General features: G+C 47.7%; 2 protein-coding genes across 5 annotated transcripts; one reads left to right on the top strand and one right to left on the bottom strand.

Annotated features, from left to right (window-relative positions):
* Window positions 1–11,361: 11,361 nt before the first annotated feature.
* On the bottom strand, window positions 11,362–39,756 carry atp8b1 (ATPase phospholipid transporting 8B1). 4 transcript variants are annotated; one of them, XM_086186501.1, is made up of 31 exons: window positions 39,499–39,756; window positions 39,259–39,423; window positions 35,037–35,215; window positions 34,741–34,838; window positions 30,631–30,744; window positions 30,350–30,448; window positions 29,534–29,595; window positions 28,812–28,884; window positions 28,270–28,340; window positions 27,537–27,619; window positions 26,612–26,770; window positions 26,257–26,345; window positions 25,931–26,121; window positions 25,265–25,349; window positions 24,692–24,815; window positions 24,141–24,184; window positions 23,680–23,836; window positions 23,316–23,504; window positions 22,546–22,658; window positions 22,286–22,450; window positions 21,282–21,393; window positions 20,435–20,510; window positions 18,198–18,330; window positions 17,958–18,086; window positions 17,435–17,591; window positions 17,125–17,348; window positions 15,688–15,771; window positions 15,042–15,287; window positions 14,207–14,345; window positions 13,252–13,382; window positions 11,362–12,862 (listed from the first exon to the last, which is right to left on the bottom strand). In XM_086186501.1, exons 3-31 carry the CDS (start codon window positions 35,200–35,202, stop codon window positions 12,626–12,628), a joined length of 3,750 nt encoding a protein of 1,249 aa, XP_086042627.1. In that variant the 5' UTR covers window positions 35,203–35,215; window positions 39,259–39,423; window positions 39,499–39,756; the 3' UTR covers window positions 11,362–12,625. The 4 variants fall into 4 exon arrangements, with proteins under 4 accessions (XP_086042627.1, XP_086042626.1, XP_086042629.1 ...); XM_086186500.1 differs by lacking the exon at window positions 39,259–39,423; XM_086186503.1 differs by lacking the exons at window positions 39,259–39,423; window positions 39,499–39,756 and adding an exon at window positions 35,889–36,668.
* A 4,769-nt stretch (window positions 39,757–44,525) lies between these two features.
* txnl1 (thioredoxin-like 1) lies at window positions 44,526–54,021 on the top strand. The gene is made up of 8 exons (XM_086187854.1): window positions 44,526–44,807; window positions 46,120–46,216; window positions 47,484–47,657; window positions 51,363–51,485; window positions 52,006–52,075; window positions 52,203–52,375; window positions 53,571–53,675; window positions 53,755–54,021. The coding sequence occupies exons 1-8, from the start codon at window positions 44,710–44,712 to the stop codon at window positions 53,782–53,784; spliced, it is 870 nt and encodes a 289-aa protein (XP_086043980.1). The 5' UTR covers window positions 44,526–44,709; the 3' UTR covers window positions 53,785–54,021.
* Window positions 54,022–70,930: the final 16,909 nt, after the last annotated feature.

Here is a 70,930-nt window from a genome sequence, read left to right as displayed (position 1 = left end):
GCTGTGAGTGTGAAGAGCTGGGATGTTTTTGGGCGGTCGCTGGGCAACACAGACTTTCAACTCCCTCCACAGATTTTCTAATGGATTGAGGTTTGGAGACTGGCTAGGACCCTCCAGAACCTTGAAATGCTTTTTGCAGTTCCACTCCTTTGTTGCGGATCAGTCTGTCATGGTTTGCAGTTCACTACTGAGTTCTCCCTTTCTTCCTGAATGCACCACCACTCACTCATTCACTCCCTCAGTCAACCTCCTTTGCCAATCATCCTCAATCACCTGCTCCTGACTATATTGGTCTCCATTTCCCTTTGCTCTCTGCCAGATTGTGACACATTCATGCCAAATTCTCCAGTGACATCTCTCGCACTGACTTCCTGGCTTCAACCCTGCCTGCTCCGAACATTCCCCTTTGCCTCAGCCCTGGTAACCATGTCTGCCCTTGAGAACTGCAAGTCTGCCTCTGTTTCCCCCCCCCCCCGACTTTTTTTTGCCAGTCTGTTTTAGCCAGTTGTGCTTCTTTGGAGGACATCGTCAGTTACTTGTTAAGCCTGAACAAAAGACATTTATTTATTCAACTCTTGTTTCAAGTGTGTTGCATTTTGGTCCATACCCCCCAGGTACAATCTGGCCACACATGGACCCAGCACGCACTTCTCCTGCCCAAAAGTGTTTTGAACGCATTGAAGGAGTCTTCCAGTAACATGAGTCCCTCATGGCATCTGCCTCAGCTGAGGCCAAACCTTTCTCTTGATGAAGCCATCGCTCTTGCCATCAACATCGACCTTCGTGTCCAGGCTCACAAGAGAGAGAAGCAACACCCCAACCCAGCTCATGTATCAGCCCATGCATCAAGAAGCTCTGCCCCCAACTGGGCCCGTTCCACGGCCACCCCTGAGCCCTTAACCAACAGTCCTGAACCCATGCAGTTGGGCCGCACCAGTCTGTCCCCAGAGGAATGAGAGCAACGCCGTGAGTCAAATCTCTGTCTGTACTGTGGTCGACTGGGCCACTTCACCTCTTATTGTCCATTAAAAGGGATGGCTCATCAGTAGTGGGGGAGTTACTGGTGAGCCCATCCTCTTTTAAGACCTCCTCTGTACTTGACCATCCTCTGTTTTTAGCCAAGCTCCTTCTGCCTGAGATCTCTCAAGTCCTGTCCTTGTTCATTAATTCTGGAGCAGATGCTAACATATTAGACAGAATTCGCTCATCAGCTGGGGATGGATCTGTCGCCCCTGCCTTGTCCTGTGCCTGCCAAGGCCCTTGATGACCATCTGCTGGGGACGGTCACTCATCAGACCATACTGGTCCGCTTACTCATGTCTGGTAATCAACTCGAAATCATCCAGTTTCATGTTCTGCCCTCACCTCACCTCCCTCTTATACTGGGTTACCCTTGGCTTCCCCGCAATAACCCATATATTGACTGTTTGGCAGGGGTCATTCATGGTTGGAGTTACGCCTGTCATCAGGTCTGCCTTGAGCAGGCAGCTGCACTGTCCCGTCCTCCACCTCCCTGTGGCCAGCCCGATCTATTCTGCATCTGACATAGGCTGTCATCCTCCTTACCACAGTGTGGCACTGTGCAAACCTTTGCCGTAGCGCGATCTTGGCGTCGGAGAATGTGGCCACTCCTATAAATAGGAGTGGCCACACTCTCCATCCCTTTTCTCCACTTCCACCTGCTGCCTTCACGGCTGTGGCGCTTCTGGTGTGGCATGCACCCTCTTCCTCATCCAATTCAGCATGGCACAGCGCGGCTGGCTGCTGGAGCCACACTGATTAGTTGTTTAACCGCCTAGACGGCTTGGTGCGGCCACCTGCCTAGCGTGGCATGGTGGGCTTCACAAACCCCCTGACCTGATCCAGACAAGGTGCTGCCACCAGGCTTGTTGTACATTTCAAGGCTTTACATTATGTCTCTCCTGCAGCGAGTCAGTCTCCTGGCCTTGCGGGGATTGTTGGGCGCAATCTGGGGCTCCGGGTGCACATTCCGTTACCCTGACGGTAAGCTTCCTTGTCTTTCACTCCATCCCACCTTCCAGCCTTATCCTGTCTCTGCCTCACCAGGTGCATTTCTTTTAAATAAGCTGGGTGGTCCGTGATGTGGGATCTGCAGTCATCACTGCTGTGAGTCTGCTGTGTCCGTACCAAGCGGTGTGTATTTGGGTTGGTTACTTTGACCCTGTGTTTTATTTTATTATTATTTTTCTTTTGTTCAATTATTCATCTAGTTTCTCTTGGCAATGTGGTGACTTGCTGCTGTCCTGGACTGGCTGCCACTTGCCAGGAGCACTACTGTTTTGGCTCCTGTATTTTTGGCTCATTGTCCGTCCAGTTGTGGTTTTGTTGTTTTGTTTTTCCTTTGTGTCCTGGTTGCATGGACTGCGCAGATTGAGCATCAGGGGTGCTACCGCATCTCCTTGTGCAGGTTTATTTTCTTCTGGTTTATTATTGTGCATTGATTGGTAATTTCCTATAGATTTTTGTTATCATATTATTGTTATTATTAGTTTCTCTTTTCTCTGGCCTTCATTTGATCCTCTTTTGTTCTTGGACAGGCAAGGCAAGGCAAGGCAATTTTATTTGTATCGCCCGTTTTCACCACCAGTTTGTCTCAAAGGGCTTCACATGGCATCATAACAACATCCTCTGCCCTAAGACCCTCACATCGACTGAGGAAAAACTCCATTGAAAACCCTTTTAACAGGGAAAAATCTGAGAAACCTCAGGGTGAGCAACAGAGGAGGGATCGCTCACCCAGGACGGACAGACGTGCAGTAGATGTTGTTACAGACAAGAAAACAGTTTACAATGCAGAATGTGAGAAGCACGGAAATGTTAATAACAGCTGAAGAAGGAAGCTTCTGGTAGGGGAGGCAGGGAGAGCAAGCCAGCTTGATGGGGGACTGGATGGCAGACTGGTTCATGGAAGGGGAGGCAGGGAGAGCAAGCCAGCTTGATGGGGGACTGGATGGCAGACTGGTTCATGGAAGGGGAGCGCAGGCCGGTGTAACAGTAGGGAATAAGGGGGGGGGGCGATGCAGGCGGCGGTTGGGGCTCTGGTGGATCTTTGGAAACACAGAGAGACTGCGAGACACCAAGGCCAAACTACAAAGTACAACAAGTAGTGGTAGTGACAGTTCCAAAAATGTGCAGGGAGGAGAGGAGGAGAGAGGGGGAGAGGAGAGGAGAGGAGGGAAGGGCTCCATGTAACCTGATGTGTCCCCCAGCAGTCTAAGCCTGTAGCAGCATAGCTATCAATGGTTCAGAGCTACCTGAACCAGTCGTAACTGAAGGCTCTGTCATAGAGGAAGGTCTTAAGCCTGGACTTAAACGTAGTTAAAGTGTCTGCCTCTCTGACCCATGGAGAGAGCTGGTTCCACAGTAGAGGAGCCCGGTAACTAAAGGCTCTACCTCCCAGTCTGTTTTTATTGATACTGGGAATCACTAACAGACCTGCATTCTGGGAGCGGAGTGCTCTGGTGGGACAGTAGGGACTAATGAGCTCTTTCAAATAGGATGGAGCTTTATCATTGAGAGCCTTATAAGTCAGCAGAAGGACTGTGAAGTCGATTCTAGATCCTACAGGAAGCCAGTGGAGAGAAGCTTAAGTGGGAGAGATGTGTTCTCTCTTCTTAACTCCCGTCAAAACCCTCACTGCAGCGTTCTGGACCAGCTGGAGACTCTTTAGGGAGTATTTAGGACATCCTGACAGGAGAGAGTTGCAGTAGTCCAGCCGAGAAGTGATAAATGCATGCACCAGTTTTTCAGCATCACTCTGGGAAAGGATATTCCTAATCTTAGCGATACTTCGCAGATGGAAGAAGGCGGTCCTAGTCACATGCTTTATGTGGGAGCTGAAGGAAAGGTCCTGGTCAAAAATGACCCCAAGGTTCCTTGCAGTTGTACTCGGAGTTAGGGTGATGCCATCTAGAGTAGAGATCCGATTCAAGAGTGTGTCCCTGTGGTGTTTAGGTCCAAAAATGATTACCTCAGTTTTATCTGAATTGAGCATTAAGAAGTTAGAGGACATCCAGGATTTAATGTCTTTCAGGCAGTCTTGCAGATGAGTAAACTGGCTTGTGTCGTCTGGCTCCATCGACCAGTAAAGTTGTGTGTCATCTGCATAACAGTGGAAGTTGATCGAGTGCTTCCGGATTATGTCACCTAATGGGAGCATGTAAAGAGTGAAGAGAATCGGTCCTAAAACTGAACCCTGTGGTACACCATATGTAACTCTGCTATACTCAGAATGGTCATTATTAACATTAACAAACTGAAACCTGTCAGATAAGTAGGACTTAAACCCTTTTAGGGCAGTTCCTTTAATCCCAATGTCATGGTCTAGTCTCTGTAGCAGGATGCTGTGGTCGATGGTGTCAAATGCAGCACTGAGGTCCAAAAGGACAAGCACAGAGACAAGACCTCTGTCTGAAGCTATAAGAAGATCATTAGAGACTCTGACCAGTGCTGTTTCAGTGCTATGGTGTTCCCTGAATCCAGATTGGAAGGCTTCAAAGAGCTCGTTGCTGTGCAGATGTTCATGTAGCTGCTCCAGGACAACCTTCTCAAGGATCTTGGAGATGTAGGGGAGGTTGGATATTGGCCTATAGTTGGCTAATACATCTGGGTCAAGAGAAGGTTTTTTAAGTAAAGGGTTGATGACAGCCACCTTAAAGGCCTGTGGCACATAACCTGTGACTAAGGAAAGATGAATTTGATTTAATATAGAAGTGTTGACTGAGGTGAGGTGTGCTGACGGCGGCAGTCCTTTCCTGGTGGTGGTTTTCCCTTCACAATCTCTTTTGTTGCAGTGTGAGTGTGACATCATGGGTGTTATGATTTGAAAAGTTTCTTTTGTTTGGTTTGTCCTCCTGCCGCCTGGTAAGCCACACACTTGTACAATTTTATTCACTGCTCTGGCCTGTGCTAACTGTTTTTAATTGACTAATGTGATCTATTTATTTTAAATCATCGACAATAAACAAAATTTTATTTCTTATATTGTCTCTTGCTCGTGGGATCTTTGAACCTGTGTGCCTGTACAAGAACAGAATTTCCTAACTGCTCCCAAGTGGCATTGTTGCATCATTACCCTTCCTGGTTATGCCATTTGATGCCCCTGCTGTTTTCCAGGCATTAGTTAATGATGTCCTCAGAGACATGCTTAACCACTCGGTCTTTGTCTATCTTGATGACATTTTGATTTTCTCCAAGTCCATGGAGGAACATGTGCAGCATGTTAGGGCAGTTCTGGAACGACTTCTGGAGAACTCCCTATTCGTCAAAGCTGAGAAGTGTGATTTTCATGCTTCTTCGGTCACTTTCCTCGGATACATTGTGGCTCAGGGAAGTCTACAGCTGGATCCAGCCAAGATTTCAGTTGCTACAGCCTGGCCTTCCCCTGAGAATCGGAAACAACTGCAATGCTTCCTGGGCTTTGCTAAATTTTACCACGGCTTCATTCATAGTTACAGCACTCTGGCTTCACCCCTCACAGCCCTTACTTCATCTAAGACCCCATTCTCCTGGACTACTGCAGCCAATAGGACTTTTGAATACTTGAAGGCACAATTCACCACTGCCCCTATTCTGCATCTCTCGTACCACTTCCACCCAGTTTGTGGTGGAAGTGGATGCCTCTGACGTTGGGGTGGGGGCTGTGCTGTCTTAACAATCAGCATCAGACCAAAAGCTCCACCCATGTGCCTTCTTCTCTCACCGACTGACCCCTGCAGAACAAAACTATGACATTGGTAACAGAGAATTGCTTGCAGTAAAGCTAGCTTTGGAGTAATGGTGGCACTGATTAGAGGGAACTGAAGTACCATTCCTTGCAAAAGTTGAAACTCACATCAAGCCCGCTGGCCACTCTTTTTCACACGCTGCAACTTTTCTCTCTCCTACCGCCCTGGGTCCAGAAATATCAAGCCTGATGCTCTGTCCTGTCAATTTTTGAGGGAAGATTCCCCTGTTGAGGCTGACCGTCTTCTGGCCCCCTCCTATCTTGTCGCCTCTCTCTCCTAGGACATTGAAGAGAGAGTCAAGGCTGCTTCAGTCGACCAACCTGGACCCAGTGCTTGTCCTCCTGATTTACGATCCGTTTGTTCGTACCAGCTACATTAAGGTCAGAGGTACTACAGTGGTCACATTCATCCAAGCTCTCCTGTCACGCTGGGGTACTCAGAACCAAGGAGTTCTTGGCTCGACAGTTCTAGTGGCCCACAATAGAGGAGGATGTGCGAGAGTTTGTCAAAGCCTGCCCGACGTGTAATCGACACAAACCATCTCATCAGGCTCCTGCTGGTCATCTTCATCCACTCCCCATACCCCATTGTCTCTGGTCACATACATCCCTGGATTTTGTCACTGGTCTTCCTCCCTCTGAAGGTAACACCATCATCCTCACTGTCGTTGATAGATTCAGTAAAATGGCACATTTCATTCCCCTTCCAAAACCCCCCTCTGCTAAAGGGACTGCTGAACTTCTCCTTCAGCATATTGTTCGTCTTCATGGAATCCCTGTCGACGTAGTTTCTAGTTCACATCCATATTTTGCCAAGAATTCTGTAATTCTCTGTTGGGGGCCTCTGTTAGCCTGTCCATGGGCTTCCACCCCCAGTCTAATGGCCAAACCAAGAGAAAGAACCAAGACATAGAAACCACTCTCCGCTGCCTGGTGTCAGCTAACCCCGCTTTCTGGTCCCAACAACTGGTTTGGGTTGAATATGCCCACAACACCCTGGTCAGTTCAGCCACTGGTCTCTCTCCGTTCCAGTGTTCATATGGGTATCAGCCTCCTCTGTTCCATGCCCTTGAAAAAGAGGCTTCTTGCCCCTCCGTGACAACTTTCATTCAGCGCTGTCAACGCACCTGGACACAAACCCGCGATACCATCCAACACTCTGCTGATCAACATCTGCCAACTGTCAAACTTTTTGCTAGTTCTGCTTCTTTGGAGGACATCTTCAGTAACTTATTAAACCTGAATAAAGGACATTTATTTATTTAGCTATTGTTTCAAGTGTGTTGTATTTGGGTCCATACCCCCCACTGTTTCACAGTCGTTCTGTCCCCTTTGCAGAAAAGCAGACCCAAAGCATTATGTTCCTACCCCACGCTTCACAGCAGGTACAGTATGGTGTTCTTGGGATGCAGCTCAGCATTCTTCCCCCTCCAAACACAGCGAGTGCCGTTTATACCAAAGGGTTCCATTTTCATCTCATCTGACCACATGACATTCTCCCAATTGGGACAAAAATACAGTGCTCTATCGACTTAAAAAAAGTAAAGTAAGAAACTTTAATTTGCAAGTAAAGTTAATTTACTTTTGCAAAAAAAAGTCAACTCAGTTCTGTTAAGCTGATTTATCTTGCAAAAGTATTTACTGTACTTGTAAATGTAAGTTAGCTTAATTAGCAAAAGTGAGTTGAATTTACTTGTAAATGTAAGTTAACATGACTTGCAAAATGAATGTTGTGCATACAAAGACAACTCTTGTTTGATCTACTTGATAAAATGATGTAAAAAGTTGCCTCACTTTTTCTCAGTAGATCAAACGCAATATATGTTTGTCATGGTGAGCTACTTAAATCAACGATGTTATCTATGTGTTGGTCAATCTGCCCAATATAAAAACTGACATTTTGGCCTCATGGTGCTTGAAAAAAGTTACCTAAACAACAAAATTAAGAGGGTTTAATTCCCTGGAAATCATTAGTATATTCAGCAAATTGTGTTAGAGTTGCACTTGAGGAAAGGTCATAGGGTCAACGCAATCAAGAGGTAGTAAGTCACAAGAATTGATACGTTTTATTGCAAAAAAAATTCAAAGGTGTATATGCTGCCATTGAACTGGGCATCGAAAGTCTTCTAGTCGATCAAATGCAGTACATTAATTTCCTCCTCGAAACCTTCCTCCTGTCTCCTAGACTCCATCCCAGCTAAGCTGCTTAAAGACTCTCTACCCCTCGTTAGCACCTCTCTCTGAGATACGATCAATGTGTCGCTGTTATCTGGTTACGTCCCACAGTCCTTTGAAGTGGCAGTAATTAAACCCCTTTTCAAAAAAACAACCCTGGATCCAGAAGTTCTACCAACTACAGACCAACATCAAATCTTCCTTTCCTCTCCAAGTTTCTGGAGAAAGCAGTTGCTAAACAGCTGTGTGACGTCTCCATAGCAACAGCTTATTGGAGGATTTCCAGTCAGGTTTCAGGATACATCATTGCACAGAAACAGCACTAGTCAAAGTTACCAGTGACCTCCTACTGATATGAGATGAGGGACTGGTCTCTGTGCTGGTCTGATTAGATCTTAGTGCAGCTTTGATACCATTGACCACCACATCCTTCTACAGAGACTGGAACATGTCATTGGCATTAAAGGAACCATACTAAACGGGTGTAGGTCATATTTACGAGGTCGATCTCAGTTCGTACTAACTAATGATAAACCCTCGCAAACCACTGCAGTCACTTATGGTGTTCCACAAGGCTCTGTGCTTGGACCAGTCCTCTTCCACAAGGCTCTGTGCTTGGACCAGTCCTCTTCACCCTACACTTGCTTCCTCTCAGTCACATTATTAGGAAACACTCAATTAATTTTCACTGCTATGCTGACGACACACAGCTGTACTTATCAATGCATCCTCATGAAATAAATCAGCTGACTAAACTGGAGGCCTGTCTAAAGGAAATAAAAACTTAGATGACCCATAATTTCCTTTTATTAAACTCTGATGAAACTGAAGTTATTGTCCTGGGCCCAAACCATCTTAGAGACACCCTATCTAATGAGACAGGTACCCTGGATGGTATTACCTTGGGCCGCAGCACCATCGTAAGGAACCTAGGAGTTCTCTTCGATCAGGATCTGTCCTTTCATGCCCACATCAAGCAAATTTCTAGGACTGCTTTCTTCCATCTACGTAGCATCGCTAAGATCAGACACATCCTGTCTCAAAAAGATGCAGAAAAACTAGTCCCTGCCTTTGTCACTTCCAGGCTGGATTACTTCAATTCCCTCCAATCAGGCTGCACCAGTAAGTCCCTAAAGACTCTCCAGCTGGTCCAGAACGCTGCTGCCCGCGTGTTGACTAGAACTGGTAGAAGAGACCATGTCTCTCCTGTACTGCTTCTCTGCATTGGCTCCCTGTCAAATTCAGAAAAGAATTCTAAATTCTCCTTCTAACATACAAAGTCCTCAACAGTCAGGCTCCTTCATACCTGACAGAGCTCATAGTTTCCTATTACCCAGCTAGAACCCTTCGCTCCCAGGATTCATTTCAGATTTCAGATTTCAGATAACTTTATTTATCCCCGAGGGGCAATTAAGATCACAACTCAAAGCCTGATACAACTATCACAAGCCGTCACAATTATTACAGATTGAAAGTAATAATGGTACACTTCAGAAACTTAACAACAGCACATATACATTTGTTGTGTATGTACGCTAAACTTGAGCAGTCCGTTGACCCAATGGAGGCAAGTGAGAGTGAGGCGTCGCAGCAAGAGCCGCGCCAGCCAAGCCCGGGCGGGGCAGGCTGCAGCCAACAGGCGCTGCCACCCCAAGGGAGGTGGAGAGGGCAGAGGCGGGGGTCAGGAACACACGGGGGAGGGGGGGATAGTACGTGCCATTTGCGTCACCAAGGCAGAAGGAGTTCTCCTGGAGGATAAACAGTGGGCAGATGACCTTCAGTAGCCGATAAGGAAGCTGTGTTTGGGTTTGGGCAGAGGAGCACACATTCCAATCCGTCTTCTCTTTCAGTCCAATCCAAATTGTAAGTTAAAAATTTTCTGGTCTTTAACATCACTCTCCTCTTTGCAAAGCGGCCAACTGCTCCGAGATGGTTTCCATCCTGCGTTTCAGTTCAAGAGTCTGTTGTTTCAGTTCAAGAGTCTGTTGTTGCCCCGCTTTGCCAGCCTCAATAATTGCGTTGTAAATGACGGTCAGTTGTGGAGGTCCAGATCTGGTGGCAGCCGACGTCTTGCCTATTTTTCGGTATGTGAGGGCACCTCCAAGTCCGAGGAGGAGAAGCCCCACAACCATGAACCCAAATAAGTAGAGATCCTCGATGTCCTCCACGGAGAGAGGCGTCAAGCACGCGGTACGCCATCTCCCCCAGGAATCGAGAACGTAGCCCGCAGGGTCGGTTCCATGCGGACAGGCAGGTTCCTCCGGTCCTGATTTCCTTGTCGAAAATATGGTGTCAATAGCGTTGAGAGACCAGCTGATCAATTCCATGATTAGTTTTTAGGTAGAGAGCTCACAGCTGCGTTGGATAGAAGTTGAGACAAAGAATGATAGTCAGACAGAAAAGAAGAGGAGGAGAGAAGAGGAGTGCGACTGCTCTCGCCGAGTCCCAACCGGGTTTCACAGGGTTCCTGGTTCCTAGAGTTTCTAACATTAGAATGGGAGCCAGAGTTTTCAACTATCAGGCTCCCCTCCAGTGGAACCGTCTCCCAGTTTCGGTCCAGGACTCAGACCCCCTCTCTATGTTTAAGAGCAGACTAAAGACCTTCCTTGTAGATCAGGCTTATAGTTAGGACTGCTTAGGCTGGCCCTTAGATATGCTGCTATAGGCTCAGACTGCTGGGGATCTCCCATGGTGCACTGGGCTTCTCTCTACTCCTCACTTCTCTCTGTCCTCCTATATGTGTCATACATAAATCATACTCATACGTGTTACTAACTCTTCTTCTCCCCTCATCCCAGATCTGGGTGCTGCTGGAGGAGGCTGCAGACCTGAAGAGGCTCCAGCTGCCACCCGTAGCTCCACCTGCTCACCTCCCCTCTGTCCATCAGTCTCTCCTCCTTTCTCTCTCTTTATCTGTCCCTCTCTTTCCTTCTGTATATCTGTCTTCCTCCATTATCTGTCTTTGTCTCTGTCCTGCCCCCCCCCCCAAACCGGTCAAAGCAGACTACTGTTCCCACTGATCCTGGATCTGCTCGACATTCCTGCCTGTTAACAGGAAGGTTTCCGTTGCTGCTGTTGCAGGATGTGCTTGCTGATGGAGAATTGTTGGGTGGAGGTTCATTGAAGGAGTAATGCTGGACCTGCTCTACTAGTAAAGAGTCAAGAGAGAACTTTTGGAGTGATTTGGTGCCGTACAACTAAAACTGACTTGACTTAAAATGTTCAAATGACAAGTCGGTTAGCTACATTGCTAACTTGATTGCTTTTTAAAATAAACTGTTCAGTGAAATCAACTATTGCACTAGTGCCAGATACTAATAAGCCCCGCCCCTGAGTTATGCTAAATGTACCATTTGGTATCAGCACACGTACATTTAAAAATACCATAATGATTAAAACCCACTGGCTTTATTAACAACCGGGTAATAAAACAATCATAATACAGTCACTGCACTGCTGGAGGTGCAGTGGACACACCTGATCATTTATTAAGGGATAATAAAGGGTTTCATGTGACGACGGTAACAGGAGGAAAGTGTCTGTTGAGACTCCGCACTGCTGGCAGGTAAACAGAGGTGATGGGTCTTCATTGTAACACACACACACACACACACACACACCCACACGTCATTATTTCTGATGACATGAAGAAAGTGTGTGAACCTTAAAAAAAAAACGAAAAAAACAAAACAAAACACAGAAAACAAAGTGAACACAAATCATAAAAGCTTGAAAGGAACGTGAGGCTGTGGTTGCAGGTGCCAGCCAGGACCTGGTGGTTCTCCTCCAGAGTTCCTTTCCTCCACACGAGTGACAGAACAAAGGTGAGGTAATGAACAAATATGTGAATTACACACTGACGGAAAGAGTATTTACAAGAGTTTAAGGCTGAAGCAGTGGAATCACCTCCAGCTAGTGGTGGGAGTAGCTGTCTTAGACACCTGAAACATCAGAATATTCACTACCATTACACAATTTATTCTTAAATTAAGACACTTGGTGACATCCAAACCCCTTGCATAGCCTGACATTAATTTTTCACACTTAATTTATGATAAAACATTAAAAGAGCATAATGACATTCCATTTTAGCCCATTGTTTCTGATGTGGTTTAAGTTAAGGCTCACATCTCAACAAACATAAAACACGGTCAGATTCTGTGAGTTTAAAGGCAAACGGATTGAAAACGCCAACATTGTGCTCTTTGGTCATCGCGTTAAAACCCAATGTCAAAAAGTAACACATTCAACAATGTTAGGGCTCGAGATGCAGAGCAGCCAGGAAGGGAGGTGTGCAGGCTACCAACAGCCTAAAAATCCATTAAAAATCCTGAGTTAAATGACGGTGTCAGTCCCGGCGCCTGCCTGACCTCCAGCGTCTGTCTGTCCTCTGGAGGAGCAGCCACCAGAGCAAGCACACACTCCACAGTGCTTCACTTCACCTGTCACACGTTGGCTGCTGCTACCTGCGCCTGACTCGCAACATCAGTAAAAACTTACACAATATCTCATTTCTAAAAGTCAAGCTATACAACAAGCTCAAATTCTGAGGCACTTAAATATCCAAAGAGAAAAATCCCGGTGAAGTCCACAGCAGAGTTTCTGACGTTGACATGAGCAGCATCTCGGATGAGGAAGATGGTCCTTGAAGCTCCCTGAAGCTGCCAAATATTTCAACCCCTCCAGCTGCACTTTCTGTCCCATTCAGATGTTTTCAGCTTCTCTTTGGGGGATCTCCCTGATGCTCTCCTGGGGACCCGCACGGACGGGTGGGCGCCGCCGAATGCTCTGCCCAGAGGCGATGAGGTCAGCGTAGCCTCTGGAGTGGGAGAAAGCGTAGGCAGAGCGCCGGGAACGCTGCCCTCGCTGGAAGGCAGGCCGCTTCTTCCTCTTCTCCTCGGCCTCCAGCTCCATCTCATACTTCTTCCTGTTTCTCTGGACCTGCGGATGATGAAGAGGTTCAGGGAAGCTCTGGGCTCTGAATGTAGCTGATGGATCAATGTTACTTGGACCATCGTGAAAACTGATGCTGCCGCGTCCTAACACACAACTTTTAATGACTTCAAAGGCAAGTTCAGTTCTTTCAACCTGCAACACATTTTCCTTAATGTTCAATCTGAGGAAAACAAGCATTTCTGAAAACTCCTAGACTTCACAAAGTTTCCCTTCAATTTCAGTCGAGTCCAACTTAAAGTCGCAATTGAGGTTGGCTTATATTGAGAAAAAAGTTCATTTAAAATAAAGAGCCAAATTCATTTAATATTCCTGAGTGTTTCCTAAATGTTGGGTCCAGAGGGCGAGTGGTGTCGGGTAGGGCCAGCAGGTCTCACCCGGTCTCCTTCAGAGGGCCAGATGGTTTTATGGAGGAACTGGATGCAGATGACGGGCAGCAGGCTGATGCCCACAGTGAGGATGATAGTTAGCCACAGGTACGGCTGACGCAGAGCGTTGGACGCAGCCCCTAAAACAAACAAACAAACAAGCCAGCTGAGGAGGCGTGACATGAAGCTCACTGGTCTCACCTGTGACAGGTGGACAACACCCAGAACGCAAACTGTTCATGAACCAACGGGAGAAGAAGTTAGAATCACCCAACATCAGGATGAGTGAGACCGACGTGATGGTTCTGGTGCCTGGTAGCAGGAGAACCTCATTGAGTCCAGCGTGTGGCTTCTCTCTCACACACTCACAGTAACAGCTGTGACTGTCAGTCAGAAGTTTCAGGCTGGGTTCTAAAGCGCCTGAGAGGGAGATCCACTCTGGACCCAGGAGCACTCAGCTGCCTGCAGCTTTGGACTGTTACTAAACTGTAACCTCTAACTAAACTGTAACCTGTTACTAAACTGTAACCTGTTACTAAACTGTAACCTGTTACTTAACTGTAACCTGTAACGTAACTGTAACTAAACTGGTACTTCTATTGAAAAATAAATAAATCAAAGAATAGCAGGAGGGTTATATTTGGAATAGAAACAAACTGATTAAATTGTAACAACACTTACTTTATTTATTAGAAAGATGTTACATTACTCTGTTCCTGTCATTTTGATAAAGGCCTTACTGAAGGCCTAGTGAACATGTCTTTGGTTCCTCTAGGGTCAACTTGCTGGTGATGTTCTGCCCCCTGCTGTTTGAACTGTGGACTGCAATGCTCTGGCAAAGATATTATTTATATCTAACAGAAGCAGTAAAAAGGAATATTTCAGATGCACATTCACAGAGAGGAGAGAAGTAACAGCTGCAGCTGTCAGAGCAGCAGCGAGGCCAGCTGAGGTGGAGACTCACCGGTGAAGGTGAACGCAGCGGGAAAGATGACGTGGATTCCAGCGCTGTGGAGGTCAAACATGATTCCAAAGTAGAGCGCGATGCTTCCCAAAACAGCAAAACAGTTGACAAAGGTCCAGTAGGAGGTGTCCAGAGAGATCTACCAACCAAAGGAGACAGAGGTGACGGCGTCAGCAGGACCATCACACAACAGCTCTCAGAACCAGTTTGGAACGGTTCCTTTGATCATCTACAGAAGGAACCATGAATCATCTACAGTGAGAATGGTTTGACTGGAGGCGACCGCAGCGGCACTGCTGATGTGCAGCTGTGGAGCTGTGGCGCTGCATCATATTTGGGTCCGGGTGCCGTGGTCAGTCCTGGCATCAGCTGGTCCGAGGTGGCGGGTGTGTCAGGTGGGAGTGACGAGGAGCGGCGTCACAGTCAGAGATAAAACACGTGTGTTGTTGTATCAGAAGGTTTTGGTGACGACAACACAGAAGAGAGAATCTGTAGAAGGTTTCTGGTGCTCACTGGTGGCTGCCTACACACGCTACTGGGATCTTACCAGCTTAGAACACGGCTCGTTTGGATGATGTCATCCTCACTGTGACGTGAAGGAGACGTGTGAGAGAAGCTACTGCTCCGTAAGAGTACATGGTGGTCAGACCGCCCTCTGCTGGGCTCTTGTGTGGTCAGACGTCAGGATGCATTTAAGAAGCATTAAATATATAAAAGATCAAACGAAAGCAGCACAAGAGTCAGTGGTTGTTCGGTCAGTGACACCAGTGTGACACGGCTGTTGGACATCGTTCGAGGGCAGTTTCAAACAAGTGTCTCCTGTGGAAAAACTCACCTGCAGGTTGACTGTGAAGACGAGTGAGGAGGCAGTGACCACGGCGAAGGACTGGTAGTCGGAGGGGGCTTCTCCATCCTGCCCCATGGTCTGCAGGAAGGCTCCGTAGGGGATGAAGAAGATGATGAGTGAGGTGAAGATGCCGTGGAACAAGCTGATGAAGAAGTTGCGGTAGTTGAACATGGTACCCTGCTGCCCCGGCAGGTACAGCTTTGGAAATTTGAGGCTCAGTTTGTCATTGACATCCTGCAGGGGAGAGATGAGGCGCAGGGAGGTGAGCTGACGAGGAGGGAATGCATCAACACTTCCTCAGCCTGGTGACACCATTAGCATCTCAGGAGCTCCAGACCTGAGCCCTACACGCATCTGGACCCTCCCACCTACAGTAATGAAGCTCCTCATTGGTTCTTGTAGTTGATGATGTCAGCTGGCGGTAGCAAAACCCAGCAACAAGTGGAACCATTGGTGGGATAAACTCAGCTGTGAGTGCAGATACTAGACAGGAAATGTTTGAAACATCTTCTCATGCCACTTGAGCTGAAATCTAAACCATCACTACCTTGAAACTTAACCATTAATTAACAATCAGAACCAATAAAAGGGGGTCTGAGTTCCGCACTGGATGGATGAGGGAGGCGGCGCTCACCTGGTCAAGGAGCCCAACCAGCAGAACAGGTAAGCTGCTGTAGAAGAGATTGTAGAGGGTGATGAACCAGTCTTCATACGCCACCTGCAGGCAAGGAGGACAAAGTCAGTGTGTCAGCTGGTCAGTGCCACCTGGGATCAGCTGGACCGGAGGTCAGGGGCAAGGTCACTGTGTCTTTAGCAGTCAGTGGTGTTACACTGTGAAGGCCTCTAATGTGATGAGGCGTATGATCCAGAGTTAAAAGGCTGTTCCTTTTTATCCAGTCAGGAGGGGTGGGACAAACACCAGACAGACCAATCATCACATCCTTCAAGCGCTGAACAGAAAGGGAACGTCTAGACGAGGGGGAATATCTGGTTCAGATGTTCTCTTTGACACTAAATCTCCTGAGACCACACGAGCCGTCTCCTCTCCCTCTGAGGACAGGAGGAACTACCTGTCACTGACATTTTGATGTCAACAGTCATCCTGTATGCCAGCAACTGAACACCAGGTGTCCAAAGTGCTCTCATGCTTCCAGATGGACACTTCTGGAGGAACACCTGACACAAGACGGAGCACCGGATCCGTCACAGCGGAACACTAGAGATGCATCATGAACGTCTCATCATTCATTCGACAAGAAGGATTCGCGTGTCGGGTTTTTTTCTTTGATTCTCTCTGAGTTTGAAAGAAGGAGGTGCCCTCTGAGTGCACGTTCATGGTTTTGCCTCACGTTTGGCAGATTTATCCTCAGGTTCTCCACAGCTGCTCTTCCATAATCACCAACGTCAGAACACAAACCTTGTGAGAGCAGTAGAGAATGAGACAGTTCTTTACAAGCCAGATTTCTTTAGCTGAATTGTATCTACTGATTTGACACATTTCATGTTTTTTTTCCTTTTAAATACATTTTAACGCTGGTTTGATTAATTAATATCTCCCTTTTTAATATTTGGTTTACTGTGCTAAAGCAGAAGCACCTAATTCTTCCTCAGTCTTTATTAGTGTCACTGTGGGGAAACCACAACCGTGTAGATCAGGACGCTGGGCTGATTGTGCCACGTTTGATTCGATTCATTCATTATTTAACAGACTGCCAGTCAGGAGGGGTGTCAAGCAGAGGAATGTTGGACACCAACATGTTCAGTGTAAATTTCACAGCTTCAGCTCAACAGCACCACTGTGTGGTCACTTATTGGTGTGTTTAGGCCTCAACCTCATGAACCGCGAGGCTCATGAAAACAGTTTGGTCCGTAGAACATCTCTCAAGAGGGGGAAGGGAATGACTTCAAAATGGTCTCATGAGCTCAAAGATTCAAATCACAGGTGAGGGTTTCACCTCACCTGTGAAGGAATCATAAGAACAGCCCTGCTACACGTGTGTGTGTGTGTGTGTGTGTGTGTGTGTGTGTGTGGTGAAAGGATAGGATCTTGTAATATTGGATTACTGCTGACCTGTGACGAGTATCCACTGAAGAAAGCGTACCAGAAGTGGACCAGTGTGAAGGCAAAGTTCTTGAAGAAGAAGAAACGGAGGAATTTGCACATTCGGATGTAGGACCAACGTCCGTGCACCAGGAGGAGGCGCTGCAGGTAACGGAACTGGGCAAAAGAATAATCACTGGACATGACTGCCTGCATCCCCTCCTGACCACTGATGCCAACACCAATGTCTGCAGCTGGAGGGACAGTAAATGGGGCCAAAAATGAATTTACCGGAACATGTCAAATCAGGTCACATGAGCCTGCAGCACTGAGCACTTACTCTTGATCATGTTGACGTCGTTGGCTCCGTCTCCGATGGAAAGCGTCACAGCCTTCTTGTACTTCTTCACCAAACTGACTACGTTGGCTTTCTGCTTGGGGGTCACACGGCAGCAGATGACGGCTTCACACTCGCAGGCCATGTCCACGAAGTCAATCTACAGAGGAACAAGAGTCTCAACCTGGAACATGCTAGAATGTGTAGGGGCAGAGATGTGGCCTGTGTTCAGAGAGCGATTCACTGACTGCGTGCAGACACACGCATGTACATACACGTGTACACACACACCTCTATATATTCATATATAGAGATATATCTAGCTATAGATATCATTTTCAAACACATCTATAGATACCTCTGCCTCGATCTCTCTCTAAATATATTAGAACTCCTGGACCGTCTCCATGCTGCAGTGACCAGCAGAGGCCACCGACTCACTCTCCAGCCTCAGAGAGACATTTACTTCACTGTCCACCTGCCTTGCACTCGTCCCACATTCATACTTGGCGGTGCGCTGCTCTACCTGTCTCATCTCCTTCTCCCAGTCGTTCATGGGCTGTCCGTCCTGAGGGCTGCTGGGAGCTGGGCGCTTTCCGAGGCGGCGAAGACGCAGGCGGCGACGTTTCTTTTTCTTTTCATACAGAATCTCATTCTGAGAAAAAAGAAAAAAAGGTAAATGAACACTTGTGCAGGAAATTTGGAAAGGCTATTCCAAATTCTGCCAATTGAAATGAATTGTTCATCGTTAATTTGAAGGACTCACCAGCCATCCGCCCGTGATGATGAGAGCGTTTTTGCCAGGCTCAGGGAAGAACAGCTCCACAGGTTTCTTTCTGCCTCGACTGTAAGTTGAAGGATCATTTCGTCTGTTGACCTGGCGAACGCTCAGCTTCTCGCTGACAACACAAAAAGTGAAATTCAATGAATTTCTGAAAAGCAGAGACCGCCATCCTCCGCCGCCGCAGAGACTGCCGTCTGCTGCTGGCGAGACGATGCAGCTGGAGATGTTTGGCAGACACAAACCTCCAGCAGCAAATTCACAACTTGAGTATTTTGATATTTTGGCTTTTGTGCCAGTTAAATTGTGGGCTGATGGTGGAGATAATGGCGAAGGTTACGGGCCTGCTAAGCTGCCCAACGCTCTTCTTGGTCTCGTGAACGACTGAACACCATCCATCATAATTTGAATCATGGTTGATGATAAAAGCTTCAAGAGGAAGAAAAGTCGGTGTATTGATAAAAAAGAAAAAGAGGGAAAAACTAACTATGAAGCACCTTAATAAAGACTGTCTAAACTGGTGGAAGGAACATTTCAGAGACCTTCTGCATCATCCCCCTCCCCAAACAGACCCCACCCTCAACGGTCAGCCGCAAATGGCAGTGCAAACCCCAACTGCAGTGTTGACCCCGTCACCAAAGAGGTCAGCCAGGTCCTGTCCAAACTACAAAACGGCAGGGCGCCTGGTATTTGCAACATCACAGCAGAAATGCTGAAAATGGGCGGTGACCAAACCACTGGATGGCTCGCCCACATCATCAACCAGGTTTGGAGAGCTGAGCGCCCTCCAGAGGACTGGACCTAAGGAGCAATCCTCCCCTTCTGGAAACACAAGGGTGTTAAACTGATTTGCAATAGCCACAGAGGAATTACTCTCCTTTTCATCCCTGGAGAGATCTTCACCCGTGTCCTTCTCTCTCAGGGTCTACCGGTCATTCTGAACAAAAGGCGCCCCCAACAGGCGGGCTTGATGCCAAACAGTTCCACCACAGATTAGATCTCTGTATCTTCTCAATGATGACGCAGAGGGCACAGTTCTGTAAGGACAGGAACCTCGACATTGCCTTCTTGGATCTCAAGGCCACCTTCGATACCGTTGATCATGCATCACTCTGGAAGATCCTCACCATCCTCGAGGCTCCTCGAAATATCACCACTCTTTCAAACGATGCACAACGATGCCGAAAGCTGCATCCGCTTCGATGCCAAGGACTCGGCCTGGATTTCCATCACTAGTGGAGTGAGACAGGGATGTGCGGCTGCCCCAGATTTATTCAACAGCATCATTGACCATCTGATTGATCGGGCCTGTGCCCAGGGCCCAGGACTGCATCCAGGCAGCTACCTCCTCACAGATCTGGAACATGAAGATGACACTGCACTATTCTGCTCCACTTTAGCCCGACCTGAAGAAAGCCTGAGGATCTACTTGGAGGAAGCTAACAAACTTGGCCTAAAGGTCAGCTGGGCCAAAACAAAGTTGATGCACATTGCTGGTGGAGTCCCCCCTCCAGAGGAAGAAGGAGTCTATCTTCCTTCACGTCCCTTGGCTCGACAGTCACAAACAATAGCAACCTTACACACAGTCAATGGCAGAAGCCAAGCCATTAACCCTAGATCGACTCAAACCCTAACCATTAACTGTTACAGGAGCCCTGATGTTAATGTTAGCGATTCCAAATTCAAAATCCCAAAATCCAAATTGTGTCTGAAACCAAGATTTGTCCTTGGAGTCATTTTCTCTGGTTGCACCCTTTTATAAATGTGTCCCTCTGTGTATTTCAGGTTTCTTTATTTGTTTGCAATAGTTTTCATGTTTCTCCTGTGAGCTACTAAATGAATTGGCCCAAGAGGAATAATGAAGGTTTCTCTGCTCTGAACTCGGATCAAATCTTTGTCTAAGGAAGCCAGGTTTGCAGCAGATGGAGGACAAAGATTCACAATTCATTGATCAGGCGCACTGGTCAAAGAAAATGCACAGTGAAGCTCAAACATTCCTGATGGGAGGCGAGTCAGACGTTAAGTTATTGGAGAGTGATGGAGGAGCAGAGTTTGACATGGAAGCCACAGTTATTAGTGAAAGCGGAACGTTCATTAAAAATCTGATTTTGAGAGCTGGATTTATGATCACATATGTTTGGAAGCTGATCCTGGCCCAGAACTTGTTAGTGGCGTATCACTGGAGAACATTCCAGAGCTGGGAGGCGTTCTGATCAACTCACTTGATGTCTTCTCCATAGTGGATGTGCATGTCGTCTGTCAGGAGGGAGCACGAGAATCCGATGTTCTCTGCTGTTTCTGGGGAGACAAGAAGAGACAGAACAAGAGTGTTCAGTGGCTTTCTGAGCAAGCAACCACAGCAGCGCAAGTATCACCCTCACCCCCCCACCCACACTCTCACCCCCACAACCATCCTCTCACTCCCTCCCTCCCTCACATGAACAATGCAGGGCGGAGTTCAGATAAGAGCATGTGGCCTGCAGAAAAGACAAGTCCGGTTGAGCACCATCTGCAGAGGTACTGCTGCTCTGGATCGCTCTCCTGAGTTACAGGTAAACTCCTGAATGGAGCAAAGAGGGCCACACTCAGGTTCTCCTCATGACTTGGGACGTGTTCAAACTGTCCCTCCGAGCCCTCATTCCTCACCCAGATGGAAAATGTCATGTCATGAGGCAAAAGAGAGAGGCTAAGATGGACACCTTTCTAGTGCTCACAAATAGGCCGTTTCCCAGTCTTGGAATACCGGACCTGGAAAAGGTTCTGGCTGGTACCTTGCCACTGTACCAATAATGTGTCTGTATTTAGAGCCTCTCGACCACAATATCTATCCTGGTTGTTGCATCTGGCGGAGTCTCTGACTCCGTTCACTCCTTCGTCCCTTCAGAACCAATGAGCTGGAGCCGTGAGAAGCCCCTCAGTGGGATCCTCCAATCACCGTTCAGGACTTTACATCGATTTTATGGAAATGGCAACATCTGTTACTGCTGTACATCTAGAACCACTATCAGAACATGTGATGGGGACGTGTACTGTGGCTGCGCTGCGCGTCCCCTCCCTCCTCTTTTGTACCTTTCTTATCTCCAGTCAGGACCCAGATTTTGATGTCTGCTTTGGCCAGTTTGGCGATGGTCTCTGGCACCCCGTCCTGCAGTTTGTCCTCGATGGCAGTCGCCCCAATCAGCTGAACACAGGCACAGTGAATGACTCAATGTTGTTACCTTCAAGTTGGTATTTAAAAATGTCTAAATTTTAGAAGTTGAGCACATTTAAACTCGTTTTATTAATTTAGTGGCTGCAGGTTCTGTGGTGCTGAGGGAGACCTGCTGCCTCTGATACAACAGCATACGCCCACCACTTCACTCGCAGGTATATTCAAAGAAATCAAGGCTCATTCAGATATTCTTTCCAAAAATCAAAATTCAGGAGTAGTTAATATTGGAGGTACTTGGACTTTAAAAAAAAAATTGGAAGAATTGTTCACCACAACTTTGTCTCTCTGTGGCTTTGAAGAACAAAAAGTGTTGTGAAAGTCTGTGAGGATTGTTTGATGTGGACAGAACAAAAACAGTATTTAAAGGAAAAACTTGGGGAACTAAACTGCAACCTGGGAAAACCAACCAACCCCTGGCTGTTCGTGATGACCCTGCAGGTCTTGGAAGACTTTCCTCTTCAAAGTTCATTACCCTTGATGGTGGACTTAATAAAACTGCCGTTATTGTTGGTGTCGTTGATGAACTGAACATTATGCCCTTGATTAAAGGCATTTCTGGCCTGAGTTAATCATCCATTTGTTTTCATTTTTCACGATTCCTAGTATTTTGTACAATTCTTGTGTCTACATACACATCCTAAAACTCTAAGTTCCAGTACTAGTAGTAGTGTGTAGCAGCAGCACTGGTAGCAGTAGTGTGTAGCAGCAGCAGCAGTAGTGTGTAGCAGTAGCAGCAGTAGTGTGTAGCAGCAGTAGTATGACTCATAACACCATCTGCCCGACATCTGACCTCCCTCCACTGAAGACAGAGCCAGGAAGTAGAGCTGAGCTTGTGATGGAGTCGTCAGTTTTGTCCACTCACCATCAGGTTGTTCTCGATCTCCTCGTACACGCGATCCAGTGCGGTGTCTCGGTCCACCATGGTGACCTGGGCTTCCTTGTGTTTCCTGGACCAGGCGTCATACTCGTTTGTGCTGATGTCTTTGTAGCACAAACACAGAGTCCTCAAGGTTTCATTGGCGAAGCTCTGCAGGGCAAAGAACAAGCTGGTCAACTCCTCCGTCATGCATCGATGGCGCTCACTGACTGGGTCAACGGAGGGTAAAAGCCCAGGAAACTCACGTCCAGAGAATTCTGAGTGGTGTCCTTGTGTCTGGAGTTGGGAGAAAGTCGCTCATAGATGACGGTGTCCGCTCCTTTACAGTAGAGACGGATGCGACCGTTGGGGAACTTCACTGGGGGATGGAGGGGAGCGCCATTTAGGTTAAAACTCAACACCTGCATGTCTTGAGCGTAACAAAACTTCCACCACACTGACGTCCCGCACGCCAACACAGAGGGGGTTGGGCTTACATCCTGCACCACAACCAGCTTACACTGTGCAACCGAGATCTTTGGGTTCCCCCTTCTTCTGGCATCGTACTCTGCAGTCAAGCTAGTTAGCCGATAGCATAGCTGGATTGTCACAACTTTGTGTCACTATTTTTACAGCAACAGAAAGATGTGTGTGTGTGTGTGTGTGTGTGTGTGTGTGAGCGCGCGTGTGTGTGTGTGAGCGCGTGTGTGTGTGTGTGTGTTTTCTTGTACTTGCTACATATTGAGAACTAGAATACGCATTTAACCAACAGAGTGAGGACATTTTTGGAAAGTGAGGACATTTTAGCCGGTCCTCACATCTTCAAAGGCCCATTTGAAGGGCAGGACTTGGTTTTAGGGTCGAGGTTAGAATCAGGTTCTGGTTAGGTTTAGGGTCAAGGTTAGGGTCAGGCAATCAGTTGAAATGGTTAGGTTTAGGGTGAGGGGCTAGGGGAATCAATGAAAGTTCTCTCAAAGATATACAGTAAGTACAAGTGTGTGTGTGTGTGTGTGTGTGTGTGCGCGCGCACACTCACAGATGATGGACATTCGCTTGCGGTCAGAGTTGAAGTCGAGCAGGGCCAACATTTCATAGGTGGCTTCCTGATCCATCTCCCTGATGGTGATGGTGTCCTGAGTACGGCACAGAAACACAAAGCCAAAGTTCCTGGCTGCCGTCACCAGAGCGCCCTCATCAGGAGACGCCGCCTGGTACACCAGATCACCTGGTAAAAAGATTCCACCAAACAGGAAGACGCCATTTACAAGGCAACTCATGCTTCTGATGTTGGAATTAACATTTTACAAAATCACACTAGATGATTTTAAAAACAACATTAAACATGTAGCTTGAACGCAGGTGCAGTGTGTCACCAGTCAAGCCGAAGGCTGCAGGATTACCGTCTTTCTGCTCCACCATGACGGTGTGGCACAGTGAGAGAAGTTTGAAGAACTCTGTTGCATCTTTATCCTTTTTGGATCGCACGGAGGCGACCAGGGAATGATCCATGAACTGGAACTTTCTGTCAGCCATTTGGTTCCAGCTCCAGTCAACCGGCTAACAGGGGACAGGAGAAGCTTTTTAAACTACTGCAGAGGTGGGTCAGGGTTCTGGTGAGTTGAAGGCAGAACACGTTCTACTGAGAGCAATTTGTGATGCAGCTATTCTGATAACTTCAGTCTAAAATCATTTACATGGGAAGAGATAGAAAAAGAAGACAAAGCATCAACAGGGAAGTGTTGGTACATCGTTGCTTTTATCCACGTTGAGTTGATTTCGACATCGTCTGGAGCCTAGACTACAGTCTGCATATCTCACTAAGGAAATTGGAAACATAGTCTTCTATAGACGAGCGTCTCACCCTTCCTCGGTCCAGAGGCACCCCCTCAGCCGTGGTCGGGTCTCCTGTGGAGGGCAAAGACAGGTGAGAAGACTGCAGACTCACAACACAAACCAGCACTTGCTGGGACTAGAACTCATCTTTCCCCTGAGACCCCCGCCCCCGCTCCCGCTCCAGGTAGCTGGTCGGTGATGCACCGCAGGATCTTTCAGTTGCTCTGCCATCACTTCTTTGATCACTGCTTTCTCACAGTATCAGAGTGCAAATACATAAAGTACAATGTTGTTTGAAAACAAGAAGTACCATAAACCACCATGTGATGTGTTCCACAATCAACTAGAAGACATCCTGAAGATGCCCCCCTTCAGGAAGTAGCTTAGCCTACAGCAAAGCCAGTATCAAGGTCCTCTCAGTTCTCAGTTCCTCTGAGTGAGTACCAGTGCTGCCAAGGTTAAAGGTTCCCTTCTCACTACCCCTGATAAAAGAATTTAGGTGGAAAGTATTAATGTCACATCTCTTATAATAATATCTGTGTGTGTGTGTGTGTGTGTGTGTGTGAGGCTTGTTGGTACCGTAGTTGCGTCCAGCAATGGTGCACTTTTTGAACTGCATGATGTTCTGGGTCAGGGTTCCCGTCTTGTCTGAGAAGATGTACTCTATCTGTCCAAGCTGCTCATTCAGGGTGGTGGTTCGAGCCTGGACGAGTTAAAAGACTATCTGAATAAGACTCTGCCATGTAGAGCGAATGGAACGCGGGCTTGAGATGCTTTGTGTCATGTATTCAGTGACAAAGGAACGGAACTCTACAGCAATTAAAGTTCAGTAATTCAACTTCGAATGAGGCTAACACTGATTAGCTGCCGTCAGGGTAAATGCAGCCGATGTGACTGAACAATAAACTTGGTTCTCCTCCAAAGCTGCTGCTGAAGTGCAGTCTGTCTCGATTTCTTTGCATCAGGAATAATATTTAGCTGTTGTAAAGTTTCAATACTTCAAACACATTTTAAAAAAGATCATTCGCAATTCATGGGCAGGTGGATTAAGAAGTCATCATGAAATCCAAATCACAACACGAAGCAATGGAAACAATGAAAGTATCATCACGTCACGTTAAACAACCTCAAGTTCTTGAAAACTCAACGTACCTTCGATGGTGTGTCTTTTTCTGGGAAATACATCTGCAGGTCCCAGTTGATGAACTTACTCTGGCCCAAACGAATCACCTCCACACTGAACAATGAGACACACACCGGAACGGAGAGACATGTCAGTGTCTGAAGACCAAATACTGCACTGAGTCTGAGTTGAAGAGCGCGAGGGTGAGTGTAAGACCGTGGTGGAAGTGCTGAGTTCTGGTTGGCTAGGGAACAAATCTAGAGGGGCTTGAGAAGCTGGCCGGTGCTCAGCCAAACACGCGTTCTCTACCTCCCGGAGCAATCGCTCCCACGGGGAAATGAGGGGCAGCAAACCTGACGTGTGTGACTGATTTTCAAAGCATGGAGCCATGACAGCCAATTCATTTCAAGCAGAGCAGACCATCTCCAGATGTGGAAACATGTCGATTTACACCTGAATTTGACAGAATCAGAGTAAAAACTGGACGTCTGTGGTCAAGACACGTGCGTCCGGCTCCATTTGGACCCATTAAAACATGAATCCTTCTGCTGATCTTCCTCTTTTCCGCCACGGTCAAACACAAATAAACCAGCATCTCAGTGCTGCTGTTGTCAACGGTCTTCTGGCTGCATCAGCAGTTGACACTGAGAAACTTGAGCTTCCACAACAGTCAAGGACTCCGTGTTTCTACTGACCTGACGTAGAGTGAAATGGGCACCATGGTGTTGAGGACGATGATGTACCCCCAGAAGCTGAGGAAGCCTCTGTGGGAGGCGCCATGGTCTTTACCGTCGTACAGGTACCAGGCCTGAGAACCGATCTCTTCGTACCAGAAGGTGTGGCCAATGGCCAGTCCAGCCGCCACCAGGACCAAGAGAACGAAGATCTGCATGGAAGAGTACACACATCCTGGAATTACCTTAAAAACAAAGATCTTCTTATTTGGAAAAAAAAGTCTGACAGAAAAGGAGACATTAAAAAATCTAGTCATTCACTTGGATGCCGTAATGTTCAGACTTACGGTGTAAACCATGTAGTTCATCAGCTCGTCGATCTTCGTCCTCTTGAACCTCGTCTTCCCACCGTTCCTCATGATTTTGGTGTCTGCACCTAAAGCACCAGTGATATAATGATTTATTCACTAGCTGATTATAATCACCGCCCAAAATTACCTTTGATTAGTCTGTGAAACACTATGACAGGATGAATAATGGTGAAATCTTATGAACCTTTTCTCTAAAAACTTTAAATATAATCATTTACAATCATAACTTCCCAAATGTTGATATATTTGGCGTGAGCAGCTTTGTATTGTGGGAGCAGCACAGGCAGGCTAATGTCTAGCACGAAGCACTGGTCACACGCGGCTGTCACACCTGCGAAGATGACCAGCCCGTGACACTCCTCCGTGTTTCTGATCTTGCAGCCTCGGAGCAGCATGTTGTCCAGGTCGAGGGGGTAGCGCTCCCGCTGCCACAGCATCGTCCCCGTGAACTTGTCCAGACGGTTGTTGGGCTCCTCGCATTCAATCAGAGCTGAGAACCAAACCACAGGGCAGGAGAGGCTTTTCAGTGTGAGAGTCAAACTAGGACGGTCAAAGAGCTCCTTCCCCTGGAGAGCATTATCTTTACGTGGTCTAAGGCCTCTGTGTTATTCAAACAATTTTCCTATTTTCTTTGTTTACAGAAAGAAAGAAACAGTGAAAGACAAAAAAAGAGGGTAATAAAAAGTTCTGTTCACAATCAATCACGTTCCACGATTCTTGATGGTTCTAAGAAAACCCAGATCTCAGTGGGAACCGTCTCCCTGTCCTAACATCCTGAGCGGTTTGGTGCCGAGGTCTGCGCTAACGCCTTGTTGCTGAGAGCAGCTGCACAAGCTTGTGGGAGACGGCTCAAGTGGCACAGTGCAGGAATAAAAGGAGCCGAGACGCTGATGACAGTCAGCAAACGCACCGTCCACCTCATCTCTCCAGGTGCCATCACAAGCACTTCCAAAGTAATCCTGCACGCCCGCAAACTAATGCTGCTTTTAGCAAGCACAGTGGATGCAATCACACACACACACACACACACACACACAGAATGCCTAAAGAAATAAAGCCACTCTTCGTCCAGGATACGGTAGATGCAGGATGTTAAAATCTAACCCTCCACTGTTCTCCCTCTCAGCACACCCAGGCATCCTGACATGCAGTTCTCTGATAATTATCTGGATCTTCATTTCAAGACAGCTTTCGTTGACGAAGACGCTGACTAACTCAAAGTGGTGATGGTGTGTGCACGTGAACTGAATATTCACCATTAAACTCAGCCAGCTGACGTTCCCGCTGAAGTCTCTCGTCAGTCACTCGCAGACCCATCTTGAACTTCAGGTTTGTCTCCCTGCAAAATCCACAGGCGCTCGCGTTCAAAAGCCAGCAGCTTCTCAACAGGAGAGGACAGGTTTTGTACAGTTCATTCTGTCTCTGGACGGCACCGAGGTAGCGCACACACGCTGATGAGTGTACAGGTGGGTGGGTGCACCGCTTTAAGGTCTAAGGACATTTCCTCCATCTTTGATGGTGGCGTGTCTGGCGTGTCTTCGCCAGCTTCTTGAGTCTGCTCATGGAAACGTGACCCTGTTTGTGACCTCTTTTGTAAATTTTCAGACAGTTTGGTTCAGATTTTGAATCTTTAGCTGCAAGTCAGACTTTTGTTTCAGGTCAGTTTCCAGGCACTGAGACTTGAGTCTGGGTCATGTGACCAGTCGGCTGTTGGGAGCAGATTAGTTTTGTTTGACATTAAGGTGTTTCTCTGTTGATGTCCCATTGGTCACATGGGTTATCAAACTGCAGTCTTTGCTTTTAGTGAAGCCCGCAACACATTTACTCACTGTCAATAGGAGGCTTGAGAAAATAACAGAGCAAACAAAAAGCTCAGCTCCAGTAATTCCGGTTCCAAATGTAGCCCAAGACAGAATGGAACTATGTACAGGACCAGTTCCCCTTACTTTTAGAATGACAGAAGAGAAGAAATCAGAAAGGCGGTCTCACCCGTCAAGTTCAGCCGTTTCTACATAGCACAGGCTGTTAGGGTTGGAGCTGGACAACAGCAGCATGTCGGCCTGGAGACCAGAACACACACACGCGCATCAGGACTCATGTGAAACTCACCAGGCTCTGCAGCTCTCCAGCTAAACAACTGCTTCCTGTACGGTGTCACATCATCACAGAAAATAGGCCCAAACTGAGGGCATTCGGAGAGCGTATCCCTCCGCCAGGGTGATATGATGTCATCAGACTGGTTCAATTCCAAAATCTACTCAAAAATCATTTATCCTCCAACCAAAGTTCATCAAATCCATCTGACAGACAAACCAGCAAAAACTAAATCGTGGGCACTCGGTCTTGATCAAGTATGGGCTCTTGCTCCTGGAGTGAATTGTAATAACTGGACTTTTCCTCTAGTGTCACAGGTCAAGAGTTCACTTTGTTCAATGCCTAAATGGCTAACTAGGCTACACAGTAATATCTAAGAGGACCACGTGAGCCAGTGCGTCCGGTACTGGTACTGGTACTGCAGTGACTCATCATACCGGAATAAAGTTGTTCTTCTTCAGACGAACCACGTCTCCCACCTGGATGTTCATCCACTTGGACTCTTGAAACCTGAAACAAAGAGGAACCAAGATTCTTCTTCACTTGATGGTGACAGACGTCGGCAGCATGTGTGCTACTGCGACACGCTGAATGTACTTCGTTTAAAAGACATCATTTGTCTGTGTTCAGCCGTTGGCCCACAAACACCTGCTGACGTCAGAGGTTTATCATCCTGGATCAACTGAGGCTGCAGGAGATGCAGGTCTTCAACACAGACCCAGTAAACCTGGTGACTCGCTGCCATCAACACCATCTAGGCTGCCACGGAGGCAATCAGAGCTTTTTTGTCTCGCCACCGCAAACCGACCCGTCTCTCTCGAGCGGCGTGCTACCATCATACAGTCAGTGTTGAGTTGGATGAACTGACCAAAGCAAGCAGAGAAACAGCGTCATTGGCCTCCAGGCTGCTTCCTGCCAGAGGGCAGAGGCAGGAGACCTCGGCTGCTCACGCTCCTCGTAGACTTCTGGTTCTGGTGGTCTGGCAACATTCAACATAAATCACCACAGAAGAAACAGAATACCAGAGGCAACTCTTCCACGAGGAGACGTCACCAGAACGGTCAGCTGCTACGCGAGCGTTTAGGGGTGAGCAGCACACGGCGCTCTGAGAAGAGGTTAGAGCTTCGTGTGGTCATGACTGAGGACTTGAGCGACTGACCTGCCGTCCAGCAGGACCTCACACTTCCTGTTGTTGATCTCCTTGTCCATCCTGTGACGGGCCTGACGGAGAACACACAAGAAGGTTACTCAGCACCTGCCGGCACTTCACATGTACATCCCCCACTGAGGAGGCAGATTTTGTTTTGGAACAAGTTTTAGCATTTTTTAAAAATTGGAACATGAAAAAAAAAAAAAAAAAAAAAGCTTTCTGGCATTTGTGTGGAACTTTGTCATAATTAAGGTGTGAGTTGATGAGTCGTGCTAAAGGAGCCGATTGGTTTCCTCATCCTCCAGACACACTGACGGCTCTGGTCATTCAGTCATGCCACTGCAACTGTCTACATTAAGGCTGGAACCTATAAATGATCAATCGATCAACTGGAAATTGATCAGCAGCTTTGAAATTTGATTCGATCGACTTTGTATTTTTTTTTTCCAAGCAAGAGTGAGGATTTATTCTGCTTCACACATCTGAAACTCAGCTGGATTTGTTCGACAAGCTACTTTGATCCAGCTACCTTTGATCCATTCTACTGGATGTTTTTCAGGACTTCAACATTTAATGGCCAAAAAGTCAAATTGAGGGGGAAAATATGAATGAATTGATAATTGAATCATCAGCAGTTGCAGTGCTTTTCTCTTCGTAGGACATCCATGTGCTACAACAGGAACCATGAGCACACTTTCTGCGTGAAAGGCATGGACTCGTTTCTGCCTCCGCCACAAGCACACGGTAGCATCAGAGTGCTGCATACTGGAGGATGAGCAGCAGCAACCAGCACCAAGAGCAGTGGAGGTGAGCGGCGTTACTCACAAGGTCGTCCACCAGGTCTTTGATGGCGGTAACTCCCAGCACCACCACCAGAGGGATGAGAGTGGTGTACCAGGGCAGGGTGGAAATGTCTGGAATCAACTGAGCAGCAGGATTACAGAAGGTTAATGGTGAAACGTAGACACCAGAGACAGACACCTCTCATCACACCCTCGACTCTAATTTCATATCCAGTGCTGTTGGGATTTTAATCAGTTCTATGAGTCACCACCAGATCCTGTATGACTGCTGGTTATTAAGATTGTTCATGTATGAATCTGTACCTGCAGGATGAGCAGAGCCAGGAAGTACAGGTTGGCCGCTCTCTTTAACTGCTCGTACAGGTTGAGGGGGATGAAGGTCAGGACGTTGTATTTGTACGTCTTGATGGCATTTCCCTGCAGACACACACACACACACACACACACACACACACACACAAGTTGCTATTGTGAGACAATTTCTCTCAAGTGTATATCGTGACAATTTCATTATTTTGTCTTTGAGTTGTCAGAGGTGGGACAGAGTGTCGTGCGGCTCCTAAATCTACCGCAGCGTCAAACGCTCTTCAAAACCTCAGTGGCCACGATTGTTGAAATACTGAATCAACCGCGGCAGCATGGCAGCATAGTGACCGAGCTCCAGGCTCCAGCCTGAAATTCACTGTTCTTTACTCAACCATCGCTACACATAAAGAAATACATTTTGCTTCGATGATGAATGGGGACAAAGGCAAGAAAGCAGGATGTGGACGACGCAATAACCCTGAAAAAGAATCAGAGAAGGAGGCTGAGGCAAAACCTCAGGACAAGATGGAGGCCACAGACAGACCGAAACTTTGGATTCAATCCGCACAGTGGTGAGTGAAGCTATGACTACGGGGATGGCGGCGCGCCAGGCTGAACTGAAAAAAGATCTGATTTTCACACACGCTTCAGGGAGGACATTAATAAAAAAAATGGACAGGTTTACAATAGAAATTAACTGGAAAGGTAAACAAGCAACAGGTCAAATCGAAGGGGGAGTGGAACGGATGGGACTGATGGAGGAAAACATGACTGATATGGGAAGATGGGACATTGGAGTCATGGACACCCCCACCCATGCTGAATGACCCTACCTTTAGAAGTTCCCTGGAGAAGGACTGAGCATCTTACACACAGGACAACAACGATAGAGAAGTGAACCCCAGCATACGATGGGACGCAGCTGAAGCGGTTCTCAGGAGGAAGATCATAGCCAAGACGGCTGCACTTAAAAGATGAAAACTCAAAAATTAACAAGCTTACAGGGAAAAACTGAGAGATTTGGAACAAACGCACATAAATAAAAGACCTCCGTGATACGACAAATCCGTCATGAACAGGAAATCATTAAATATAATGGAAGGAGGTGGACGAGAATATATGGTTCATGAAACAACGATATTATGAGGCGGTCCTGAAAGCTACAAAACTGATGGCTTGGAAGCTCAGGAAGCAACAGGGAGAGAACACTGTCTACACGATGAGAGACCCTACAACAAATACAGTTACTCACGATTTGGACGGTGTAAAAAAAGGGAAAGCTACTTATGTCAAAGGTACGGCCTGGGCGGACAAGACTTTACAGGTACAGGTAAAAAAAAAGGAGTTGAACATTGTAATAAAAGAGGAAACAGTCAGCCTCCACCAACTCCTAGACCCGGACAGACGTTTGTTGAAAAACTTAATTTGTTTCTTTACAGTTCCCAAACGAAAAGAAGTCCAAACAGACTGGCATAGAACCGGCCTGCTGGAGAGAACCTGGAGAGGTCCTTGCTGATCAGGCTCATGGTTTTGGTCTTGCCCCTCTATCCTGATTTTCTGGAGGGAAGTGGCATAAATAATTTCAAAGGTTCTTCATTTCATTGTGGTGAAGAGGGAGCTTAGCCAAAAGGCCAGGCTCTCGATTTACCAGTCAATCTACGTTCCAACCCTCACCTACGGTCATGAGCTCTGGGTAATGACCAAAGAACAAGATCCTGAATACAAGCGGCCGAAATGAGTTTCCTCAGCAGGGAGGCTGGGCTCTCCCTTAGAGACAGGGTGAGAAGCTCAGTCCTTCAGGAGGGACTCAGAGTAGAGCTGCTGCTGCTCCATGTGGAGAGGAGCCAGTGGAGGTGGTTCGGGCATCTGGTGAGGATGCCTCCTGGACACCTCCCCCAGGAGGAGTTCCAGGCATGTCCAACTGGGAGGAGGCATCAGGGCCGACCCAGGACACGCTGGAGGGATTATATCTCTCGGCTGACCTGGGAACACCTCAGGATTCCCCTGGAAGAGCTGGTGGAAGTGGCGGGGAAGAGGACAGTCTGGGCTTCCTTGCTGAGGCTGCTGCCCCCACGACCCAGACCCACCGGATAAGAGGACGACGACAACGACGGTCCTTCATTTCAATATCAGTGTATCCTTCACTACTCTCCATCTTGGAATTATACCAGATGGATTAGACAAAGCTGATATTCATCTTCTCAGGGTGTTGTTGGCTGAAGGTAAAAAGGCCATCACAAAATGCTGGCTTAAGGAAAAATAGCCCTGTTACAAATACTTGTTACTATTATAAAAAACAATTGAATGTCCCAAGCTGGCTCCAAAAAGACCTGGGTGAAAAATGAAGGCAGGGATGGCCAGTGAGGGAGACTGTTCATGACGTGATGAGTATGAATGCATTTTGCCTTCCAGATTTTAGGACCTCCCTGGGACCTTGGTTTTTGTGTAATTGTTCGGTGTTTTTGTAGTCGTATTAAAATATGAAAATCTACAAAAAAAAGTTAATAAAAAAAAGAAATACTGAATCAACCTCATGTGTCTGCCTTTAAATCTCAACAGCTGAAGATCAAAAAGTACAGATATTCTACAATTTCACTTAGACGCTTCTGTCCAAAACCATGTCCAACACAAACAAGAATTTAGACTGGAGCTTTAGTAAGTAAGTGCTTCAAGTTTGATCGGCCGAAGGACTTGCTGCTCAAGTCAGTTTTATTTGTACGGCACCAAATCACAACAAAAGTTCTCTCATGACTCTGTCCAAGTAGAGCAGGTCCAGCACCGCTCCTTCAATGAACCTCCACCCAACAATTCTCCATCAGCAGCAGCGAAATCCTTCCTTTTACCAGACAGGAAAGTGGAGCAGATCCAGGATCAGTGGGAACGGATGTCTGCTTTGACCGGTTTGGGGGGGTGCAGGAGAGTGGGGCAGAGACAAAGATGGATAATGGTGGGAGAAGTGCCAGTTTTTTGTGTATTTTTTTCCCCCCTTCATATAAATCAAACCAGTTTGTCTAATTCAACTGTTTACACAGTCCTCCAGTTCAGGAGCAGCATCGATCCAGTTCTGAGGGGCATCAGCTGGTCAACTCAGACCCTTCACAAACTGGTTCCTCCCCCTGCAGGGGCACGTGGTGTCAGAGTGAACTTATTTTGCTCGTCTGGGTCTGAGAGACCAAGTTCAACATTCTACGGGTTCCCTGAGAGGATGTGATGACCAAGTCACTCAGCTCCAGTCTGCATCCCCGTCAAAGCACTGATGTGTTCACCGATCAAGTTTCTTTGAATACGAGCCTCCAGCACATCTGAGGCATGATGACATTAGGAATGACTCAGCAGAGACAAGGAGGCCAGCAGTAGTGACTCAGCAGAGACAAGGAAGCCAGAAGTAGTGACTCAGCAGAGACAAGGAGGCCAGCAGTAGTAGAGAAAAGTACCAGCCAACCTCCAACTGCAGAGGAGGATTCAGGTTTTTCTACACACTTCTGCCGGAGAATCTCAGGAAATCTTTGACTTCGGCACATGTGCAGCCTGAGGTCAAGCTTCTGTTAGGACAACAAAACAAGAACGTCATCAAAACAGGAGCCGAGGGCGACTGCGAGGGCGACTGCGAGGGCGACTGCGAGGGCGACTGCGAGGGCGACTGTGAGGGCGACTGCGAGGGCGACTCAGACTTGGAAATGTGTAGGAGAATCTGCATGTCTGATCAGGGTTGTGACTGACTGGTTTTGCAAATGCACAAATCTGTAAATGCAAATGAGATTTTTAAGTGTCTGCAAGTCAATGCAGGCAAATCTGAATGTAAAAGATCTTTTACTGTAGACGGTGGAGACCTGTGTTAACCTGACATCTTCAGCCTGCTGACACGCTCTCAGCTACCGGAGCTTCTCTGCTCTGACAACAGACACAAATATGGCAGCTGCTGAAAATTAACCAGAGACTTGGAATGAAACTGCTGGCTGCCTGAGGAGTGTTTGACAATCAGAACACACACACACACACACACACGTGGCCTGTGTGTCCAGGGCGCGTCAGCCGGCTCGTCTCTCTATGCCGAGAGCTGAGCGCCGACCATACTTCAGGAGTACTTTCATGAGCAGCTGAACTTACAGAGTATCTGCTCTTCTTGATGCACAGGAAGTCCTTCTTCTGAAACTCGGGCAGGTGGTGGTAGGGTCGGTCGTTGGCTTTCACCTTCCAGTTGATCTCTAAAAGGTTTAGGATTGTGTTGAAAGACGCTGTTGAGGTTTTAACCCAACTCAGACTTTGAAACTTCCTCTCCATCTAAATGCTGTCAATCAGGACGACTTCTCTTTGAAAGACGATTTCCCCCCAGAGAAGAACAAACCAAAACCACCATGTAAAAACTACACTCACGATCATAAAGCATCGCTGCAGTGACTCACCACTGGGTCTGACTTCTGGTGGGGGCTGCGGGACTCCTGGCGGCGGTGGCTCCACCTCATCATCGGTACTCACTGCCAACTCGTCATCCGTCTCATCGTCACTGTACGGCATGACGTCATCGTCAGGGCCCAGGGAGGCCTCGGATTCTGCTCGCTGCCGGTTCATCTTGGCACTTTGTCTGAGGAATAACAAGTCGCCGCTGATCAACAGATGTGATCTGAGAACTTGAGGTATTTAAATTTACAAAGGAGGAATCAACGACCACTGCAGAGACAGTGAGAGGACGAGGACCAACACAGGAAACGGCGTCAGGCCTCAGATGTTTAAATGAAAACAACAGGATGAAGAGAAGCTAAAGCGCTGCAGCTTCTGAGCCTCTCAACAAACGCAGAATAAACCGGCTGCGTTTCAGGTTCACCTTCTTGCCGGTAACCCGCCCGGTCACAGCAGTGAGGACAGTGCAGCGCTCCAGTTCAAACCCAGAATCCAAAACTGGCCAGCCAGTTCAGCTTCATTCAGCAGATTTTCTGTTTTTTCACAAGAAGCTGAAAGCAGACACTGGCATCTCCAGAAAACTGGATGTCCCGTTTCAGGTCAGACCGTGAGGAACCTGGTTGGTGGCGGTGCATCTGCACAGGAGAGACACCTCCCACACACGGACCAGGCCGTTTAATCACAGGTGGGCTTTGGTGTGACTGAAGTACAGAACAGAATTCCAAACTGGACATTTGCAAATCATCATTTCATGTAGGTCAATAATGTTTCAATGACAGATTTCACATGACAGCGAATTCAGAATGAGTCCAGATCAGCTCCCACCGGAGCGCCACTGAGAAACACCAGCAGCTCACCAGTAACACCAGCAACCTCACAGGTCCGACTGGCGGAGAACTGACAGCAAGTTTTACAAAGAAAAAAATGGTGGCGATGATGATAACATTAATAAAAATGATTTCAGGTAATCAGTGTCGTACTTTACAAGCACTAGAATAAATCCGCAAGTCATTGTAGTTTCCTGATCAAACAAGGAAGAGAAAGATGCCAGCAGGCTGATGGACACTCCCACACCGCGTCACAACCAGCGAGCTCTGTTTGGGTCACGCAAGTCTGAACATGCGAGGAAGACTTGACAAGACTGTAAGAGAAGGAAGTTTGGGAGCCCGGAAGAAATGTTACACATCTGCTGTGAGACAGGATTTGAGTTTCTGTGTTACACAGCTCGATTTCTAATTTCTACTTTTAAGTTCTCTGTGCCAAGGATGAGCAGCCATGGATGAGTACTGGATCGTCTACGTCTTCTGATTCATGTTGTTACGTCAAAGTATGTGTTTTTGTCCTGCTGCCATCCAGTCGGACAGCATACCTCCGTATGCCTCCGTCACGCCTGCATTCATCCACACAATAGGAGCACGGAGGACACGTCACCGACAGCAAGCACCCCAGCAAACCACCTCCTCTGTGAATGGGAACACCCGATCGGCGCCATGAGCCTCAAAATATCATAACTGATGAGTTAGTAGACATCCCATCTCTGTGACAGTGAGATCAGTTTGAGACAAGACATCAAACCTTCTCATCAGGGATGAATGGAGAACCAAGAGCTGAGTGACTGCTCGCTGCTGAGGCTGCGCGTGGCCACGTTGCTGTGACCTTTCCACAGACATGAACGCAGACAAACGAAAGCTCAGCTCCTGTTGCCACCCACCAGCCTTGCTAGAGCCGCCCGTCCCCACAGAACAGGTTTAGGTGTCTGGCCCGGAGTGTCACCATGGCAACAACAAAGTGGGAGGGGTGACCCTGGGAGTGGGACGGAGGAGCATACCTGAGCAACAACAGTGAAACCTGAGAGCGGGGGGTTGGTTCTCTCCGGCTCAGGCAGCCTCAGCCAGGCAGCCGACAGAAACGTGATCAGAACTCTGGTGTGATTACTGATCAGCAGATTCCCTGCTCATGCAGCACTTCAGTACACAAGTGACCTGAGATGAGCTGCCCTCTTATATTCGCTAAGGTGGGTCACACGTGCTGCGCTAGGTTGCCTGACTCCTGGTAGAGTGACTCAATCGAAGCATCCTCAAAAACTGGCTCACGTTTGCAGTCGGATTCCAGCACTTCCAAAGACGCCGCTGTGCTAGCAACAGTCCACGAGGAGGAGCGACAGCGAGTCCCCTCCGCTGGTAACCTCCGCCACGTCAGTTCCAACACGCTGGTTTCAAAACATTTCAGTTGGACTGGAGTTTAAAACAGACAGATTAAAAAAAAGACAGTCCCTGTCCTCCATGCTGCTTTGACTACAGTTGCCAGAGATGGCGCTCCAGCTTCTCTCTGGTTCTGCCACCCTGGATCTACAGAGATCTCCCCTCTCAGAGTACAGCTACAGCTGTCGTGGCAACACCCCTGGCTTCCGTCTGGCGCAGCTACGGCCTCACTGGTGTCATACGAGACGCACCAGGGAACTAAAAAGGCAGCTTGTCTCCTTGCAGTGGGACGAACCAGCTTTTCTTAGAGTCCGAAGCTCCGCGTCTACCTGGTGTGTGCAGGTCACCGGCACAACCTGACACTTGCAATGTCACACCACATTGGACTGCTCACAGAATCGGCCCCTAAACCTTGAACATGTGTCAGAAATATATCTCAAGTTTAAAAACTTGTAAAAAGTTGAAGTTTTACAGTGAAGGAAGCATTTCGGGGTTTCCATCCCGACTGTTTTGCTAATACTGGGGGGAAGTTCATCCAGATCAGCAGCAGGTTGGGCAAAATTTCCAGTCACAGAAGAATACGGAACAACATGATGCCATGAAAGGAGCATCTAAACTGAAGGGAAGGAAAGAAGATGTGAGAAAATGCAACAACAAAAGCTGGACAACCCCCCCCCCCCCCACCGCTACGACTCCAGCTATGGGAGTCCTAGCTAGCTGGCTAGCTGGCGTCTGCCACAGCTTCTCCTCACATGAAATCTAAATCTGTTTCCATTAAAGGGTTGCAAAGTTGTAAAACTAGTTGTAAAAAATATGTCCAACCACAGGCTGATGGGAACCAGACTAACGATGACGATCCAAGACCGTGACTGTGAGATAATCCCCCCCACACACACACGCGCGCACACACACACCGTCTACAGTCAAATTGTATTTGCCTCCTGATTTGCGTAAGTCATCTGTCTGGGTGAAGGAAGGAGCAACAACAGCATTCAACCTAAACTATGATAATTACGCATTCTATGGTTCTTTCTTCATCGTTGACGAACCTGAGCGACCTCATCGGGCCGACACGGACCAACACCTGCTGACACCACGGTGTGTCGTGTCACCAAACCCCGCTGAGCAGGAATGATTCTGTGGAGTCGTTGTCTTGCACTCTTCGGCACTCACGGCTGATCCAGGTAGACGTGTTGGATCCAACATGCATGACCTCCAACTCTGCCCATGACTACCAGTGGTGCCGGTGGGCCTCGGTGAGGGCTGGGGCTTGGAGTCCAGGAGGTGGAAGCTTCTTTAGGGTCAAGGCTAGACCAAGGAGTTGGTCCCGTCAGGACGGCTCAACACTCAACCTTCACAAATCAATCTTTTACTTCACTAGAACTTTACCAAGTACATTTACCTCAGAATAGAACTGTTCAAGCACAGAAACTGCCCGTCTGCAGAGGAAAAGGCCCGACCCAGGTTCGAGGTACCTCGTCCTCGCAGTCGAGGCACCAAAACCTGGTTCCACAGCAGCTCAGAGCAGCTACAGCTGTCTCAGGAGGAATCCTGGCGCTGGAGATGCTGCACTCAAACGTTCTCCATCTCTGGCCACCTCAGCACCAGGGCTCCAGCAACCCGGCCCAGGACTGCTGGTGTAAGGTGGTCCAGCAGCTGGCGAGTGGGGGTGGACGAGAAGCAACAGACACAAGTGCAAATCCTCCTTCTAGTATCAAACACAGAACTGACGACGAGGGGCAACTCAACCCCCAGGAAGTCTGGAGCACCAAAAATGAACTGCTCAGGAGGAACTACAGCGCGAGAACTTCCGTCCATCACCGCCACAAACTGACGGACACCAGTTTACCCAGGACAGCGACCCAGACAAGCCTCAACCACCAACGCGGGTTCAGCTCGGGAGCTGCTCCTATCGTCAGTTCAGCCGTGCTCAGGTTACTCAACGGGACCTGCGGGTCGGTAACAACTACAGACGGTCTGGTGGCTCGAACGGAGCTCGAACCACCGCGAGAACAATCCTATTTACCGGAGGACAGGTGAGTAGAGCAGCAGCCGCCCAGGTGAGTAAAGCAGCAGCCCAGGTGAGTAGAGCAGCAGCCGCCCAGGTAAGTAGAGCAGCAGCCCAGGTGAGTAGAGCAGCAGCCACCCAGATGAGTAGAGCAGCAGCCGCCCAGATGAGTAGAGCCCCCCCCTGTATTTACAACAAACAGGTCAAACATACACACAGGTAGGTGACGTCCGTGTGTGTGTGTGTAACTCGACTCACCGCGGTTCCTCTCCAGGTTACTGGTCCAGGTGTCCTGATCGGTGCTCCGTCGCTCCTCACCGCACCATCGTCGCTCTTCTTCCGGCTTGTTAGCGCTCCGGCTGCAGCAGTTCCCCGCCCTTCTTCGCCCTGCGTCCTCGCTGCTCTGCCCGCACAAACCTGCCAGACCGGTCCAACACGTCAGGCACTCCAGGAGGACGGTGAAGCCGTGCGGCGTGGCGACCGAGGGCCCGCGGGTGCGGAAGTGAGGTGTTGTGTCACGTGACGGGCAGGTAAAGCTGCGTGATGGAACTCTTGATTAAAGCAGGTGGTTCCTGAGGCGACCCCCTGGTGGACGAAGATGAGTTGACACCAGAGGGAAGAGAGTTCCAGGAATCCAAACGAGACAGCACTAGTCTCAGTACCACTGCTCATGACTAAATACTACAAATACTACTCAAATGTTTTACTGTGTACGGTGAATACGCGCCATTGCTCATCCAGTCCTATCAGGTTGAGCTCGAGTCCAAGTGTGGAGAAGCACAAGGACAAATGAGTTACAACAACCAGCATTCAGGTGGATCACAACCAGCACTCAGGTGGATCACAACCAGCACTCAGGTGGATCACAACCAGCACTCAGGTGGATCACCAGCACTCAGGTGGATCACAACCAGCACACAGATGGATCACAACCAGCACACAGGTGGATCACCAGCACTCAGGTGGATCACAACCAGCACACAGGTGGATCACAACCAGCACACAGGTGGATCACCAGCACTCAGGTGGATCACCAGCACACAGGTGGATCACAACCAGCGCACAGGTGGATCACCAGCACTCAGGTGGATCACAACCAGCAAACAGGTGGATCACAACCAGCACACATGTGGATCACAACCAGCACACAGGTGGATCATAACCAGCACACAGGTGGATCACAACCAGCACACAGGTGGATCACACTGTGTTCTGTGTCTGATGACGATCAATCCAGATTGAGGCAACATCCCACCCACTTTCTCACAGTACTACTGCATTACTACCTGTAACTACAGTTACTACTGTACTACTTTTATTATTTTTCTATTATTTTGCTGCTGTTACCACTGTACCACTATACTTCAGTTACAACTGTACCTTTGCGATTACAGCACTACTCTTACTACAGTGCTACTGTACTACTGCGCTTCTGTTACTACATCACCAAATTAATACTGTACTTCTGTTACTACCGTACTGCTGTTACTCCAGTACTAATGTTACTTTAGTACTAATGTACTTCTGTTTCTACTGTTCTACAATACCATAGTTACTACAGTACTACGGAACTACTTGTACTGCAGTACTAGTGTAACTAGAGTAGTACATTTCTACTGTACTACTGTAACAGCACTACTGTTACTACAGTACTACTGTTACTGCAGTACTACTGTTACTGCAGTACTACTGTCACTGCCGGCGCAGATCTACCCCTGTGGGCGGGTCCAGGTCTGCAGACCCCTGCCCGGGGCTAAGAGGTTTTGCAGGCCCTGTCCCTCAAATTTACCGAGTCTCATGATAAAAAAACGATGATATCGAGCTAATCTCCATCACAGGTAAGCAGTATTTTCTCTGAGGACACTGACAGCAGGTACTCCTTCTCTCAGCAAGAAAATCATAATATTTTCATGAACTCATCATCAATAATCATCAACACCAATGAGCCCACTTGAACGTAAACAACAGAGGCACTTTTATAAGGACAACTCATGTTAATAATAAGACTAACAACACGGCCTCATCTGCGGGCGGTGGACAGCGGCCCGCTATCATCCGTGATTCACAGAATGAGCTTTCAGATCCTCTCTTTTAACCGATTCTGCTTTTCTAGGGTTAATTCCCTTTGGTGAGCAACGCTCTCAAATTTCTGTTGTCCCATCATTTTGCGCTTAGCCAAGGGTTAATTTGGATCAGCAGCAGCCTTGAACCTGGTATAAAGTGACTGTCAGGCTGTTGTGTATGTGGCCTGTTAACACAACTATATTGTTGATAATGACGCTGGAGAGAGGAACTAAGCTAAACGACTCTTTATTTGTAGAATCCAGAATGTAGCAGCTCTATATACAGATCGATGTGCGCCCAATAGCGCTTGTAACATATTACTACAGCATAAAGTAGTCCCTATTTATAATGTAGGCTATACAGTACACAGGAAAACTGACAAGTCATAAATCAATGTGACTTCTTCATTTCATCGTGTCCCCAAAAAGGTTGGGCCCCTAAACTCAGCCCAGGTAAGCCTGTGCATCAGCTGAGCAGCAGAGGCTGAGTGAACCCCACCTACGCCTCAGTCACACGTTCCTTAAACTCTAGGTTCTACTGATTTGTTTGCTGGCAGAATTACGTAGGAACGCTTTTCTGTCCCTGAAACACGAGCAGCGTCCTCATGTTCCCGTTACGTAGTTGGCGGCTCAACTACAATAATTTGTTTGGTCGCTCGTAAAGAACCCACATTAAATAACGTGCAGGTAAACTGGTTCCTGGATTCCTCCGTTACTGGCAGTAGGTGGAGGGAATACCGACGTGATGAGAGTGAGGGGTCCTTTGTCTACAGGAGGTTCTACCAGTGGAACCCGGCCGGAGGTGTCCAGGAGCCCGGGGGTGGGACCCACCACACATACCTGCTAAAACCATCTTCTTTCCCCCAAGTATAAAGTTCCATCTTCTTACCACTGAAGGGGTAAACTGCAAATGATGGACCTCAACTATTTGTTTAATATACAGCAGATATTTAACACGTTTTAATTTTAGCTCCACGGAAAACAGATTTGGAGGTTAAATTTAATAAAAAGAAAGAGATGAAAAGCCTTTTTGATGAGTTTGTCCCTGAAGTTCTGCTCAGCCTGCTGTTGTTGTGCGGATGATCTCACTCATCATTCAGGAGGAAAACTGCAGAATTTAGTGAGTTTTGATTTGATTTGCAATGCGGTCAGAGTATTTGGTTCAGGTCGACAGTGTTTTTGAATGACGGTGACAGAGAGGCTCCATTGTGCGTCTCGGTCTGTCGTTTATCCCACTCTGAGTAGGGATTTATCAGGTTCCTTTGCTTTAGTTTGTGATTTAACTGTGATGAATTTCTATGTTCTCTTCAAATCAGAGAACAGCCAGCGAGACGGAGAGGAGTGAGACTGATCAGCTCAACACTGATATCACATCTGGACTTTGCTTTGGCTCGTACCCAAAGTCCAGCTGGTATCAGAGCTGAAATAGTCACATCTGTGCAGTTCTACTGAAAACAACCTGAAAGCTCTGAAGCAGGTTGATGTTGGTTGAGCAGAAACTTGTGAGCTTGATGCTTTAAAAGAGCACTAAGCGTTGCTGCCTGACGGCAGTTGTGTTCACATTCGTTGTAAATACCAAACCAACACAGAGCAAACTCTGAATCCATGCTAGTGCTCGCTCGGACCTACAGAGTTAGCTAGGAATAACAAACTACTATATTGAAAAATGGCTTACGGGTGTCATAGCTCCTACGCTACTCAATTGACTCTGCTTATTCCCCAATGTATGCATGCGCACTAACCCCCCCCCCCCCCCCCCATCCTCAACCATCTTGTCAGTGATTGTCTGGAACCTGGTTTGTTATGTTTATGTCCACATCCTGTGCACTCAGTGTTTGTTTGCCGTTTGTGAGCCCTGTGTTGTCTCCAGAGACCAGACTCTTTCATAGTGGATTCAGGGGACAGGCAGCTAGCGGATCAAGGGGAGAGGACCTTCGATTTGAGACAAAAACGAAATCACGTCGAAACCACGCAACAGCGCTTAATGCACCTTTAATACGTTCAGGGTCGTATTTCCAATGTGTGTGAGTTGTCATAGGTGCTGTCACACAGGCTTTTGTGTTCTTTCACCAGTAATTCATCCAAAGAGGAATGGACCCTGGAGCTTTTACCAATATTTTTACCTGCTGCCACCACTGTTTCCTACACATTAAGAAGAGATGGACTGCCAAGTAAAACAGCTTCACTCTGAGATGCAGGAGATTTATGAGTGTAGCCTTAAACAAATGTGTGTGTGTGTGTGTGTGTGTGTGTTTGTTTATGTGTGTGAGAGATAATGACATAGTGCATGTAAATAGAAGGTTTTTGAAGCTGGAGTGTAGGAGGACACATGAACACACAACTTAGTAGCCTGTAATGTTGTAATTAAAACATGAATGAAGCTAATTATTTCATGTGAGCTGCACATGTTCAGAAATCGGAGAACAGCTGTATTTTTATTCCAACTGCATTGTATAATTACCTGTAAACAGTTTCTAAACATATATTTTGTGTATTTGCAACACTTGACCCGTACAATTAATGTTTTACTTTTTAATACTTCATATTTTACCGAAAGAAGCTATAGACTAAGTAGTGTTTGCTGGACCAGCACGTTGGGCATCCGTGCAGTTGTCAGGTGACGTGGCTCCGCTATAACAGCGTAATCAGCAAGTTAAACCTCAGAATATTGTTTTTCTGGAGCTCTGTCATCATCTCACTGTAATCTGGACACTTTTGGCCTGATTCGGGGGCATCAGAGAGCCGGTACCTCAGGGGCCCGCTTACTGCTACTTGCAGCTGTCTAAGTTTGTTTGGTGCAGCAAACAATGACGGGTCAAACAATGGCACTTCTCTGGGTACCAGCTCACATTAATGTTAGAGGAAACAAGATGGAGGATAAAGCTGCAGTAAAGTGATACAAACACCAATGTTGATGTGAGAGTGAGCCACAGCTGGAGTTAAGAGCAGCACCAAACCAGGGGCAGGAGGGCAGGAGACGCCCTTGAGGGTATGGGAGGGAGACCGTCCCTCTAATACACCAGAGAACATGGTGAGGTGGATGGGGATCAGTAGACCGTGAGGTGGGACACTGAACCTGCAGCAGGACTCAGCCAGGACGCGTTATTACAGCCAGACTTCCTGCCAGTAGGAGGCGACAATGCCCGTATGTTGAATGCAAACCATGAACAAAGTCGTAGAAGAAGATAAATTCTAGGCCCCGCCCTTTCCGGTGTTTTGTCAGCCAATCAGAAGTCTTCATCCTCAGCGTCCTGTAGTGTAGTGTGGCTTGTCAGGACTGCTAGCTAGCTAGCTACCACACTAACATAAAGCTAAAAACACAACATCACACTCGTTGTCGGTCTCAAGGTTTCCTGCTGTCACATCCCCGGGAGGACGAGCCGTCGCCTCTGACACACACGCTACCATGGTTGGTGTTAAAGTCATCGGAAGCGACCCGGATTTCCAGCCGGAGTTAGCGGCCGCCGGCTCCAGGCTCGCCGTGGTAAAGTTCACAATGGCCGGGTAAGAGCAGCAAACCGGCTCCGAGGCCGCGTGGCCCCCGAGTTCCCTGCTTGATTCCGTCTTTTCTGTCTTTGTCTGTGGAGAGAACGGAGCTCGTCGGTGAACGGTTCTGGAGCCCTGAAGCTCCCTGTGCCCGCAGCAGTGTCCCAGCCGGGCGTGCTAGCTTTAGCTCTCCGGCGCTGCCGCTTACAATGACAAAGCAGTATTACGGGACTGACCTCCCCTCTCAGGACGGGTCGCTCATTCAGGCTGAAAGTTTTAGTCTTTAATCACCCGGAAAGTAACAGTCTCGTTTACTTAAGTGTCATTTTGATTTTAACTTTGTGTGTTTGTCACGGAAATGTCTCGTGTTCCGCCGTGTCGAGACGGATGAAGCGAAGCCGGTAAATGTTTAGAGCGGAGTAGGTGTGCTGCGGTACCGGAGGCTCTGCTGCTGGTGCCGCCGGATAACCTGATGGGCGTTCATCAAATGTGCGCTTGTTTTAGTGGAATTTGTGTCACAAAGCTGGAACCGGGTCTTTTGGAGCCTGCCGGGTCCTAGCTGGGCCTTTCTGTCAGTTGAGGATTATTATACAAATTCTATAAATCAGTTATTAGTAGGAAGTCTTTACATTGTAGAAGTTCTAACTATCAGGTTTGCTTTGTACTTGAATAACCCTAACACTTACATTTTGAAATGGAAAATAAATCCTCATTATCCTGTTTAATAATGGGGGGGCTCTGAGACAGGAGACCAGAAACCCCCTGACTCCGTCCTGCTGAGCCTGGTTCGGCTGTCTGGCCTGATTTAATAAGCGATGCTGCAGAACACACACACACACACACACACACACACATTCTGACCATGGGATGCCCTCAGGGGGGTTACACTCCTCACTCCTGTCCCAACACGATGACAAGAAGCTTTTATTCAGTCACCTTACCATTCTTAAAATCGTAGTATAGAAGTGGAGAAGACGTGAACTGAATAGATGCTGCTGATGCGCTGCTGTTCACCCAGAGAGCGTGACCCCAGAGATGGGGTCTGAGGCGTTGAGTCAAACTGTGGGTCGTCTGAAGAGGAGGAAGCTGGTCAAGGAGTAAAATGTGGTGACGTTCTGATGACAGGACTTTGCTATCCCCCACCAGCCACCTGACCCTGACCTTTACCTTGACCCTCACCCTGACTCTGACCTTCACCCTGACCCCCACCCTACTCCAGCTTCATGGTGAAACCCCTTCAGCTGCTCAGCTGCTCTGAAAATCTCCTGACAGGAGGAGTTAAGTCTGGGCTGAGGCTTTGTTAAGCCTGTGCTCTCTGCTTGCTCCTCAGGTGCCAGCCATGTGTCAGAATAGCTCCAGCTTTCAACATGTTGAGTAACAAATACCCACAGGCCGTCTTCCTGGAAGTTGATGTTCATGTCTGCCAGGTAAGTGAACCCCCCCCCCCCCCCCAAGTAATCAGTCTCATATTGACCAAAAGCTACCACAACATGGAACCACAGGTACCAAAATGTAGGACCTCAAAGTCCCAGTTGTCTTGCCCTGCTTGGGTTCTCCTACCAATCAGTAGGTTCTGCCCTGTTCTCCTGCACATGTCTCTGGATGGTTTCCCATCCTTCCTCTAGTCCAGCTTCCCTTAAGAAAGTCAGTTTTACTGCAGGGGTCTGTGAGGCTCCGCCCCTCAGAACCAGACTCTGAGTTCCCATTGGACCGGTACCACAGTATGATTGATGAAAGTGTTGTGTATTAACACTGCTCTGTATCCCTGGCATCAGCTTCAGATAAGCAATTTCATGGTGCATTCATGTGCACCTTGTAAATTCAGAGATCTGTTCCTGACAGGCTTCAAACTTATGTGTGTGTGTTTGTGTGTGTGTGTGTGTGTGTGTGTATACAGTATATGTATATGTGTGTGTGTGTGTGTGTATGTATATATATATATATATATATAAAATATAATATATATTATATAATATATATAATATATATTATATAATATATATAATATATATTATATAATATATATTATATATATAATATATATTATATAATATATTATATATATGTACACATAAACAGGTATGTTTGTTTGTGTATATATGAGTATAAATGTGTATATGTATACACACTGTACAAACATACATGTGTACAATTATATGTATGTAATTATATGTGTATATATGTATATATATACATATGGATGGATGTATATATATATATACACACATATGGATGGATGTATATGTATACATGTGTGTATATACACACATGTATATACACACATGTATATACATGTGTGTATATACATGTGTGTATATACACATGTCAGCAGGGTATCAGAATGCATGCTGTTGGTCTCAGTCTTTTCATGGATTTGTGCCCAACTGAATAAACAAAACGAGAAACACGCTTCCTTTGATTTGTCTGAAAATCTTTACAGAAGGTTGGCAGCTACAACTCTGTCCTGAAAACTGTGGACCAAACGCTTTCATTTCCTGTCTTGTGTTGCGCTGCAGTTTTGAGTCCAGACAAAGACCATCAGCTGTTGAGACGAAGAAGAAATAAACACAAGTCAGCAGACAAAAGCTGCTGAAGGCCGAACTCTCCTGACGACAGTCACGGAAGATGCTGCTGTTGCAGGAAAAGGAGGACAAATAGACGTCGGGCATTAAACCAGTTTCTGTCTCCTCTCAGGTGACGGCAGCAGCCAACAGCATCTCAGCCACACCAACGTTCTTGTTCTTCAGGAACCGGGAACGGGTGGATCAGTATCAGGGGGCGGACGCTGCAGGTCTGGAGGAGAAGATCAAACAGCACACAGAGAACGACTCGGGAAACAGCGAGGACTCCGACATTCCAAAGGGATATGTGAGTGGGGGTTGCTGTGGTGTTGGACTGTCCAGTGGGCGGGTGGGGTGGGTGTCAGTTAGCTTAGGTGTGCTGAGAGCTGCTGGACATTACAGCACCATGTTTGCTCAGGACACCTCGGCCCGTCTTACCAGGTTCCTGTGAATTTACCTGCGATAGTGTGTATTTAATACAAGCAGCACACATGCGCTAGTATGTTGCTGAAAACATCCAGAGAGGAGGTACCTGCACCTGCTGCTGAGGATCCAGGAGGTCCACCCATCCACCCATGTTTGTCACTGGCCTTTTTTTTTTTTTTTTTTTTTTTTAACCTGTCCTGTTCAGTAGCTGAGGCAAGCAGCATCAGTGTTCCTGGTGCCTTGTTGTACTGAAGCAGTTTTATTCTGCATAGGAGGAATCTGATAAACTCCTCCTATTGTCATTTATGTTTAGCTTTATTAGGAATGGTGTTGGTTCGTTGATGAAGCTACCGGACTGAGGCTCAGGAGTGGACAGGAAGAGAGAACAGGGACAGGATAGGGAAGACAAGGGGGAGTGGGGAGACAAAAAAACAACAACAGCAATAGCAGAAAACAACAACAACAAAAACACAAAAACAAACAAAGACAAAAAACAAACAAAAAACAAATAAACAAAGAAAAAGTAACAACAACAAAAGAAAAAGAAAGAAAAAAAACCCAAAACAATGGTTGCAGAATTCCCGGTGCAGGCTTACCATTTGGTTTAATATAATTTTAAGATAAATGTCTGAGTGTGTGTTTATGGGTCAGCTGTGCGCTCCATGCGTGTATGTGTGTATACGCGTGTGTACGTGTATGTGTGTGTGCTACGGTTTATCTTGGATGCTGTGCGTAGCTGGCTGTAGCTGATGTGGGGGGCCAGTACATCGCACCCCCAGTCCAGGATGGCAGGTAGGTCAGGACCAGGTCACCAGAGCACCCCGAAATCCCCAGGACACGGGGAGCCCTAGGCCACCCCTCCCCCAGGAAACAGCCACAGGCCCAACCCATGCCAGGACCCATAGGAAAGCATAGGAGCAGCAACCCCCACCCGGAAGCAACCCACAGAGAGACGGGGCAGAGATGACCCCGGTCCCGCCGGGCACTCTCCCCCCACAGCATGAGCAGAGCCCAGGGGCACAGGGCCCCCCAGCCCGAGACCCAACCAGAGCCCCCCAAGGGGTCCGCCAGCGGCGAGGCCGACACCCACCCACACCCCACACCCAGGCGGGGCAGCCACAGCCCACCACAACGACCAGGCCCACCGCCCCCGAACAGAGCTATCCCCCCCAACCCTCGATCCCCATCCCCTCTACTCATCCCCTGTTCTCCCCCTCCCCCCAGAGCAGGAGGGCTTCAGGCTATAGGGCACCACCAGCCTGCCAGCCGGGACCCCCCACTCCTCGGAAAGGTCCAGCCCACCCGCCGGGGTGAGCCGAAGGCACGCATGCCCAGGACCGCCACCCCGGGACAAAACAATCATACTCTCATCTTCATCCATACAGTGGCTGAGAACACCATAGATGCTGATACGGTCCAGGGCACCTCAGACTTAGTGAAACCGCCAGCGAGCGATCCACCGTACAACAGCAGGGCCCGTGACCAACCCCAGCCCAACCACCATGCCGGGAAGAGGACCCCCCCCCCCCCCCCCCCGAAGAGCCCCGGCCAGGCCCCCAGGCCCGCAATGGTGCAGTTAGCAAAGGAGGCAGCACTGGACCCACTCGCTGCCCCAGCTGCCCCCCCATCCCAACATGGTGCAGGGTGCGTGTTGTGCATGGGAATGTAGATGTGATGATGTGGATGACTAGAATGTGGTTAAAATTGGCGGAGGCACCCAGGGCATGGGAGCCCCGCCGGTTGCAGACGGCAGAGTCTCCCAGTACATCCTCATGCACTCCCCCAAGCCCTAAATGTCTACGATGTGATTAAAATTGGGGGGTCCAGCCCCTCAAGGCCTAGTGATACATAAGATGTGATGTGATGGGACAGAGAGGCAATGAGAGGGGCTGAGGAATGGGTCAGACCTGCAGGGGGCCAACTTCCAGACTGGCCCCGCTGACCACCCCGTCACCACTGCAACCAGCTGACAGGGAGTCCAGCCTCCCTGGTCCAGGGGTCAGATTGGAGCACCAAGGGGCACTGTCTGGAGATCCGGGCAGAGGGCCCACCACCGTGCAGTCAGAGGGCAGGGAGGGCCCAGGCCCCCAGTGCACAGCGGAACCCCCAGCCAGCAGCCCGTGGTCAGGGCCCCCAGTTCGATCAGCATCAAGGAGGTCAGCCCCCATCCCTCAGACGTCCCCTAGCATCCTCCCTTTGTCCGGAGTGGCGGCAGTCCAGGACACCGCGCCAGGGCCCAGCCCGCCCGAGGGTGGGCCGAGGCTAGCAAACCCCTCCCAAATGTGGGTGCGACCCCCCCCCCCGGGGGAGCGGCAGGGCCCCAGGTCAGCAAGTCCCAGGCGCCAAGCAGTCCACCTCGACCTCACTCTCCAGCCCCTACCTCCCTCCCTCCCTCCCGACCCCCCTCCCCCTGACCCCCCTCCCTCTCTAACCCCATCTAACCTTCCTTCCCCACCCTCCTCCCATCATCCGGGGGCAAATATGCCCCAGCCGCCACGGCACGCCCCAGCACGCCCCGCCGGGGCCCGGGGACCGGGCGACCACAGCCCCCCACCGCAGGACCCCACTGGGGGACCGGCGCGAATCCCCGGTAGCAGAGCACAGGGCCCCCGACCCCCCCATGCCGGGTGGAGGCCCCGACCCCGCCCAAGGACCCCCAACCCCCAATCCCATAGGGTGCCGCCATGAAAGGGGAAGCCGCCCCCAGGCCCCCCACGTCGTCCCTCAACAGGCGAGACCCAAAGCCGCCCAGAAGGCAGTAACCCCAGGCCCACCAGCCCAGCGAGCCACCGGACACCCAAGGCAGCCAGCGTCCATAGCCACCCGCCCCGGGGCCAGAGCCACGAAGCCCAGCCCCCCCAATCAAAACTATGTGATGGATTTAATTATCGGGGACCAGATTTGTTCGAACTCTGATGATCGACTTTCCTCCCAAGCAGACATTATCTCCATGGAAATGTGGTCTACATTTCATCATCGTAAAGGAGTTTTGATTTGGAGGGTGTCTGGTGACGAGCGAGAGATGAGCTGAAGGGGGGAGATAGAGATAGAGAGAGAGAGAGATTAGAGCAAAGAGAGAAATGCTTGGTGTTGGCGAGCTCAGTGGTGGGATTTCCCCTCGCTCTCAGAACACCAGCTGATGAGGCTCCTTCCCTGGTGCAGGACACATCAGCACCCGCACCGCTGACAGAGTGACCTCCTCTGAATCTGGCCTCACTGATCAGATCCCAGGCCCCTGAGTGTGATCACACCTGGTGTTGAGGCTGAGCACTGGTGATTGGATCACTCAGGACGCGGCTGATCGCAGGTGCCAGCAGGACCCCTGTTGTTCGATCTTTGCCCTGCGATGCAGGTCATGATCCAATTGAAGTGACTCTGAATAATCAGGATTAAACACGCCCGCGTGTCCCGAGTCTGGATCAGGATTTGCTGCCAGGTTGTGAAAACTCAGCATTATTGCATCTGGAAGCAGAGACTAATCAGGTGAAGACTGAGAGAATGTCAGGTGCTGCTCTAGAAGACATCTATTTGAGTGAGATGTGATAAAGGTTTGGCGTGTGTGTGTGTGTGTGTGTGTGTGTTTCAGATGGACCTCATGCCTTTTGTCAACAAAGCTGGCTGCGAATGCCTCAACGAGAGCGACGACTGTGGTTTCGATAACTGCTTAATCAAAGACACCTCCTACCTGGAATCAGACTGTGACGAACAGGTAAGGAGCCGCCAATGCTAATGATGCTACTCACCTAAAACAAAGGGTCATGCTCATCATGTTTAATGGGCTGCTTGGCTGTCCTCCTGCCAGGGCTCCCTGTCAGTAGACGCGTCAGAATTTCACTACGACAAGATCACGATCAAGGAAAGCCACAACAGCAATGTTATCAGCTGCTTCGAAAACATGAGTCAAGCAATGTAAATCTAACTGAAGTGGATTTTGTGGTTTGTTTTTGATCAGAAATCTCTCTCCAGTCGTGTGTGTGACCTCACACTGGTGCCCCACTTATGACTTAAATCAGACTAAAACCTCTTTTGGTCGAAAGACAAAATCCAAAACAACAGTTAAGACCTGGTTGCTTGTGAGTTTCCCGAAGTTCTGCCAGATCTTCAGCTGTGACGTTCTGGGACAAGAACTCTTGAAGCTGTTAGAAAAACTGTTAACTTACTGTTTACTTTAAAAAGGAAAGCAAAGAAAGACTGGTAATGAGCATGTGTGTGTTCGCCATCCTGTCCAGTTGCTGATAACTATCGCCTTCAACCAACCCGTCAAGCTCTTCTCTATGAAGCTCCAGTCCTCAGACTTTGGTGAGCTTCTCCCTGCTGCTCTCCACCTCCAGTCCTTCATCTGATACACTCATCGCCATGACTACAGAACCATCTTTTTCAGTGTTCTCACCTCCCCTTTCTTCCCTCTCTCACCGTGGCGCGACAGCTCAAGCTCCAAAGGTGGTAAAGGTCTTCATCAATCTGCCGAGGTCGATGGGCTTTGACGACGCTGAGCGGAGTGAAGCCACTCAGACTCTGGAGCTGTCGGAGGAAGACTACAAAGACGACGGCTTGATCCCGCTGCGTTATGTCAAGTTTCAGAACGTGCAGAGTGTCACGGTAAGAAGGACCAACCCCGCTGTCATGGTTACACTGGAGTTTGGTTCTAAATGGTGTTCTGAAAAGACCTTCAGAAAAGGCTCATCACATGTCAGCGGCCTCAAGATGCACCATGACTCTAAATAGTAGCGGCCAGTGTGACCGGTGCTGCTGACAGCGACTGGTCCCGCACACGCGTGTGTATATGTAGATCTACATATGGACGAGTGTCTGGGAGCCTGGAGAAATACTCACATGTTTTTTATGAGGGGTTTTTATTTTGGGTGTCCGTTTATGTGAGTCGATAGAACTGGCAGGTTAAACAACAGGAGCACATGAACGTTCCCATCATCAGATACATAGAGTATCTGATGACAATGAGGAGGAGGAGGAGCGCCACGTGTTGTATGAACGTGTAAGCACCTTAATAATAACCTTGAGCTCCCATGTAGGAAAAAGTGAATAGTGAACAGCCTGATACCAGTCTGGCTCACGTATGTCCAGATTAACAAAATTGGAAGAGACGAGTCCTAAAGCTCGCTGCTCCCTCGACGGCCCACAGGCTGCAGCACATCCGTGCTGTCAGCAGCGTGTCGGGTCCGTCGAGGTTCACGGGGTCTGTATTGTCTCTTGAGGGAACTTGGTTAGCAGCAGTATCATGAAACACAATAGACAGTCACAATGTAGTAAAACGTGCAAGTGTGCAGTTAGTTCTACGAATACAAAGTAGCTGCTGTGTAACAAGCAGGCGGCAGCAGGTACAAAAGAAGGTGTTCCAGAGGGGAGGAGTCTGGGCTCTGAGTTCCAGAGGGGAGGAGCCCCTCTGAGCAGCTTCCTGTCAGGCAAAGTCTGTTTCTGTTGGCTAAAGCCGGATTCCTGTGCCAGCAACGATACAGAATGTTTAAACTGATTCAGGAGAACTTCAGTAAGCAACAGCTGTATGCCAGGGACCAGGAGGACCAGATGAGGCAAGACTACGACAAACTTGGTGCTAAAACTCAACAAGGAAGACAGAGAAGGCAAAAGACTGCACATGAATATCTTGAGTGTTGAAGAACTATTCATCCCAGAGTTCATTGCAAACATTTTGTGCGACCCTGTGTTGGAAAAATGAGCTTTCCTCTCATCAAGAGACTGAGGTGCAGGCCGAGCCGAAGGTCCTGAAACCAGAGGTCGGATCATTTATTGAAAACATGTCTTGCCCTTTGTCCTCTAGTTGTTTATCAAGTCCAACCAAGGAGACGAGGAGACGACAAAAATCAACTACCTGACTTTCATAGGCACTCCAGTCCAGGCCACCAACATGAACGACTTCAAGAGGGTACGGCGTGATCACGGCAACCTCAGCTGAAAATGTGTGTGTGTGTGTGTGCTGTAATTTCTATGTTGCTGTCATGCAGGTTGTGGGAAAGAAAGGAGAGAGTCACTGAGCAGGAGAACCTGAGGGGGGAGGAGAGGCTGCAGATACACCCAAGGACTAACCCTCTGCCAAAGCTTCCACATGCTCTGTTCTGCTCTGCTCTCTCACACACACACACACACACACACACACACACACACACACCTCTTTCTCCCGATGATTTCTCCGCCTGTGGAGATTCTCAATCTATAAATCATTTGTATTGTAATTCAGAATAAAATCACTGTAAATAAAACAATCCTTTTTCAAAGGCATGTGTGTTGCGTCTGATGTTTTTGGAGGGGAGGAGGAGGAGTTTCTACTGTAAGTAGATTACGTTACTCTGTGAGTTACTGCAGTAGTAGAGGTGGTTGTGGTAGGAACCCAGGAGACTCGCTCACGATGATGTGGAGCAGCGAGTGTGAGGTTCTGCTCATCTGCCCACTTACTCAGGCCGGACACCAATGTCACGCAGGGAAGGCACCTTTATATCCAACATACACACACACACACACACACACACACAGTACACAGTAGCAACTATAAAGAAAAGCACAAAAGCTGCTCGTGACCAGTTGTGATGTTAGCCTTCATTTTGGTTTTATTTCTTTATTCTCAATCTTTTACCGGTGTGACGCGATGGCATGATGACGCCTGTTCACAACCAGATGGCAATCAAAAATACTGAAGGGTGTGTTTAACATTCAGTCCATCCCACTGAGTACCAGGATGAGCTACGTGACCCTGGTGACCTCCCATCATGGCTGGATGCCAGCAGCTAAGACCATGAGGGAACGCTGGATGGCTCTGAGCAAACTGCACCGATAGATGAAGAGTCCAGATGTATACAGTAGACCAGGATCAGGCACCCCTGCATCGCCCTCCCACTGGCCCCTGATCAACTGGATGGAATTCTATCTGGCTGCCGTGCATACACCAGGCAAGGAATTGGTCGTGCTGATGTCATCTCTGGTCACCCAGGGAAAGAGTCAGGCAGGTGCCAGGTGTGTACACGTGTTGTGACCACTGAGGAATGCCACTGCTCAGACATGGCAACCAAACTGTTGTCTCCAAAAAGATCAGTTCAGTTCTAAAACAGGAATCTCTAGTGCTATGCGCATCTGGTGATAGAGTCAGGCTCAAGCTAGCCCCCCCACCCCTGAATCACGACCTGGGTGAGACATCAGAGACTCCAAGATGGGACCAGACGCAGGTGAGTCATGACGACGGGTGCAACACTTGATTTAGAGGTCAGAATGTGGTTTGATGCTCACAAGGATCAGAATAATCCCTGAGAATCACTTCTGTTACTGCAAAAGGTCTCTAGCAAGTTACCAGGTCAGTAGCAGCATGTGGAGGTGGCACAGCCCGTTGTCATGGTGCTGTTGTCTGATTTCAGAGTGAACTGCAGTCATGCTGTGCTAGTACTATTTGTCGCCTCTGGGTGTCAGTGCAGGACTGCGTCTGTCAGGGTTTGCCTTCCTTCCTGGCTGGTTTCAGACTCCTGAGGAAGCTGGTGAGGGTTCAGCTGCAGGAGGAGAGCGAGAACAGGTTCCATCCCTCCTAGGAACATCTTGCCTCCTCCTGACCTGGCAGCTTAGGGGCTGTTAGCAAGCACGTGTCTTCAGAGCCTATTTATGTATGAAGTCTCCAAAAACCATAATTAGCATCCTTGAGCCGAAATATCAAACTTTGATATCTAAAAGGTTAACAGCTTTTAAAGCCAGGAATGACTAGCATGACCATGAATATTGAGTCTGGGGTCATTTGATCTTGATCAGGACAGAAGCGGTGACCGTAGCGTGTGTGGAGCACTACCACTACAATATCATCCTGCAGCTCAGGACTGTCTAAGGTGGTCGACGAGCTGCGATGAAATCATCAATCCCTCCTGATGAGTACACAACAGCACTCCACTACAACCTGATTCCTGACCAGGACACAGTCCGTGCCCAGGTGCCCTGTTGTTGCCTGGTATCATTTACATCCCCTTCAACACACAAGCACACACACAAAGCCTTCATGAAAAACAACAGCCTGCTCGAAAATAGCAAAAAGAGAGAGAATTATAAAAAAGGTCACGTGAAGAAGAAGAGTGAATGCTGAATGCTATCGTCCGTATCATGATGGAGGGGTTTCTGCATTGTTTTGATTAATTTATTTTGACTAAATTACAGACAAACCAAAGTTGCAAAAGGAGTTTTCCTGCATGAGTTCCAGGAGGACTGCAGGTGTGTGTGTGTGTGTGTGTGTGTGTGTGTGTGTGTGTGTGTGTGTGCCGCATCATCACGTCCATCTCAGAAGTGACTGTTTTCTCCCCCATGCTCGTGTCCTCTTAATTTTGTTTGAGAAATTTTCAGATAGAGTAGAAGTTTTCGAATTTTGCAAAAAAAAAAAAAAAATTTTTGAGAAAAGAGTCTTTTTATGCATTACCCTGCATAATCTGGGAGGCTACCCGAGGAGACGGTGGGGGTCTGATCTCCATCCTCAGTCCAGACGTCTCCAGATCAGCGGCGTCTCACTCTGTCCTACATCGTCTCCGGCCTCTTTAGTGCTCTGATGGCTGTTTTTGTTCAGTTTTGTGGCCTCCGTTTTATTCAGAGTATCTTTTGCCTGCAAACTCATGATGTGAAAATTCTGAGCTCTTGAATTCCTTCTCAAGCATCGTCGTGCAAATGTATTTTGACTCGTGTTCTCTCACACGCGTTGTTCATGACGACGCTGTGCACACGAGGCCAGGCGCACTGGTTCCCACAGAGGCAGATTTTGGGTGCTGAACTTATTTTGATTAATGTAGCTCATTTGTAGTTCCTAATTTACATGCATTTGGGGCAGTGACAAACACGCGTAGAGCAGAAGCTGGTGTGAATATATTCAGCTGACTCAGTGAGAAATGTCGCATATATTTTTTTTGTGTGTGGCAACTTTCACATCTAAAATGCAACCCAAATGTTTGAATTTGAAGCATTAAAATTCAAACAAATTAGAAGAACAAATAAAGGCGATAACGTAGAGAGATGTTTGAAAAATAAACAGCAAGATAACATGAGATTAAATGAGGTTCTATTCAGACTGGCACGTGCTGCAGGAGGCGCTACAGTTCTCCTGCACCGCTGGGGAGACGCTCCGGTTGTGATTCAAGCACCATGCAGCAATATGAAAAAGTCAGACGCGTATGAATGCAGCGTAACACAAGAGCTCTGTAGTTCACAGCAACAGAAGGCACTGCAGCGCTCCAGTCTAAGGCTGGGAGTCACCAAGCATCCTGTTTTGTTAAAAATGGCCACACAGCGGCAGCGTCTCTCACACAGAGGAAAGCCGTTCTAACCTTTCTAATATCAGCTTTAACAGTTCAAGTCAAATCTACAATGACTTCCAGACCTGTGGTCCCTCTGAGATGGTCTCAGTTAGGGTCTCGGTACATTTTCTATCTCTACTGTAGTAACGGCTACTCATCCACTGACTTATGGAGGACGACCAGGCAGCTGTGGAGCAAAGGCTGTCTGGGTTTGTTGGCTCAGTACCTGTTTAGGAGCTAGAAAGGCCAGAATGGAGCGCTGAAGAGAGACAGTGTGAGTGGTGAAGTGTCAGTCGGCTGCTGGCTGAGTGGAGAACGCGTCGTTAAAGAAGGAGAAGAAGAAGAAGAAGAAGAAGAAGAAGAAGAAGAAGAAGAAGAAGAAGAAGAAGAAGAAGAAGAAGGCTGCGAGTTGAAACCATTCAAAAGGTTTTGCAAATGTTTGATGGGTTCAGACACGCTTGAACCACCATTGTTCAGGATGAAGCATTCAGATCATGTTCTTGGAGATCTGTCTTTCATCAGTGTCAGCAGGAAAAAGGGAAGCTGCACATTTAGAAAGACAAACACTTGATTACAAATTTCAATGAACCTCCCTTCTGTAAAAAGGTTGGTGTTAAAGTGCTGCTCCATGATCCAGGCGTGCGTCTCAATATGGCAGCGCTGATGCCATTACATGTCTTTTCAGAAGCAGTCATGTAATTTCTGCCTAATGCAGCTTTGTGCTCCTGCTGCGGGCTCCGGTCGCTCGTCCCGGTCACTCCTGGCTGAAGTGAACGAGCGCTCTCGTCTTCTCTGGGCGACTCAGGGAGGACATCCACCATTTACATGGCAGCGTAGCACAAACTCAGCCCTTCACTGGCCAGGATCAGAATGGAGGTTTAGTTCCTACAGTTATTACTCAGTTACTACTCACTCAGGGACCCCAGGGACCCCCCCCCCCCACACACACACACACATACACACACTGGAGTCCAGGCTGATGCTTCACACTCTCGTTGGTATTGGCTGTTTCTGTGCGACCTTTGGAGCAAACTGGGCTTTGGTTCTACTACGGAACAGAGAGGGAGCCTGAGCACAGCAGACAGAATATATGGCTGTGTGTGTGTGTGTGTGTGTGTGTGTGTGCAAGTCTTCCTCATACAAAGAGCAGGTTTCCACGACAACTGATTGAAGTACAGGTGAGATCAGAATACAGGTGAAGCTTGGACTCTGTGGGGAAGTCTGAAAGACACCAACGTAGGACTGTGTAATGTCCTCTGAAGTGATGGAAACATGATTATGCGTGTATGTGTGTGTGTGTATGTGTGTGTGTGTGTGTGTGTGTGTGTGTGCTTCAAAGACTGTACTATTAAGATCAATATACTTTTTTAACACATTTAAATTTGAATGTCAATAGAATTGAATAAAACATGTTATTATAAAACTAGAGGACTTCATGAGTCCAGCTGCGAATGTTGTGCTGTGAGAATTTTACTGTGCACCATGCCAGAATGTTCCACTTCAAGGTAGGAGAACGTTCCTAAAAAAGAGTTGTCATTGTTTTGTGCTGTCTTTTAAATAATAGTGATGTAAATATTACATCCTACCATTCCTGTAATGTATATTGATAACATTCTTCGAGAGTAAATGTTCACATCAGAGAATCTTTGAACGGCATCATTGTGAGGATGTTCTGGGACCAGTGAGGTTCATTACAAGGTTCTCCATAGAACATTCTCACAGTCTCTCTTGATAATAAAGGAAGGACAGAGCCACTAGAACCTTCTCACTGCGACATCCAGAAAATGTTCCCAGGCCTGAAATGTTCTGCTGGTTTGAGATTACAGAACTTTTTTTTTTTTTAATCAATGTTCCTGTAATATGTGTGTGAGCTGGGCAGAGGTGTGTGTTCTCTGGCAGTGTTCTAGTTGTTCTAGGTTCTGTCTCCAGACTGGCAGAAGTTGCTGAGTCTTTGAGCAAGACGAAGGGGCGACTCAGGCAACAGGAACCAGACTGCTGGTGAAACCAGTCACAAGTTAGATTCTACCACATTTATTAATACCAGCACTGCTGCTGAGCTCAGCGCTCCGCACTCTGACCTGCACGAGTGTTGCAGAACCAGGACAGAAACGGGAAAATACTGTAAGTCCCACGAACTGAAACCCCAAACCATCTCGTGGCTCTTCAGTGCAGGACAGCGATAGAGAAGATCACGAGGTGGAGGTCGGCCCTGAAACTGCTGGAGGGACCCAGACGTCTCTGGTCAGTTCCAGGTCTCAGGTCAGGTCCACATCTCAGGCCAGGTCCACGTCTCAGGTCCTTGTCAGGAAATCAACTTCTCTCCTGCTGCCGTGATGTGTGTGCTCAAGGTTCTCCTGAGCACTGTCAGATGTATTCTGATTCTAAATGAACACTGAGTGTTTATCACAACAAGATTTGTGACTTTCACTTCACCTGAGAGGCGGCACGGTGGAGCAGTGGTCAGCACTGTCTCCTCACAGCAAGAAGGTTCCAGGTTCCAGTCCCGGCTCCATCAGGGATCTTTCTGTGTGGAGTCTCCATGTTCTCCCTGTTCCTGTGTGGGTTCTCTCTGGTACTCCAGCTTCCTCCACAGTCCAAAGACATCAAGAGGGGACGAGGCTGATTGATACTCTAAATTGACTGTAGGTGTGACTGTGAGTGTGAATGGTTGTTAGTCTCTATGTTGGTCCTGTGATGGACTGGTGACCTGTCCAGGGTGAACCCCGCCTCTCACCTGAAGGCTGCTGGGATAGGCTCCACCCCCCCACGACCCTAACAGGAACAAGCAGAAGACAATGGATGGATGGACTTCACCTGAGAACTTCTACTCCTGCACTGCCTTTCCTTTGCCGACTGACTGGATGCATGTTGCAGTATAAACCAGTGTTTGAGCTTGTAAACAGCAACTGTCCTCATTGCACTCTGATGATGTCATGGACACAGAACACTCGTCCATGACACAAGGACCCAGCTACCCGTCCGAGTGTCATGGCTGCGTTTTCTCGACTGCACCTCGATATCCCGTCTTGAAGTTTGTTGTCATCGTCCTCCCGATCCCTCAGGTGAGGCTTTTATTCTCTCCAGCGGTTGGACTGTCGCGTCTCTCTGTGCTCTGGGTAGTAAACGCACTTCCAGCATCAAATAAAGCTTCATTTCTCCCAAAAGTCCAAAGGTGAGTGTTTGTCTCCGTACCTCAGATTCACTCCTGTCAATGTTTAGTGGGTTTGCAAACCTTCTGTAAAGACATCAGACATGATGGAGTTTTAAACGCTGAAATTTCATTTGATTCATCCCTACATCCAATACAATTACTGCTGTAACATGGCTAACTGCATGTTAAATGATCCTTTTTTTTCCCTTTTTTTGGCCGCTATCTCTCAGTCTCTCTGTCAAAGCTGCATCAGTTCCACATCAGAGGCCTCCAGGCGGACGTAGATAATGCTCTCCATATTTACAGTGGCAGGAGGTTTGGGGGTTTTTGACTAGATCCCATTTGTGTGAACCTATTACTGCTGAGCGCTCTGAGCTCCCTCTGATACGCCTCTGAGATTAGGCAATGGTATTACTGTAAGAGGATCGGCTCGCCTCGAGGTGAGGACCGAATTTACAGAGGGGGGGTGGGGGTGTGGGGGGAACACACACAAAGACATGCTCGCACAGATCCACACACTCCCCGGAAAGAAAAAAAGACCTGATAGTGGGAAAGAGAGAGAGAACACACACGTAAGAGTGAAAATCTAAGAGTGTGTGTGTACCTGGTTCCTGTTACGTACTGGAGACATTTTCTGGTATAAACACTAACCTTTGTAGGACCTCTAGTCCTCATGGGGACTAAAGAACATCCTAAAGCAGAACATTGTAATTTCTGTGTTCTTGGTTAAATTTAGAATGAGGGTGAGGTTAGGATCAGGGCCTGTATTAGGATCAGGGCCTGGGTTAGGATCAGGGCCTGGATTAAGATCAGGGCCTGGGTTAGGATCAGGACCTGGGTTAGGATCAGGGCCTGGGTTAGGATCAGGGTCTGTATTAGGATCAGGGCCTGGGTTAGGATCAGGGCCTGGATTAAGATCAGGGCCTGGGTTAGGATCAGGGCCTGGGTTAGGATCAGGGTCTGTATTAGGATCAGGACCTGGGTTAGGATCAGGGCCTGGGTTAAGATCAGGGCCTGGGTTAGGATCAGGGCCTGGGTTAGGATCAGGGCCTGGATTAGGATCAGGGCCTGGGTTATGATCAGGGGCTGGGTTAGGATCAAGGCCTGGGTTAGGATCAGGGCCTGGGTTAAGATCAGGGCCTGGGTTAGGATCAGGGCCTGGGTTAGGATCAGGGCCTGGGTTAAGATCAGGGCCTGGGTTAGGATCAGGGCCTGGGTTAAGATCAGGGGCTGGGTTGGGATCAGGGCCTGGGTTAAGATCAGGGCCTGGGTTAGGATCAGGGCCTGGGTTAGGATCAGGGCCTGGGTTAGGATCAGGGCCTGGATTAAGATCAGGGCCAGCACAAACCTTTGTGTGTGTGTGTGTGTGTGTGTGTGTGTGTGTGTGTGTGAGAAAGAGAGAGAGAGAGAGAGAGAGAGAGAGAGAGAGGGAGAGAGAGAGAGAGAGGGAGAGAGGGAGAGAGAGAGAGAGAGAGAGAGACATAACGTGAGGTTTCAGCCATAAAATTACAATAATTCATTTACCTGAGCACAAATGAACCTCCTCTGCTCTGTTCTGTTGTCACTGAATCAAAAACCCTCCTGAGCCCAACAGGAATAAATTTGTTTCCAACATGAATCAAAGCAGACCTGAGCAGTCAAATCAGAGCCTGAGGAGCAGGCGGGGTGATCAAACTCACGTCCCCTTCATTTTACACGTCAAAGTGTTTATCCAGAATCAGGGACGTTGAGCATTTCTGCACCTCCAGAAGAACTCCAATCACGCTTGGCATTGTTTTATTAGCCAGATCGTCTCCTCATCCTTAATTCATCCAGGACCTCTCTCTTGCCACTTGTTGCCATTTGAAGGAAACACTCAGATCAGTTTGGAGGAAGGAAGGAGGTTTGGAGGAATTTCACCATGAGATTGTTTCCTGCTTCGCTCCTGGAAACGACTGCTGCCAATAAAAACAACGTCTGGGTGTCTTATTCACGTGTCTCACTCATTGCACCTTTAATTTTGTGGCGCGCGTGCGCGTGTGTGTGTGTGTGTGTGCGCGCGCACACGTGTGATGGTGAACCTCGGTCAGGAAGAAGAAGGTTGATGAGGAAGTTGCAGCCCCCTGGCAGAGGGAGAGAGTGCCGTGTCATAATTTATGACCTAAAAAGCATGAATTTTTCAGAGCCCAGTGGCAGAGATGGCACTTCATGTTTACGACAATCATTTCCTTAGTGAATGATTCATGTGGATGTGGGGCTTATGAATCTTTCAGGGTACAAACAGAAACACTGATGCTCAGAGGTTTAAAGCCCTTCAGTGAGAGCTGAGCACACGGTGGAAGTGAGTGTGGGAAACTCACTAAAACTCCAGCCGGCCTCGTATTTTTTCACGTTTGAGAGTCAAAGAAAAAAATTGTTTTGTCAGCAGATTTTTTCCCCCCCAATTCTTGTAAGCGACATTCTGAGACGTCTGAGCTGCGTGACTGAAACAGCACGGCGTGATGCAGGGACGGAGCTCCTCGTACCGCTAACACACCTCTGCTTGCAGGGTTTGGACCTGAATCAGGTTGAACTTGGTTTTAGGGTGATACGGTAAAACATGCCGAGCCGCAGTCGGCCCGGTTAAATATATAAATAATAGAATTTTGATTATAGATATAGAAATAAATATAGATTTTGATTAATGTACAAGTATTTATTCCCGTACGACAGATTTGGTTTCCTGAGCCTGTTAATCATCAGACGCATATAAAGACTGCGTCTGAGCTTCACCTGGGCCCCCACCTGCACGGAGGTCTGGTGGTACGGATGAAGTCAACTAAACAAACTTGCTATTAAAACTGAAACAGAATCAGGAAAAAAAATATATAACAACTAGTGGGCAAACACATCACCATCAACATTTATTCATTGAAAATGTTGTGAGAGTTTCTCAGAAGCTCCAGTCGTGGCGAGGCTCCCGACTGCAACCCACCGCGGCCTGCAGGAGAGGCAGCGTCAAGCAGAGGCAAACCATCGCTCCGCCACGCTGCCATTCACGCCCTCAGCGGGGAGCTCTCGCTGCTGAAGTGTTCAAGGTTTGTCAGGTGAAGAGGAGGTCATCGTCCGTCTGGGATGCTCCAGCTATGGAACGCTCGGCTAAACTTTGCTTTATTTTGTAGATACACTTTATTTTAGCGACTTTAGCCGGCGACACAGGTATGGTGAACAAGCAGCAGGTGAGAGTAGGACACAGCCTGTGTGCCTGTACCAAGGTATCAATCCGCAGAGTTCAATCAGGAGATGGGCAGGAAGTGATGTCACACTGGAAAACCTGCTACCACTGGAAGTTAAGGCCTTATTTCCCTCTAATCTTTTACAATAAATAACGTTAGCACAGCTGCAGCATCTCATGTTCACACCACAGCTCTGAACCAGAGGAAGAAAGGCACAGTTCCAACCAGCCTGGACTCCAAACCAGGCTGGACTCCAAACCAGGCTGGACTGTAGTCTATGTAAAGTACTCTGAGTTACCCCCATGCATGAAATGCACTAGATAGAAAGAGAGCGTGCATCCGCCATAGTTCCCAGTGTACCAACCAGTGCTTTGCTGCTTCTCTTACTGCTGCCAGACAGTGTGTGACTGCATGATTAGATCAGATTGGAGGCAGTTGAGCATGTAAGTAAATTTGGCTGACACGGAACCGTGCTATTATTTGTTCATATCAAAATGTTGAAGGGGCGACTCACACTCGCTGTCACTCCTCTGCTCAGTGAAAACATGTCCTCCTTTAAAAATCACATTTATCTGTTGCCTGGAAGCTGCGATCGCCTGGTGGAAATCTTTCATCTTGCCTGCGTAGTGCCCTTCAGAGGGCCCTACCGGCTGTTTGGATTTTAGCCAAGGTTACTATAGAAACACACAGAGGGAGAGGAGCAGGAGAACAGGAAAGGCTTGCTCATGCTAATGGGAAAGCTGTTACTGAGGCCAACAAAACAAAATCACACATTTGGAAATATAAACACACTGTTAACATCAAATGAGATGTTGTAACGTGACCTTTGCTTCTGAAAAATGATGTTGGTGTGAAGCAGAAAAATGTTGAAAAAGCACATAGATTTATTATTAATGGAATGGCTGGTGACTTGAATAACCGACCGAACACACCCTCGCACACACACATCGTCTAGGGGGTCTGAACCTAATTTAGGATTAACAGCAGATGATTCAAGTGGGGTTGCAGTTTGAAATTATAAAAATGTTTTTACAGTTCGTCATTTTCTGAAATGTTTTGTTTCAGCAAACTTTATCAAATGGGCGCAGCGTGATTTGGTGACAGTGAACGTTTGTGTGCGCGTGTGTGCGCACGTGTGTGTGCGTGAGTGTGTGTGGCCTCAGAGGAGCATTATTCTCTTTGAGGTGAGTTTGATATTCATGGCAGACACCTGCACAGATCACAGCTGAAAAATTTAAATCGCGTCAACGGGGAGAGTATGGAACCAAGTAATGAACGAATGAATAAACAGATGATCAAATGAATTCAATTAAAATGTATGTTTGATTGAAGTCAACCCCACTGAATGCAAGCAGCATGCAAATTAAAAAATAAAACATTGATATGAATTAATGCCTGCCAGGGTTAATGAATGAACGAATGAACAAATAAGAGTGAAGTTTCAGACTGGAGCAGGTAGAAAGTGTTAGCGATGTCACTGGACGGTTTTATCGATCCGGTGATGGTGAGCGCTTCTTGGAGAGCACCAAACTGCTGCCTGGGACAGGAGAAAACCTGCACAGCCTCTGTTGGTAATGCCAGTTAAGCAAGGTTGCCAGAAGGCCAATCGACCTGCGAGCCACGCCGCCCCTACTTTAAGGTATTGTTATCATTGGTAAACATGGAAGTGTGGGGCAAGAAGTGTTGTTGGTTTGATCCTCACTTCCCCCGGTGACCATGTCCAAGTATACTTGAGCAACTGAACCCCTAATTGATCCTGTTGGCCCTGCGATGGACTGGTGACCCGTCCAGGGTGAACCCGCCTCCCACCCAATATCAGCTGGGATAGGCTCCACACCCTCATGACCCTTAACAGATACAGGGTATCTGAATGGATCTGGATGAATTGATGGAGTGTCATTTTCCCCAAAATGGCCACCAGCACCACCAATGAGCTCACGAGCACATTTGGCCCTTAGCTCTGAAAGCAGGCCCATGAACACAGACCTGAAGGAGCCACTTCCAGCCTGACAGGCAGGCACCAGGTAAAAAGAATCTTTCCAGAGGAAGTCTGGGGCGAGCTAGAACCGCTGCAGGTGCCTCTCCCTCAGGTGGAGATGAGGGGCCGTGCAGTGTTTGTGTGGAGCCATTTGCAAAGAGAGGCTTGGTCCAGAGCGTAACATGCTAACAGTGGCGGTGCCAGAAGAGTCAGAGGGGGAGGTGTAGGACCTGGAGTGAGACGTCTAACTAACCACTAACTAATCATTTAAACTAAGTAATACTAATTTAATGTTTCAAGCCATACAAATGGATCCCTCCTGCAATTAGCAAATAAGAAACCTCATGGTCCACAGCTGATTAGCACATTAGCTAAAGCTAACTTTATTTAATCAGTTATGTTTAACTGCAGTGTCTCTGTAAAAATAACCAACACGAGCACACACACACACACACACACACACACACACACACACACACACACACACACACCAGCACAAGACTGCCTCCCACACTAATGCCAGTTATTAAAAAATTAAACTAATAAAAATTCAAAAATGCACCGAGCATTCAAAGACTTTGCGCTGGCGTGAACCTGCCCTGGTGAATGCTGAGCCCATGACACAGTTTTTATTTCTAGATTAAAGGTTATCAGGAGCATCGTTTAGATTATAACTAAATGAGTTGTATGGTTGGACAAGGTCATCTCTGGCCAGATGGTCCCTAACAGACAAATTTTAATTAGCACAGATAACTTTTAACATATTTTGGAATTTTGCTTTTGGATTTTAGTCCTCCATCACTAAGCTCAGTGGTCTGATACATCCCAGAGATTTGGAAATGCAATTACATTAAGTACGCTCTGTGTGCTCATCGGGGTGTGTGTGTGTGTGTGTGTGTGTGTGTGTGTGTGTGTGTGGTTGGTGGTTAAAAGAATTAATAAAAAAGATTTAAACTCTTAGAGTAGAATATCCCTGGCAGGGGTTGATGGCTCTTCAACCCCTACCTCATTCTTGTTGTTGTCTTCGGTTGCAGTCACCAAACCTGTTGTGTGTCGGTGGGCCGATGCACCATGACGCTTCCTTAAAGACTAAATTGTTTTCTCCTTTATGTTTAAACTGCACCTCTACATATTTCTTGTATACGATGGCTAATTTTGAGCATTTCCCTGGACACGGGTCCTCCCCTGAGGTTTCGTCTCATATCCAAACACAAAAGCTCTATCATGATGAAGTATTTGTAATATTTTGTCCCATTTAGTGGGACGCAGTGAAGGCTCATTTGAGTAAGCGCGGCCCCACTGGGGATCGATGCTCACTCACTCCCTCGATTAAGGACAGTGGATCAGGAGGTGGCTTCACAACGGATGAAACAAACCAAAAACAAATAAAGCAGAAACGTGTGGACCTGAACTGATAAATCAAACTGACACAAGATCATTATGCAAATTCTAACCTCAGAGGGCAGTTTCACTTTGTACTGATGTAGGTCTCTCTCTCTCTCTCTCTCTCTCTCTCTCTCTCTCTCTCACACACACACACACACACATGCACTTGCACATGCGTGCTTGCGTGCACACACACACATACACACACATACACACACATACACACACACACACACACATGGTAGACTGCCAGCTGAGGCCCTAACAGTAAAAACAAATAAAACTCTTATTTGTCTCTCCGTCATCCCTCCAAAGGCAGTCCCTCTCTCGCTCTCTCCTCTGCCTGTTTTCTCTCTCTCTCGCTCTCTCTCTCACTCACATAAACATCAACATCGTACATCAACCACACGAGGATTTCTTCATCAGTCTCTCTTTGTCTTTGCATGTCCGTCACAATCTCTGTACCTCAGTTCAGATCTCCAGGTGACAAACCGACACGTCTGCCTGCACTTATGCTTTTTACACCCTGCAGGAAAAAAAACAACCTTTTTTTTCATCTCCCAGACTTGTAAAACTGGCGAGTGTTGAAATGTGTCAGAGGCTTTGAGACTGAGCGAGTCAGTGAGTGAATGAATGATTCTCCAATTTTGAAACATATGCGTGAGTGTTTGGTTGGAACTGGCCTGAAGAGGGCGCTACAGGTTTTGAGTTAAAACTCAGAAAGCTTAAATTACTAAGAGAGGACACATCACCGAAAAAAAAAACCCTCTGAAGGCAGCACAAGGCACTCCATTTGTGCTCACTACAGACACACACACACACACACACACACACACACACACACACACACACGCAGCTCTGAATAATCTTTCTTGATACAGGATCATAGCGATTGTCTATCTAGTTTAACATGGGAAGGCAGGACTAGTTGCCCCTGATCAGTTGAAATGAATGATGATAAAGATGTTAATATTGGTGCTGGCTGTGTTCGGACTTCCTGGAAGACTGTGGCTCTGCTAGCCGACGGAGGTTAATTGGTCTCTGTATTATTTCATCAAACAAAACAGGATTGACAGCAAAACTTTCCAAATTGAAAACACAAGATTGATTTGAAAGCAAAAACTTCCAATCTGCAGTCTCTTTTTGAATATTGACAGTGAAATTAATTTGTGATTATTTCAACATTTTTTTGTCAAATAATGTAATTTACAATATAATATAGTAATTATACCATACCGCATCTTTTGTTTGCCAGTCAAAAAGGTTTGTGTCTTTATTCTGCCGTCTTTGCTTTGTTAAACTGAAAGCCTCATGAATTTGTGTTTATTTGGTTTGCGAGTCCAAAACCTTTACCAGCGGATTGAGAGGTTTTGGTTGCAAATCTAAATCCGGTTCCGGTGAATGTTGCTGGCAGGACCTCAACTCAAAAGAGACGAGACCCACCCCCATTGGCCAGGCGTTACCATGGTGACAGCGTTACAGCTACTACAAACGTAGTCAGTAACTTCACTTCAAAACTGTGCAGTACAACTGAAACCACGTCCCACCTCGGAGCGCTCCTGGTTCCGCTGTAGCTCTTAGTTTGGAAAAATGTGTCTTTTCACAACTTGAGAATATTTTTGCTCCGACAAAATATCCAGTAACTTTACTTTTCTGCTGAGTAGCGCCACCAACACCACTCCCACTACACTACACTGCAGACAGGTGAAGTTGTTGAGTCCAGCTTGTGACTGCAGTTTTGTTTCACTCTCAGAGCTGTTTTATTTGTTTAAATAATGAAGACACAAATGAACGTCCATATTGGTGTTGAGGCTCCAACGGAAAAAATGGAGCCAATTAAAAAAACAAAAAAACACCAAAAGACACTAAAAAAACCCTAAAAAAAACCCCACCCCGGCTGTGTACAGCTTCAGAGTAGTTAAGCATGATGGTACACACACAATTGTTCAACAACACGTTCCCTCACTTACATATATTTGGTCTGGCTATGCCAAGGAGGTCCAGGTTTTGGTGCCTCTCATAGGACCAGACAAAACTACTCCTGCTGTACGGAGGTACGAGCCAGTATTTGTGCGACAGCGATCAGTGATTGCAGGGCTGAGCACCATTTGGTGGATTTGTCACATTTTGAGTCACTATTTCATATCAAGCAGCTTTACAGTTGTAAGCCTGTCACAACAACCTTGACCTTTGACCTGCGAAAGTGTTTCAGGTCATCCTTGAGTCGTAGTGGACATTTGAGGCAAACTTTTTTGGTTTATTGATGCAAAACCACAATATTACAAGAGGGGCATCGTGTTTTCAGGTTTTATGGTGTAGAGATTAATTTAAAAAAGGAACTCCATAACATGGTGGAGCCCCGGCTCCATCACGGGATCTTTCTGTGTGAGTCTCCATGTTCTCCCTGTTCCTGTGTGGGTTCTCTCTGGTACTCCAGCTTCCTCCACAGTCCAAAGACATCAAGAGGGGACGAGGCTGATTGATACTCTAAATTGACCGTAGGTGTGACTGTGAGTGTGAATGGTTGTCTGTCTCTATGTGTTGGCCCTGTGATGGACTGGTGACCTGTCCAGGGTGAACCCCGCCTCTCACCTGAAGGCTGCTGGGATAGGCTCCACCCCCTCGCACCCCCGCGACCATTAACGGGATAAATGGAAGTGAATGGATGGATGGAACTCTGTCACATTCAGAAATACCGCATAAGAGAGAAGATAAAACCTGGATGAGCCAGTTGAGGACTAAAGATCAGCATGAGTTTTCACGCTGGTAAAGGTGGAAAGGAAATGGGTTGAGGTTTGGACCCGACCCACGCAGACGAGGTCGCGCGATGCAGAAGAGCAAGAGACAAGGACTGCAAAACAGGTGTCTCATCCTACAAAACCTGTGAGATCATTTCCAGTGTTCGGTGTCAGTCCCTCCATCACAGCTCATGAATATGAGAAAACAACACAAAAAAACAGCCCCCCCATAGATTACAGATCACAAACAACACATCAACATCATGAGTCCAGACACTGAAGCAAAGGCAGGCCTGTCTGCAGCATGATGATGCAGGCCACCTGCCATAGAAGTACAGAATATTCATTTTTCTCTCCATGAAAAAAAAAACTGATGAATGATCATTAAACCGTATCTTTCATCGAGTAGAGTTCTAACTCCTGAAAACTCCTCCCACAATCTGCACACTGTTGTCAAATCATTAATATATGAATATTGGTGACATTTTTTACAGGATGTGATGTGTCAGTGGGCGGAGCTTGTACATTAGTCGACCTGTATCTTAGTTTGTCGCCTGCTCCAGTGGCGTCTGCAGCATTTGTTACCGTTTGTATGTGATGAATTCTGCTGAAGAGTCAGCCACCTCTGAAGCACAGGAAACTGCAGGTTGAGCCTCAAGTTACCTCTCTGTTGTATGTGTGTGTGTGTGTGTGTGTAGTATATTGTACATTGAGAGAGGAAAAAGTTCAGTTTATAGTACATTCAGTGTGTAGTATTTCACTGTGTTCTACATCTAGTTTGTGGTTTGTTCAGTGTGTAGTATGGTCATTGTGTAGTACTTCCCTGTGTAGTACATTTGGTGTTTAAAGCATTCGGTGTGTGGTACATTCAGTGTGTAGTAAGTTTACTGTGTATTCGCTGTATAGTATGTTCAGTGTGCTATGTTTAGTGTGTGGTACTCTTAGTGTGTAGTAGGTTCAGTTTGTAGTACCTGACATTGTAGTACATTCAGTGTCTAAAGTGTTCACTGCGTAGTATGATCAGTGTGTACTATGATCAGTGTGTGGTATGTTCAGTGTGTGCAAGTGTGTACATGTACTCCAATCTTACATATAATATTTGGTATTTTGGCAGTGGTGCTGAGCTCCGGCTCATGGGGGAAACTGAAAGGTTCATGGGAACTGAGCCAGACCCTTTGGGAGCCCAAGGAAGATCAGGTGAGGTCCTGCTGGTCCTTTTTGGCTGCTTGGATCTGGTGCCAGATCCTGCCTGTATGCTGCAAGCAGCCAGACAGTCCTGGAATCCTGACTTCCTGTACAGATGTCGAGATGTTTTCATGTATTTCCAGGTAGGAGGACAGCCTCTGTGCTACAACGCTTAAAAAGACCCTCCTCTCAACTAGGGATGAGCGAGTACATCATTATCTGTATCTGTGCAACCGCCAAGATTACC

This window comes from Aulostomus chinensis, chromosome 19 (assembly GCF_037954235.1).
Source record: "Aulostomus chinensis isolate RoL2024-O1b breed Wild chromosome 19, RoL_Achi_v1.0, whole genome shotgun sequence".
In the NCBI taxonomy this organism is placed as follows: Eukaryota; Metazoa; Chordata; class Actinopteri; order Syngnathiformes; family Aulostomidae; genus Aulostomus; species Aulostomus chinensis.
Note: the sequence above shows the minus strand (reverse complement) of the source record. Positions and strands in the feature narration are given on the sequence as shown.

What these genes read in the sequence shown, in the direction of transcription:
- atp8b1 (XM_086186501.1), bottom strand. Translation starts at nt 35,202, where the DNA reads ATGAACCGGCAGCGAGCAGAATCCGAGGCCTCCCTGGGCCCTGACGAT. An exon ending in CGACGTCAACATGATCAAGA is followed by an intron (nt 17,349 to 17,434) that starts GTAAGTGCTCAG and finishes CTGTCCCTCCAG; the next exon opens with CTGCAGACATTGGTGTTGGC. An exon ending in CGCTGCGTTCACCTTCACCG is followed by an intron (nt 13,383 to 14,206) that starts GTGAGTCTCCAC and finishes TGTTTGTTTTAG; the next exon opens with GGGCTGCGTCCAACGCTCTG.
- txnl1 (XM_086187854.1), top strand. Translation starts at nt 44,710, where the DNA reads ATGGTTGGTGTTAAAGTCATCGGAAGCGACCCGGATTTCCAGCCGGAG. An exon ending in AGAACGTGCAGAGTGTCACG is followed by an intron (nt 52,376 to 53,570) that starts GTAAGAAGGACC and finishes TTTGTCCTCTAG; the next exon opens with TTGTTTATCAAGTCCAACCA. An exon ending in ACATGAACGACTTCAAGAGG is followed by an intron (nt 53,676 to 53,754) that starts GTACGGCGTGAT and finishes GCTGTCATGCAG; the next exon opens with GTTGTGGGAAAGAAAGGAGA.